The sequence below is a fragment of the Falco punctatus genome (assembly GCF_963210335.1).
Source record: "Falco punctatus genome assembly, chromosome: 3".
Lineage (NCBI taxonomy): Eukaryota > Metazoa > Chordata > Aves > Falconiformes > Falconidae > Falco > Falco punctatus.
In genome coordinates, this window is record NC_137582.1 from 109,245,542 (window position 1) to 109,297,686 (window position 52,145).

General features: G+C 54.3%; 1 protein-coding gene across 1 annotated transcript; it reads left to right on the forward strand.

Moving 5' to 3' along the window:
- Positions 1 to 24,359: 24,359 nt before the first annotated feature.
- On the forward strand, positions 24,360 to 51,920 carry WNT4 (Wnt family member 4). Its single transcript, XM_080379664.1, has 5 exons — positions 24,360 to 36,737; positions 48,032 to 48,267; positions 50,405 to 50,536; positions 50,903 to 51,045; positions 51,273 to 51,920. Exons 1-5 carry the CDS (start codon positions 36,661 to 36,663, stop codon positions 51,738 to 51,740), a joined length of 1,056 nt encoding a protein of 351 aa, XP_080235790.1. The 5' UTR covers positions 24,360 to 36,660; the 3' UTR covers positions 51,741 to 51,920.
- The last annotated feature ends 225 nt before the right edge of the window (positions 51,921 to 52,145 follow it).

Genomic DNA, 52,145 nt, shown 5'->3' on the forward strand with positions numbered 1-52,145 from the left:
CTTGTTCTTGCTCCCCATTGCAGTCAGTAAGGCTCTGGGGGTAGCGCAGCACGGCTGACCCTGATCTGGGAAGGTGCTGCGTGGCCTTTCTGCCATCCATGAGGGCAGCAGTGCTATTTCATTTGCAGGTTCCCTTATTTCATTCCCTGCCCAGCTCATAGCTGACCCTTCATAGTTTTGTAGTTACCCCCCTGCTAGGATCTCTGCTTGCCCATGGATTTGTGCCTCCCCTTTCCAGTCTGAGACACCACAGGCAGAAAGAGCCATCGGGGAACCACGGAACAAAAGTCCTCTTTACCCCATTTCCCACTATCCTGCAGCCCTGATGCTGCACTTCAGCCTTTGCAGCCATCACATGGTGACATGCATCCCTAGGGACACCTCTGGGTATCCGTGGATCAGCCTTAGTAGGTGCCTGGCACCACAGCAAGCTAACCAGCCCATCCTCTCATGGCAAATGATGCCCAGGGCTTTGCACATTAATAGACAGCAATTAACCAGGTGAAAAAATAACAGAAAAATCCATGGAGTGAACGTCACTTTCATCTCTGCTTCCTGCTCCTCAGCAAAGCACACTCCTTGCCAGGCTTTGCAGGGGAGAAAACACTTCTGCGTGGGAGAAGCTGTGTCTGGCAATAGCAGCCTCAGCAGCATGAGACTTATAAATCTGCTGGGAGAGCATCCTTAGCCAGATCATACCATCCTGCGAGGGCTCTGTCTGCCGCTCCTGGGACAAAACCCCATGGAAGGAGCTGGAAACGGCTCATCCAGCGCATCCCAAGCAGCAAAGAGGGGATCCAGCACCACTACCAGCAAGCCCAAACCCCGGCACCGCTCCAGACCCTCGGTCGGGGGAAGATGGACGGAGCGGTGGCATCCAAGCCGGGTTTCTAGGAGAGCTCCATCCTCGCCGCTGCAATCCGGCTCCCGGGGAGCAGGCTGTGTCCTGAGGAATGTGGCTCTTGAACTGAACTCCAAAGGCTTTTGCAAGCTTTTCAATCCCAAACACAGGGGCTGAAAAGGGGCGAGTGCCCCCGCGGAGGGGAGAGCGGTGGGGTGGGATTAGAGCCGGCACTAACGCCCTGCTCTCAGCACCGGTGTCTGAGCAGCGCCGGGAGAGGTCAGGATTAGGGGAAATCCTTTCAGACCAAAGGGGAGTTAAGCAGCTCTCTCCTTGCACGCACAGAGGGGGCACCCCCAAATCTCTCCCCTGCAAAAGGCCGTGCTGGGGGCAGGAGGCAAGGGGCAGCCTTTGTCCCTTTGATTCAAAGCAGAGGGCAATTAGGTGATGGACTTAGAGCCCAGGGAGCACCACTCCCCGCCACTGCGGGGATCTTTCCCTCTTTCTCTGCTTGCTTTCATCCTCCACCCCAGCTCCTAAATCCATCTGCACAAGGCTTTTAATTGAATTAGCGAGCACCTTTCACTGGGAACAACTTAAGGCGATTTCAATCCAGTGGGATTGCTTTTTACAGCCCCAGATGGGTTTGACAGCGACCACAGGGCTGAGTTTAACACGGGGCAATTTATCCTGGGTGCCTCTTACACCTGAAGTACTGTAGGTGCTCCTAAAATCCCAGCCTCTGGAGCCCTGTGACATCCTGGAACCACAGTTTTCATGAAAAAAAACAACCACCAATCCATATTTGTGGACTTAGTGAGAAGACAGAACTCAGGAATACGAATCCCAAAGGAACAATCCGGAGCCTCCAGTCTCTGCAACTCTGAGGACCTGATGGCTGGTGTTTGCAACACTGAACGTCACTACGGGTCACTTGGACACAACGTGGGAGACCACGGCACTCCCCCAAGCTCCAGAAGCATGGCTCAGCCAGGCCAGCACAGCAGATAAGGCAGCCCCCAGGGGTTGGGAAGGTGCTGCTGCTGTCCCTATAACCTCTTCCATCCTTTTCAGATCCTGTGGTGGTTCCTCCACCCCTGTAGAGATGCATGCACCAACTGCTGCCAGGTCTTTTCCTGCTCACCCAGCTCTTCTTCCTCCAACTGATGCATTCACATGAGATGCTCTGGAAGTGCCTCTATTACCCCGTATATTTAAGTGAAATCCCTTTCCAGCAGGATAAGTCTCTCTGGATGGGTCCTTTCAGTCCCCAGGCGCTTTGGGGAGGAATTTCTCTCGCACACACGTGCACAGCACAAGGGAGGGAGGCCAAGGGCATAGCAGTACCTGCCACATCTTGCATATGTCTGCATGCTGCTTGCTACACGGGACAGCTAAGCTCATGTCTCTTACCCGGCAGGAGGGGCTGTCCAGAGCAAACGGAGATGGATTTCAAACCAGCCAGACCCACAGACCACAAGGACTTGCAAGACTTCAGTCTTTCTACTGGCTCATGATTTCAAGGTATGTTAGAGAGGCGTTGTGATAGGCATGTTAGTGATCCCTGCAGAGACAGCTGGTGAGGAGGTGGGCTGTGAACAAGGCTGTCTAAGTGGGTTTCCAAGCAGATCTGGGCTGCTCCAGGCCCATCCACCCCGAGACAAGCCTGAGAAGACATCCTTTACATCACACCCTCTAAAACAGCCCTACAGCCCTACCCTGACTGACCGGCTGCCCACAGGGGATTTAAGCAGCAGCTTTACCCAAGGGAAGAAGGTATCAAACCCTCCTTATGAACATCCTCCTCCCTGTTTCCCATGTTCCTTCCCTGGCAGCATGGAATAACGGAGGCATCGCAATGTGGAAGGGATACGGGGTGTCAGCCCACATGAGCGAGCAGCCGTGCTCTACTCACATCCCTGTCTCTGCTCTGATTTGGTCGAGGACAGGAGACATCCCACCGTCTGGAATAGCCGCAGTCCTGCTCTGTGTCCGTCTCCATTCCCAGATCAGCTCTGGGAGCCCAGGAGCCCTGCAGGGGCAGGGGAAGCCACTCCAAATAGCTCATGAGAGGCAAGTCTGGTCTTTGCCTAGAGCTTTTGCCCCTGGTGCTGCTTGCACCCATCCCACGAGCTGGTTACGTGGAAACACCAAGGATATTTTTAATAAGAGGAGAGCAAGGAGCAGGTAGACAGAACTGTGTAATTAATCATCCCTTTCACAGGCAGAAAACCTCGCTTTCTTTATCCCAGCTCAGAGCTGTTTGTTATGAAAATCTTTCATCTCTGCTTGGGCTCAGCTGTGTGGTCCTGCGCCCCGCGCCCTTGTCCCTGTGTCCCTGGGAAGAGGGCAGTGCCGGAAGGTGGGTGGCTGTAATAGGATTTAGAAGCATCTGCAATTCTTATGGTACAGATGTTATAATGGGGAATGACACATGGGTCATTTGCACTTAAGGATGGAGAAGACCCCCCCACCCAATCCTTCCTTTTCACTTAGTACAGCTACTAAGCAGACCTCAGGGGAAATGGCAGATTTCAAGGGATTTCACTCTCATCCTTCCAAAATATTTCCTCCAAGTCCAACATCTGTCCTGCCACCCAGGAGAGACCAGTGGTGCCTGACCCTCCTCCTCCCAGCATTTTGCTCGGCATAGTGGTGGGCTGGCTGGAGATGGAAGGCAAATAGTAGAAATGCTGAAGTGCAGGAGGCACCCAGGCAGCCTTCCCCACATGACAAACCAACATTTGCAGGGGTGAAAGTATGGCTGATGCACCTGCAAAGCCATTCATGACCCGAACAGCCTGCCAGGTATGCCTGCCATGGTGTGAACAGACAGGCAGTGGAAACAGTGAGATGCATTATTGCTATATTAGTCACGGGGAGGTTATAAGATCCAGAAGATCTCCGTTTTCTATAAAGACGAGGTGTAGTTTTGCTCCTTGTCCCCCTGTGCATGTTCACAGCTGCTGGGGAATCTCACCCATGTGCAGCAGAGCACTGCATAGGTACAACCTTCTTCCTCTGTCGGAGAGATTTGTGTCTCTTGATGCTCCCACAGTACTTTTTCCAATCCTCACTGTGCAAAAAAATATCCAGGTCTCATTTTGTTAGGTGCTGGAAATGCACTTACAGTCAGTGTAGGGCAAAAAGTATTATTACCTCGAAACTTCTCCAGCATCCCTTAGGGGACAAATGACAAAATCAGGAACTGAATTAAGCTATAGGGCTCCTCTTTAATTCCTTAGCTCCAGCCCGTTTTCATTTTCCCCCTCCTGCTATCTTTCACTTAATGCACACATTGGAATTGCACTGAGTAATTACAGATGTTCCAGGCAGAACTGCAGGCTACGCCTCTAGCTGCATGGCTCGTGATTTGCAAGGCAGCATGCGTACAAGCGAAGATACCTGGGAAGAAGCAATTTGAAAATCATTTTACACAATGAATTATAGAAATGAACAAAAATGTAGGTCATATGGGCCCTCCAGAGGTCCCTCATCCAACACGCACCCCCCCACACCCCCACACCCCACCCCACCCCCACCCCCCCTGCTCAACACAGGGCTAAATTTGCATTTAGATCAGATTGCTCAGGGACTTGTCTAGTTGAGTGCTGAAAATCTCCAAGGATGGAGAGGATTTTGGCCACAGCCTCTCAGGGCCTCTGTTCCAGTGCTTGATCACCTCCGGGATGAAGATATTTTTCCTTATGTCCCATCAGAATTTCTCTTGGTGCAACACATTCCCGTTGCCACTGTCCTTTCTCTGTGCACCTGAGACAGCTTTTTCTTCTGTACGGTTGCCTTTAGGCAGTGCAGTGGGCAGTTAGATCCCCACCAGCCTCCTCTTCTCCACCTCCAGCAAACCTGGCTCCTTCTAATTCTCCTCAGACATCACAACCCCAGCCCCCGACCCCCTCTGTGCCCTCAACTGGACCCACTCCAGTTCACTGACACCTTTCTTTCGTAGAGGAGCCCAAAATGGGGTGGTAGGATCCCAATTTCTCCTTCCCAGCTTCCTGTTGCATGGGGATAATCCATCCCAGACGCCAGGATCTGCATTTGCCCCAAACCTCATGGATTTCCTGCCAGCCTCTTGGGCACATTGATGTTCCTCTGAGCAGCAGCTCTGGCCTCCAATGTATTGGCCACCTCCCTCAATTTGGTGTCACCCCCAAACTTGCAGAGGTCGCGTTCCCTCCTCTCATTTAGGTCACAGCAACCCAGGGCATCTTCCTTTTATTCTCCTAAACTAGTTGTTTCCCAAGAAAAAAGGCCTGTGATTTTGAACAGGTGGTAGTGTTGGTCAGTGCCTTTAGAGAGCAGGGATGGGATGCTTTCAGAGAGCAGTGGGACCAGCCCACCCTCCACCAGCACAAACCATGGGATGAATCTTCTCACCAGCTGGGAAGTCCATAAGCCCCTAAAAGGCTGCGGCAAAGAAAATAAATCCTCCCCCAGGGTTACAACATGGGGCATGAATTGCAGGGAGGGATATCGGAGGGTGGGATGCTGGGGAAACGCTTAGCCAGGAGAGCAGGAGCAGGAGAGCAGGAGCTTGCTGTCTGATCTTCCAGACCATGGTGACCTTCTCAGCAGGAGACCTGGATCATGCACTTCTTGACAGGTCTCAGCTTGGTTTCACCTCTGAGGAACTGAAATTGTGCAGTGAGTCAAAAAAAATGCTGGGCTGCATCTCCTTTGGTGTCTATAGGGGAAAAACCAGCTTGAGATGGACAGCACAGCCTTCCCAATCCTCTCCTCCACTACTGGAGGACAAAAGGGGTCCTCAAGGGCAACAGGACCTGGAAGCCAGAGATGCGTAGCCAAGGAGAGAAGCCCTAAAAGGGGCAAAGTATCCTGGGGACCAGCCCATGCCACCGCTCTCTGGGCACTCCCACCACTCGCTGCCCAGATGCTGGTACCCCAGGCTGGAGCAGCAACATGCAGCCCCCAGCTCCCATCCATGGGGCCAGCGTGGGTGCAGGCAGGGTGGGCAGTGGGTGGGCAGCCAGTGGCAGGGACCGCCCAAGAGCCGGGTAGCACACAGCTGAGAGCTGTCAGACAGCTGCCAGCCAGGGTGGGCTGGCCAGCCGCTCTGGCAGGGACATCAAGGGCTGGAGAGTGGGAGGAGGACAATAGTCCATCCGGGGGCTGAGCAGGGAGGAGAGAGGCTGAGCAGAAAACGACAGAGCCTGCTGGAGGAGGAGGAGGAGGGTTTGCAGGGAGGAAGAGCCTGCATGGCACAGCCTTGCCATGCATGGGGAATCCGGGCTTTTCCCTACCACCCTGGGCAACCACAGGACACTTCTGCCTTCCCACAGATGCTCGGGACAGGGCGACACGAGGCATTGAAACCCTTCTGTGCCATGCCAGCGTGTTGTGCAGGGGGGGGACCCCAAAGAGCCTGGGGCTGGCCAAGGCTGAGGCTCCACAAATAACCTCAGAAACCAAGGAGGCAGACAAAACGTGTCGTGTAATCGCAGATAAACACATAACCTACTCAGGTTACGATGGGGGGAAACCACAAACCGCGAGCAGAGAGGAGAGGAGAGAAACAACAAGCCAAAGGGAGAAAGGAAAATCCACTGGAAGAGATGAAAGCAAGTCAGTAAATCACAGGGTCTGCTGCTCTTCTCCTGACCCTCCCCTCATCTTCCCAGACCAGGAAATTTCATCCTCACAAATTTTGCAAGGAGGAGCTCAGAAACTGGGAGTGCGAAGCTCAGGCAGGAGCCCCACCAAGAATCTGCATCTCTGTCAGACATCCCTGCTGATGTGTGTGGAGAAGTACATGGAGATGTACCACTGGGCACCCAGGGCAACAGGGATGGTGGCCAAGCTCTGCACTCCAGCAACAGGCTCTGCAGCTTCCCTCCAGGTCCAAGAAACCAAGGGTCTTGGAAATACTTTGGAAATAGCCATACTGGTGGAGAGAATCAGTTCCCACTGCAAAGCCCAGTTCCCACAGAAAGGAACAAGGCAGGATGCTGTGAGCTGGGCTGAGTGGAGGCAACCACTCTCATCCAGGGAAAACTCAGAGCACGTTGGACTGAAGATGTGCAGATGGTCTGGAGTAAGAAAACTGCAGGCGTTTCCTCCTTTCCTGCCAGCGCCTCCTGACCAGCCCCGCACTGGTCTGCTGGAGCTGATCCGCAGATGAGCGCAGGCACAGGAATGCAGTGGGAGTAGAGGCTCCTTTGAACATCCCAGCCACGGCACGGCCGGTGGGAATGTGAAGCCGGAGCAGCCGAGCTGGGAGATAGCCACTGCTATGAGATCTGCCATGAAATCGGTTCCCGGGAACGTTCTGCCAACCAGCCACGGCTTTCCCGGCAGGGGTAAACATCCACCAAAACAAAAGAAGATATTGCTTGTCTTTTGGAGACATGGAAGGAAATGCAATCCAAAGAATATCTTCACCCTTTGTGCTCCTGCCCCAGCCCTCCGAGGCCTGGGTGAGCTTCAGTAGGTCCTCGTAGGGTGGATGTTGGGGGCTGCTCGCTGGAGAGGAGCCCTTCCCAAAAGAAGAGGAGCCTCCCTCTGGCACAAAAGACCCCACTGGTGCTGTTGCCATCACCTTGCCTTTGGGATCCCTTAGCTCTTTCCATAGTGAAGACATCTCCAGGCTGCCAGGACACTGCATTACCCCGACAGCAACACCTAAGTGAGACTCGTCACAGTTGTCCCTTCTCCAGTACCTGGCAACATTATCAAAACACAGGCGAGCTGGAGGGTTAAGCTTAGACTTTTAGGGACTAAGCTGAGACCAAAAGGTGACAAGTAACAACATGTGAAGTTCCTGGCACTTGAGGGCCAAGCATCTGCCCAGGTGTCCCCCATCCATCCAGTCACCAGAGCAGGGGGCTCAGTGTTGACGACAACGCATCCTCTCACCCTGGAAAGCCAGGCAGGGTCTGGTCCCACCGCAAGGCGCATAGTTCTGTCCCTCCACATGCCAGTATAGACTGTCCCTCCATCCAAATGCTACGTCCCAGGTGCCCCAGATGAAGCCAGGACATTCCCTGTCTCAGGGCAATGGGTGGCCTGTGTGGGAGTAAGTGATGCTCTTCTGGGACCCAGCACCAGGGCTGCAGGAGGGCTCCCCAGACCCAATCCCTCTGCTGTGATAGCAGGTATACAAAAAAGCAGAATACACAAAATATTCCCCAGCCATCAGCCAAACATCCCTCCTGCTAAACGCATGACCTCTCTGCATTACCAGCTTTCTGTAGAGACCACACATAATGCCCGTGGATAAATCTCCCCTCTCCGGTTTCCGTTTCCATGAAGCCAAACTGCTGGCTCACACCTTCCTCCGCTCTTCACGGGGCATCATGCCCTGAGCGAGAAAAACCACCTGCTGCTTCACTTCCCTCCCAAGACACCCACAAGGGACCACAGCCACAGCCCTGCTGGGTCCTCTTGCAGCCCAGGCAATGCTTAAGAAGTTCCACCAGTCCAGGATAAAGGATAATGCAAGCAGCAGCATGGGGAGGATGCTTGGGAGAGCAGAGCCACTTTTTGCCTGCCCTTGAGGGAGACAGAAAAAGTGCAGCTTTCCCCAGCATGCCAGTAAGTGAGGATTCCTTGCCCTTTTCCTGAAGGCTTACTTGACCTCCAGCCCAGGTGTAGCCATCCATGGGTGGACCACACAGCCAGGACCACCCCAGGTGGGTTTGAACCCTGTGGGAAATGGATGCCAATTGGTAAGGAAAGAGGATGCAGAAGGATGTCAGATACTGGGATGGTGAGTTGGGCAAACCTGGTCAGGTAACTGGGAATAAGGGGAGAGTGGGGTGGGTGTACTGGGACCCCAGAGCTCAAAGGAGGAGGCAGTCAGAGGCAGCGTGGGAGTCCCTGACTGGCAAAGGACCAGAGGTGGCTGGTGGATTCCCTGTGTGAACATGATGGGAACTGGTGGCAGAGGGGGTGGGAGGGTGTCCCACCGGGGTCTGTGGCTGGAAGCAGGGCTGCCACATCCCCAGCTCATAGGACAGCAGGCGGCCCCCAACCACACAGGCAGCAGTGCAGGATGACACTGGGATATCTCCTGAACAAAGGTTACAAGGCCAGGGGGAGCCCAGCTTCCTTTATTTGTCACAGCCCTTAGCCAAGCTGCTCAGAAATAGACGCAACACACCTTCAAATAACTGGGCTGAGCGCCTTTGCAGCCTAAATCCTGCCCAGAGGGGCTGCAAAGACCATGAGTCAGCTCCATATTAATAGCAGGGCAGAAGCCAGGCAGGTGTCAGGGGCTAACAAGGGCGCAGCAGACACCACGCTCCCCTGGTCTGAGAAGTTATTATTCCTCCAAGGAAGTAATATTTCCCATGCTTCAGCCATGCCTCACCTCCCTCCTTACCGAGGGACTGCGTGGGTCTTGCTGTCCCCCTCCAGCTCCTATCTGCTGCATCTGATGGATGCGGCTCCCCACTGGGAGGGACCTGGTGCCACTGGCAGCATCCCAGCCAGTGGAGCAGTTTGGGAAGGGTGCAGAGCTGGGTCCCAAGACGAACCCTGGGGCAGGGGAGCTCCCTGAATGCACATCCCCCAGCCTGCCCCATCCACCCCATGGCAGAGGGCCACAGGGCGCATCCCTCAGAGGCTCCCGGCACGCTGTCCTGGAGGGTTGGGAAAGCCTCAGCTCGCACATGCTGCCCTGAGCAGACTCCCAGCTCACTTCCACCTGTTTCCGATAAGCTCGCTAATCCATCTCCATAATGATTCTTTATTAATGGATGCTGCTGTCTTCATTACATGCCTTAATTAGTGTTTTGTGAGCAAATTCAAGGGGATAAGAAGCGTGTCACATTTTCCAATGGGGGGTTTGCACACAGCTACCAAAATAACTTTGTCTGTGAAGCCGGAGTTCCTGTTTCACCCTGCCCATGAGCCGTCGTCGCAAGAGCTGTTTCTGCCTAATCCGGCAAGCAGGCTGGGCGAGCTGAGCTGCTGCCCGCTGCCCAGCCTCGCCTCCCCTCCCTTCCTCCCTGGCTGGGCTTTCTGAGCTCCCATGAGCCAAGATGAATTTCAGTCATGCACAGACTTGAAGAGAGATTTATTGCTGGGAATCAAAAAAAATCCTGGAAAAGTCCAGACTGCTGCTACCCTGCTCACCAGACTGTTCTGCCTGAGGATGGAGGGCATCTGGGGCTGCTGTGGTCCCCATTGACCAATGCTGCTCCAGCTGGTCACTTGGGCTTAAAGTATGAGGATGTTCTCCAAGATACCTGCAGTGTCCTTGGGGAAATGGCAAAAACCCATCAGAGTCTGCTTTCTCCTGGCCCAGGAGTGGGAGTGACCTGGGATGGCTCTGGCACAAGAAAACCTACAGTGACACATCCACAGCAGGAGCAGCGCTGGCCATCACCAGCCTTCCTGGGCAGAGAGAGGCTGGCAGGAGCCGGCCCCATGCAGGCAGAGCTGCCGGGATGGGACCTGGCACAACCAGCCCTCAGCTCCACCCAAAAGGAAGAGAAGCCAAAGCAGTTTGTTAGTGGGACCAGCACCACTCCCAGTGTCCTCCCCCCTCCTGTACCCAGCACCCTCCCAAAACCCATGGGTGCTTTGGGACCAGCTCCTCATACAGGTGAGGCCACAAGCAGGGACTTGGCATCCTGACCACTTCCCTGGGACCAGCCACCCTCCCACCACCCCAGCACAGCAGGTCTGGAGACCCACAGCCCTACATGGCCCTGCCCCAGGTCTGCACAGCCTCTTATCTTGATCCCACGGGTGCACTGACACCAGGGCTTAGTGTCAAAAATTCCCTAAAACTTAATCTTAAAAAAAAAAAGCTTTGCTTGCTATTGTGGCCAAGCTGTTCGCTGGAACAGCCTGAGGGTCCTCCTGGCTTGTTTCTGATCTGAGGGTCCTTATGCCAGAATAAGGGAGAGGATCCCGGCACTGGGGAAAGCTCTGCTGCAGGAAGCAAGCAAGGATGCCGGGTCGGTGTGTGCCAGCTCCAACTGCATTGCACCGAGGCTCAGCACAGCCGGTACAAACAGGGATCATCTCCCCAGGTGCTGCACTTGCCCCCCCTGCATTAACCCCTTGACATCCCCACCAGTATACATTGGTTCCCATTAGGGCTTTTCCCCCTTCCTCCCCCCCCCCCCCCCCCTAGAGTGAAATGAACCAAAACTTGCCCCTTCGTCATGGCTCTGCGGAGAATTTAATTCCAAGGTTCAAAGCTTCCCCATCCCTTCCCAGACAAAAGGGTGATCAGCGAAAGGGGATGAGCTGGTTAATAAAAGCCAGAGAAGAAAGCAGGACAGAAGGGCTGCGCCTATAGAGCACAACCCAGCAGGAGAGAAGCAGCTTTTCTCCGTGCAAGCCTTTCCCCAGTTAATAATTACAAGCCAGGCCCGCCAGTTCCAACCCGCTGCTCTGCAAGAAAAGGCAATTAATTTAAGACTAATAGGATTTTAAATTCAAAACAATCCCAAGCAGGTTTGTATGGCGGGCTGTGAATGTGCCGGAGAGCCAGCCAGCAGCAGGCGGGATGGAGGCTGGATTTGGCAGAGCGGCTGGAGGAATTAAGGGTGAGGAGATGAAATCTCGTCTCCTGCAGCCGCTGGGCTGGTGATGGCAGCTCCTCATTCACCAGGCAGCTCGGTGGGGGGTTCTCCTCAATGAGAGGATGGCAAGGAGGCGTTTCATTGAGCTCACGCCAGTGGCAGCAGCTGGACACAAAGAGGAGTCGTGAGCCCATGCCGAGCCCAGACCACCTCTGATGCTGGGGCCAAGGGACCCCCAAGCCCATCCCCACCAAACACAACCCTGTGTTGGCCCAGAGACCATGACCATCCCCTGGCTCCTCAGAGCAGGTCTTCCATGAGGTATAAGTATGACCCAAACATCCTCCCTCTGAGCTGGCATGGAGAGCTAGGGTCCTGGGAAGGTCAAGGTGGGCCTGGGGCTCTCCAGGGACCTACAGCTCAGCCCACAATTGTCACAGCACTAGCAAAACTGGCTGGCTGCAATGAGGCTTTTACCATCCCACGTTAACTTCAATAAGCAGTTCCCACACCTCGCCCCAGCACAGCCACCAATGCCCTACAAGGTTTCAAAAGTTCTTCTGCTGTCCATGCTGTTTCCCCATCCTCTTCAGGCCAATCCACCCTGCTTCTTGCCTCTGCTGCATCCTTCTCCTTGTCTCTCCTCCATCCAGGGCACTCTCTCCCCTCCCTCTGCTTCTTCCAGGCCTCTCTCCATCCAGAGATCCTTTTCCATGCCCCTCAGAGCTATTTAACTACTTAGCAGGAACCAGCCACAGCGGCACCTTATCCCCGTCAGCCAACCCACCGCCCCTGAAGCCAGCCCACAGCTGTATATTATCAATGTTAATTAACCTGCCTTCATTCCCCTATAATTCCTCTACAATTCCTCTACACACAATGGCAGAGATGCTCTCAGCCCTTGCAGGCACTTCATGGTTGGGTTTCCACCTCCCATCCCAGATGGGCTGGTACAAATTTTCCTCCCAGTCTCTGGAGGACTCTCCAGCAGCACCCAGCCAGGCTGAGCTCAGAAAAGGGGAGTGATGCTAGCCCACGTCCTAGGAGAAGGCTGGGAGGGCAGGAGACTCATCTCTCATGGGAGTTGTATGGTGATGGTTGGGAAGGGATGGGTATGGGGGCCCTGCCCTGATCTCCTCCTTGGCAGCCAGAGCCCTGCCGACTCACCAGCATCTGCTGGGAGATGCTGGAGCGGGAATCCATCTGGAGCCACTCAGCACCAGAAGTGGGTGTAGAAACAAGGCAGCAAGGAAAACAATAAAGTGCTCTGGTATGGGCTGTGCTGACCGGGATCTGCAACCTCACTGACCAGAGCAGTGAACGGGGCTTGAGCCCACAGTTCCTCCCTCTTCACACCGCAGCCCTGCCAGGTCCTGGATTCACCATTACTGCAAGGAAAGGCTCCTCCAAGACTGGCTCAAACAGCCTCTTCTGAAGTGTTTTAGCATGAAGGCATCTTTTCATTTTACTCCAGAGCGGTTGGAGAGATGGGCTTAGCCTCACAAGGGGGCTTAGATGCCGCGATAGATCCAAATACCCTCATGAATCTGGGGTTTGGCATCTGGTGTCACTGGAGCGATTCCCTGCAGTGTCTGCAGGGACCTCAGAGACATGGGGTCATCCCGTGCATCTGCAGTGCCCTCAGCCGTCACGGGAGCATCTGCCTCTTATCTTAATTGACGTGCATGTGCAAGGCAGGAAAAGAGGCTCCACTTAGGAATATACATTTCTCCCACAGGACAGCGGAGAACATTTTATGAAGGACCCCATGCAAGCCGATGGGATTGGTGTGAAGCCCTCTCCAGTTTCCAGGGAGCTCAGCCTGGTAAATAAGGGCTGTTGGTGTCAGTGCAGTGCCCCGCGCCAACCTCCATGCCTCTGGGCTATGCAGAACCACTGGCACCAAATCGCAGTGACCCTGCCCGCTGCCAGGTCCCCAAGGAAGCTCTGCCCAGAGAGGGGGCTGAGGTCACATCTCACACACCGTATCCATCTCCTGGGCAAGGCAACGATGGTCCTCAGCCAGGCATGGGAAACATTCAAGAGGGGGATGAAGAGCAGCTTCCCAACACCAGACTGTTCCTCCACCAACTTTCCACACTCACAACTTGTTCCTAATCTAGGTCACGCAGTGCATTCCTCCTGGCCTTATTTTGAGAGATCATTTTTACCAAACTTCCCACTTTCCCTAGCAAAACAAACTCCAAACACCAGCCTGGGGACAACTCCAGCCTCAGCTATGAGACTTGGCAGAGCTGTGAAGAACTCAACGCTGAATCTTTCATTGTGGGAGACACTGAGCAACCTACGTGTAATGGGTGGAGTTTCTCCAGGCAAACAGGAGGAATTTATGGACCTGGCCACAAGCTGGGGGAAAGCTCCCATGAAATGTCTTTGTCACTAGCCGCAGGAAAGACATAACCTTTGGTCCTGCCCTCACGGGCCAAGGATCTGCCTGAAGCAGGGGGCTGGTCCTATGCAGTGATCCCACATGGATGAGATGAAAAGCCAGGGATGTTCATCCAGTTGCTACCATTAAATGATTTTTTTTATCATTAAAAATTTATTGAGCTCACGCCAGTGTAAGCAGCTGGACACACTTAGCAGGGAGATATAGGGATGGAGAAGAGTGAGGCCCCAAACGCACAGGACTGTGACTATGGAGGGAGGAAGATGAAGGTGGGCTGGTGTTTTTCCCCACTGCAAAAAGTTGCTTGTCCTTGCAACAGTGATAAAGCAAGCTGTCGGGATAGTCAGGGAAAGTGGGATGGCAGGCAAGGAAGTGCAGTGGAGGGGGAAATGGATGGAGATATTACCAAGAGCCTGAGGAAACAGTCATGGCCAAGGCTCCCCCAAATCTAGCTGTATCTCTCATGTGAAAGCATCAGTGGGAGAGAGAAAACCCAGTGGTTTGCCAAACAAACAAAAAGTCCCAGAAAAATGGCCATGTGGCTCTAGCATAGGCAGGAAAACAAACTTCTGGTTTGTTGCAGGTCTTGAGGAGGTGGGAGTGGAGCACTATTCCAGTAATCCAACATCAATAGTCAGACAAGGGATCTCTGCTTGGTTGGATGTCGATGGGACAACAACCAGCTGCTTCTCCACAAAAGGAGTGAAGCTTTGTCCCATCTGGACATCACGGTGAGAGTCCACAGTTCCTGCTCTGTGGGTCCTGCTCTGCTCAAACCACGGTGCGCAGAGGGTGGGGATCCCCCACAAGTCTGGGACTGGACGTGAAGGAAGCCTGAGGAAAACACAGATGCAAGGTTTATTGGAGCAGGAGGAGGACCTCACGGCCCCAGCACAGAGACAGGCCAAAGTGTTATTAGAAAGCATCACCCAGCAGAGAACAGCAGGAGCTCTTTCTAGCCATGGCTTATTCCACCGAAGGGAAAACTAAAAGCTCTCAAGAAAGGCAGAAAGAAAACACGGGGTTGTTCCAAGAGCAAAAGCAGCAAGAGGCTCATGGCTGGTGGAGGAGAAGCCTGTCGGGACGTGACGCAGGGCTCTGCTGCTGACATGGGGTCAGCCCAGCTGAGAAGAAGCCCATTCTCCTGGGTCAATAACGTCGACTGGGTTTGGGATGCTCAGAGGACCAGTGACAAATGCTGGCCACCAGCCATTCAAATAAACAGTAGGCAGCCAGTTGGCCAGTGGCCACTCAAATAACCAGCCCCAAGCTAAAAAAATACAGTAAGCTAGTAAATTTAGTAACCTAAAGAGAAACATTCCTCTACCAACCAGCATGCAAATAAGCCAGAAGGGGATATAGAGCTGACACAGTCCCCTGTTCAGCTTTTGATATTCGATGGCCCTTATCCAACTGGCTGCCAGTTGGTTATTTGCATTGGAACAGGAAACAAATTTTTCTCCTATTTATACTGCTTACCTCAGGAATAAACTAATTACTGTTATAAAATCCCATTCCCACAGTGTCCAGCACACATCTGTAACCCCTGGAAGGGACAAATGTGCACAACTTGCCAGCTGGATTGTCCCATCGAAATGGCCAAATCCCAACTTGCTTTTTCGCTGGCTCTTCCCACTGGATGATGAAGCAAAGCCTTCACTGCAAATGCCCCCACTGCATCAGCTGTTCACCTTGCTCGTAAAGAGATCGCTGCTACAAAACACCCTTCCAAAACTGCCCAGCACTCGGCAAGACAGCCTGGGGACAGGGAAGAGGAGTAGGGAACAACCTGCTGGTGTTTCAGTTCCTGTGGCCCAGGACAGGGCCAGCTGGTTGTTCCAAGTGTCCAGGATGTGGAGCAGCTGGGATGGAGATGGTCGGGCCATGCCAAGGCCCAGATGTGCCACTAGACAGAGTTTGACAGTGAGATGGCCCCGTGTCCCTGTCCGCCTGCCAAGACTGAGGTCCAGCACCACTCCAAGTTCCACCATGGTGGAAGCCATCCCACCCTCATGCATGCATGCAAGTGTTCACACCACATGCTCTTGGCAGACAGGCCCCATGGTGCCCAACACCTTTCCTAGCATGGAAATCCCACCCAGTGTCTTCCCACCAGCTCCAACACAAGAGGAAGCTCCAATATCAGCCACTGCCCTGTGTGTGTGAAGGGGCCTAATGCCAGGAACCCTGGTTGGGATGGAGCAAGCAATGCCCAGCAGTGCAGCAAGAGACCAGACTTCCAAGGACACCGTGGTCTGGCCAACTCCCAGCACACATTTGACAAGATTGGCTGTTTCCTTCAAGACCCAGCTGCTGGAGTCAGGGAATTAGCAAAGAAAGGCTGCGTTCTTCCTCTTCAGCCCCACCTGTAAAGACCTTCTTGTAGCATGCCACTTGCAGATGGCACCTAAGGAGTATGCAGAGTGTGTGCTGTGCTTTCATCTCATTTTTTAAAGCCAGACTTACGACTTGCCACATCCTGACCCATGAACACTTTGCAAGGACGTGTTACAGCCACCTCCCTTGCGGCAGACTCCTCGCTGCCTTCGGCTGCCTCCCCACATAGACCCTGCTCCGCCTGGCAGAGGGAAGATGCCCTGTGGTTCCCCCATGCCAGAGCCCCGTTCACCCAAGCCAGCAGACCCCCTGATCTGTGTGGAGTGCCACGGCATGGCACCCCCTCTGCAGGGCCCTGTGGCTGCCTGGGTTTGGAGGCAGGGAAGGTGCCAGGGGTGATGCCCAGTCCCCTGGCTGAGCTGCCTACAGGGTCACCAGACACGGGTTGAAGAGTCACTCTGCCAGGCTGGGAACTGGTGTGATGAAGTGCAAGTGGCAGGGAGGCAGGACCACAAAGGATCCTTAGCTATATCTCACTTGGGATGTACCTCATCTGGCATCCTCCATGCAAGCTTGTGGAACCAGGCTGCAGGAACAACTAGCAGAGATGAGGACAAAGGCAGACTGGGGGACAAGGAACACAGCACTAGCTAGATACTGCATCCATAGGCTTGTCTGCTGGGATGCAGATGGACCAACAAAGACAGTCCTGCTTTCCTCACCTTTGGCATTGAGGTAATTTGGCACTCTGGTTTCATGTGACTTTTTCCCCAGGTGTGGCCAGGCAGAAGTGCGCGTGCATCCTCAAATACAGCAACACAGATGGGGACAAGCATAATTTTATCCAAAATGTACATGGCTGCAAATGACACAATGGCACTTCTTTTTTTTTTTTTTTTTCTCTTCCTTTCTGTGAGGGTGGAGTAGTGCCTTCACACATTTAGAAACACATTTCTGTTCATATGTTATGTTATGGAGATGCTAGGAGGAGCCACATTGGGTGAGATCACACCAGCATGCCAATAAGCCTTTTCATATCAGAGAAAACACTTTCTGAAAACATCCAACTTCTTTTTCCACTCCCAGGTGTGGGCTGTTTTCCATCCTCCTCCTCCTCTGGAGTGTTTGTCTGTCTGCTGTCTGCACATCCCACCCCTAAGCACAGCTACCCTCCTGCTCCCATCGCCCAGAGCATCAGCAGAGGGAGAATCAGAAACCCTCACCCAGTTTGGGTGAAATACCGGTTATGACCCACACCAGTAAGCCTGGTCTGGATGAACCCCAGCACCCTGTGTCTCTGTCACAGCAATCCCCAGTGAGCCCAGGAAGATGTCCTGGCATTGGTCCTCACTGTGGACACCAGATCCAGGAGAGAGCTCAGGCAATGTGTTTCTCAGCGTTCATTCCTGCATGTTGAAGCTTCACCTCAGGGCGTTCAGGACCCATGGAGGGTCCTGGGGAGCAGCCCTGAGTATTAGGGTCCTGGGTGAGAAAAGAGGCTACTACATGGCTATAGCTGATAACCCAGCCCTTGCCGGAGGTCCCATGAAGGTTGTTGCCCACTAGAGTCCAGCCTCTACCCGGGGAGAGGCTCTGAAGGGCAAGGTGCTGGAGGGGCTTGGAGCTAGTCCCCCACATTTCTGATCTGCATGGCGACTGGCCAGCCCCCAGAAAGAAAGCAACATCTTTAACATCGTTGGGGCTTGTGATGAGGGCCAGACGTGTGCCTAGCACCAGCCCAAGCCACTCCTGTGTGGGACAGCTCAGGCAAAGAGCTTCTGTGCTGGAGCAGCGACATTGACCCAGGAGAATAGCTGTAGGACATTCCAAGGGTCACGTGGCCTTGCTGGCTGCCACAATTGGGCCACAATGCCTGCTCAGTCACCAGGCATCCAGACAGATGAAATAAGCTATAAAGAGACCCAGACAGAGAAACCCAGCCCAAACAGCTTGTTAAGTTGACAGGCAGGCCCTGGCAGAAAGCAAGGCTGACATGAGCTGAAGAGACCGTCCTGGACTTCCTTGGAGCTGTTGGCATTGCAAGATGCTGGGAAAGCAGAGCAGAGCTCGTGGCTGCGGAGCAGGGCCACCCCTTGCAGATGGGAGAGAGAGCAAGCAGGGCAACGGCAGCGGGAGACATGGGGTATTGGAGCAAGGGCAACCTGTGCTGGGTAAGGGAGGCAGGAGAACAGGGACACATGGGGTGGAGCTGGCTGAAGGTGGCCTGTAGGAAAAGGTGGAGATTTGTCATTGCAGGTGCAGGCAGAGGGGGTGGGATAGGTGACCCTGCAGGAGGCAAGTGGTAGGTGAAGATGGAGTCAGGATGGGTGATGGATCAGTGAGCTCCCTGGGTCCATTTCCCAGTGATGTGCTTTCCTATCATCCCTCCTATCTAGGTCCACCACGATGTGCTTTCCTACCATGAGCAGGGCTAGGTGGGAAAGGCCCCTCCCATGACCCAAAGCATGGCTGAAGGGTCTCTGTCATGCAGGGCAGCCACACACCAGGTCAGGGAGTTTCTTGAGCTCTGGCAGCAGCTTAGAGTCTCTGTGCTGCAAAATTGGAGCTACTTCTGAGCTGGTAAGCCCAGCCCAGCAGAATGCCAAATCCTCCTCCCCACCTGCAAATCCAAAACCCAGGCACCTTCCATGGGACCTGAGCAGAGACAGCATTACCCCAAGGCCTGGAGTCCACCCAAGATGAAGAAAGAACCTGAGGTTGGGGGGAAGCCAGTGGTCACCCCGGGGATGTTTCCACTGTACTCCCTGTGCAGCACCACAGCCAGCTTCTTCACGCAGCATCTCTCCACAATGATGCTCTCCCAAGAGGGCCCTGAGCATCTCCCAGCATCACTCATGAGAGGGGAATTGGTGTGAACAGGCCAGAAAGTGTTCAAAGGCACAGCTCAGCCTTGGGGACAACTGACAGCGCTGTGGAACCATCCCTGGACACAGCAGAATGGTTGGGGGAAACCAGCACATTTCTCCTCTGCTTTGGCCGTGGCAACATACCTGGTGAATGGGGCTGAGGAGTCCACGCAAGACCATCAGAGCTTCTTGTGATCACCTTGGACCTGCCATAGCTCACCAAAGACTTTGGACCTCCTGCTGTCCATAGATCACCTCTCTATCCTTACTTTCATGTCCCACAACCATCACCATGGTCTTGGAGATGGTGGTGTGTGTGACCTGGTCCCTTCCTACTCATGATCTCAGCCTTGTGACACACCTTCCCCATCCACATGCTGGTACAAAACAGCTGCCACACAAGAGTGTCACCTTCACTTCAGGCTCAGCCTACTCCAGCAGCAGCACCAGCACCAGCCTCCCCTTTCCAACTCCTGTCATTTGCTTTATTGGCCAAGTGTCCAACGTCTCCACACACGTATCTGGAGGCAAGTCACCACCATGTGGAGCAGGCAGAGCCCAGGACAGAGAGGCACTCAGAGCGGATTAGATTTGAGATTGGGTTAATTGCGCCTTTCCATCATTTATTTGGCTTGGGAAAGGTCCAAAACATATGAATGAAATCCCCCCATGCACGCTACGCTGCTGACAAGCGGATATTGCATCTGGTTTGAATATGGCAAGTGGCTGCAGAGGCAGAGACAGTGTGGAGCTGCTTGAAATACAACACACGCCTCCTCACGCTCCCACCCGCCCCGGACCATGTGCCCTGCAGTTACGTTATGCTTCAAGACCCCACCCTGCATCCCCAAACTTCTGCTACCATCTCCACATGCCATCGTCTCAGGCCACCGTCACCCTGACCTGTGCCACCGCCACTGCCGAGCGGGTCATACCCCTGGCCAAAAGGCAGGAGCAGGAGATGGAGGGGGACAACCCCTTGGACCAGCACAGGGTGACGTCCATGGGGTGGGCTGTGATGGGCAGGATGGCTGTGGATGACACAGATGAAATGGCGACATTCCCTGGCATCAGGAGAGGGTGGGAGGGGAGGTGCAAAGGGAAAAGAAAGCAGGGTGGATGCCAAAGGCTTATTACTCCAACCCCCCCCAGACCCCCCCGTCGGCCCACAAGCAGTGGCGTGTGATCACTGCGGGGGCTGCAGCGAGTGGAACATGAAAGGACTGGGGCTGAGCTGTCCCCAGCGTGCTGAGGCTGGCTCAGGGGGAGGTGGAGTCCACGCCAGGAGAATTTCAGCAGAGGGAAGTAACCTTTGATCTAACGTCGCTGGCAGCAGGGTGCAAGGTGCTGGGGCACCAGCAACACCAGAGCGCAGAGGATGCCCTTATTCCCCCTGTATTCGCACCCTGATCTCCAGCTAGCACAAGGTCAAGGGCTTTGCAGGGGCTCCAGTGAAGCAAGAGCTTCACCAGGGCTTTGCAACATCACACGAAGATGTGGGAGCCTGCAAGAGCTGCTTGCATAGAGCCCTTTGGGTCCCAGTGCCACACAGCTGCTGGTGGCGTGGGGAAGGATGCTCGGTGAAGGGGCACCTGAGCAGGGGGAAGCACGTGCTGGAAAAGATACAAGCTGGGAAACCACTTTTCCCAGGGTGAACATACCCAGGAAATAAAAAGGGGGTCTGGTGTTAAGTTGAGGCACAAGGTTGGGATTTGGCAAAAGAGCTTTTGCTCACAGACGACCCAAAAGTTCAGGAATAAACTGAAAGGAGCCCCAACCCCAGCCCCCTCCCTGCAACACTGCCGTTTCTTGCTTTTCAGGAGGAAGGTGGGAAAACGTTGGCCTGTTGAGGTGTTCCCATTCACTCCTTTTGGTCTATCCCACAGGAAAATGTGCCCTCGAGGTGTGGTGGTCCCTGGGTTGGTGCCTGCAGCAGCACCATGCCAAGAGGACCAGGGTGGAAGCAGGGTCCAGCCATCAGGGTGATGGATGGGCTTCTCTCCTGGGCACTGCTGCTGGCACGTGCCCCCTGGTCCAATCCTGCCCCAAGGCTTGGCTGCCCCCTCTCACCATCAGCACCTAAAGAAGAGGGAGATGGGGAAGCCAGGAACTTTCTACCTTGGTGACGTGAGGTCCCCGGCCACTGGCTGGAGAGCGAAGGGATTCCCCTGCTGCCACCAGCACCCAGTCATAGGTTTGCTCCAGCTCCCACCGTGGCACAGAGGAACGCTGTTGTCCACGCCAGGAGAGCCACATAGGACCCTTCCTCCCCCCTGCAGGACAGCTGAGCCCTGATCTGCACAGGTGTTGAGCACCCTCCGTCCCCGGTGGCCCTCAGGGCTGTCACGGTCACTCAGCGCCTCCCAGGATCTGGCCTTTTTTCCCCTGTTCTTTTATGAAGATGTTATTTTACGGCTTGTTAATTTGTACTTTTTCGAGCTTTTAACAGGGAGCAGGGGCCAAGTCCCCAGACAGCCCACTGGCCGTGAGAAATCCCATTTGGTATCATATAAATTATTGCAGATATTACTAATATTGCGTCTATTGTGTAAATACTGACTAAATGTTTGAAAAACACAAATAAATATGAGCTGAGCTGATGGCTGGAGCAGCTGCCTATGAGCCATTCTGGGCCCCCAGGGGAAAGAATCCACATTTTAAACTAATGTGTAAATATGTAACCTGCCTCCATCCCCCACCACATCGGCGTGAGCAGTCCTTGGAAGCGGCCCAGTCCCTCAGCTGCATGGCTATGATTTAACAACAGCTATAAATACATCTCATCCGCTGGGCAACTGCGCAAACAAGGGCTCACCTGGCAGTAAGGGGTCACTGCAGAGGCTCCCACCTGAGATCACCGCGCATGGGGTGCGTGGTGATGGGAGATGTTCAGGGCTGCCCAGTCCTTAAAGCCTCCTTTGGGTCCTGGACATCTTCAGCCTGATCCAGCAGACCTCAGCTGCCTGCCACAGCCAGGTATGAGCTAATGGACCACCATCAACTGATGGGCCACCAGGGTCAATGAGGACGCTGCTCACTCAAGGGAGCTTCCCATGTTGGGGCAAGTGCCTCCGCTCATTTGCAAGCTCTTCCCCCCACCCACCCGCCCCCGTTGCCCATTGTTGCAAGAAAGTCACAAAAAAAACCAAAATCCTGGTCCCTTGCCATCATCCAAAACCCCAGAGCAACATGCCCCTTGCCAGAGGGCAGAAGGGCAGGCCAAGGACTGTGTCCCCTTCTCCCCGCATCCCACTGCCTCAGATGCTGGGAGCTTCCAGCCCCTCCTTGCAAGTCCCCTCTGCTTCCCCCCCATCACGCAGGTCTGGCTCCAAGTGGGATGAGGAACCCTGTTAACCCCTTCCCCACCCAAACCAGGGGTGCTGCGAATCGTCCTCTTGGCACAGCAGAGGGAGGGGTGAGCAAGTGAGAGGAGACAACTCACATCCCTGGGCTTTGCTTTTGACGGACATGGGCTGATGCTGGGTTTTACCCAGCTTTTTTTTTTTTTTTTTTTTTGTGACCTTCCCCATCTTCTCAAGTGAATTTCACCCACAGCCACTACGCAGCTGGGTACAAACACCTCTGGGTCAGCCCAGAGCCTCCAAGCTCCTGCTGAGGATGGGAGCTGCTGGGTTGGCTCCAAACATCAGCGTGGGGTGGATTTGCTCCTCAGCTGATGGAGGGCAGCGCAGCAAAGGTGGTGCCAGGCTGTGTAATGGGTCCTATCACCCGGGGCTGCAGAGGGAGGTGCCCCCAGCACCCTGCCAGCAGGGAGGAGGAGAAGCTGGGCCAGGAAGATGTGAGTCAGGGCAATAAGGTCATTGGAGTGGGAGCCGCTTGAGACACTTCTGGGCGGATGCCTGTCCCCTGAGGCGAAACATGGGATTTAATGCCACTTCTCTTGAGAAAAGCGAAGATCATGGTGTGGGTTCCCATTTCCAAAGCTGCAGGTATTTTTCAGGCATGGAGTGCCAGCTCTGGTCTTGGCTGCAGATGACAAAGACAAAACCCACATGATCTCCATGGGACCAAACGCTGCAGGGACACTTTCCCCAACCTCTCCTGTCTCCTCTCTGGGACAACCGAGAGGTGTTTCCCCACTGATTTTCTTAGCAGCTCCCAAGTCCTGGGGATCAGCCCAGTGCAGCATCTGTGTGTGAACTTGGACCCTCCCAGGGACCACCGTGGCCAAAGACTCCTCCAAACCCCTCTGACTGCTCCAAGCCCCTGCAGTTGCTGTAGATGCCCAGGTGCCCAGATTTGGCCTAACAAAAGCCAATTCCCTTCCCAAAAGTACCCTTTTGGCTCTCACATGTCACATCTCTGAGCCCTTATATAGGTCCAGGCATGGGTCCTTGGCTAAATGCATCCAACGGAGCCAAGCAGGCTGAGGGACCAGGGGAAGGACAGCGGAGGATCGGGTTGTGCATCAGGGCTCAGCTCTTCCCCTGTAACTACAGATTAAAATAATAAACTGAGAAAGATCCAGCATTTGGCAGAGCCTACGAAGAACCGATGTTTGACTGGCCCTCAGCTCACAGGCACACCCAAATAAATAGCATTGTTTATAAGGACTGAAAATTAAAAATTAAGGGCTGTGATTTTCAAAGCTCCCTGAGGAGCCCTGACATTGAACTCCCATAAAAATTAATGGCATGAAATCCCATCCCTACATTTCTCTGGAGTGATAAAAAGAGCTATTCATTGTGCAATCAATTGCAGAAATTCATAATAATTTATACTAAAGAAATCCTAAGTAATTTCACTGCTATGGAGGGTTTCAGTTAGCAATAAATCTCATAAATAAAATGCCTACCATTTGAGTAGGAGAAATGACCGTAAGATTCAACAAATTAGCTAACACAATGCAAAGTAATTTTACTTCTTCTGATCTGCTGAGAATTGCAAGCCACCAGTTTAAATTCATTTACTCTAGTTTGAATTTTAAGCCATTTTTGCCTTCAGATGAAAATCAAAACTTCTGTGGCTGATTGAAAAACATTGAAGGAAAATATGGGGGGGTTGCATGTTTTTTGACAAAATCATGAGCTGTCAGTCAAACCACATGGACCGCTGCCTCTTGTAACAGCCTCTACTTTTGTCCAGAGAAAAAGGTAACCAGGAGAGATTTTGATGCAGAGACTTTGGCCTTCCCTAGACCTCTCTGCTGAATTTCTGCATATTTGTAGGCACCTGCAGGTACTGGGGTCCCCTGCCATTGCCCCTCACTTACAGAGAATTGTTCAATTTGATGGCATCAGGTGCCTTCATCAGACCTTTTGTGACAAAAATTATTGACATAAATGAGGCACAGGACTAGATATGTCGCGTGAAATGCTTCTGCTGGAGACGTGCCGTGGAGTAGGTTGATCCCATCCAAACACACACACACAAAAACACACATGTTCTTCAAGCCCCACATCCACTCAGACCACCCTTGTCCATACTGCAGGCGTGCAATGGGATGTCACCCAAGCTACATGTGCCCCACTGACATTCACAAGCAGCCAGGAAGGACACTCCACCTCATCCCATCCTCAGACATCACCCATGCTGAATGAGCGTGTGAAACACACCTGGGGCATCAAACACTACGGCTGGACCCTACACTCCTCTCTGAACATGGTCCTCTCTCTACCACGTGTCTGTAGCTGGGCATCCTCACACCTCTGGCTTCATTTGGCAGATAGACCCCGCCACCACGCAAACAGCTACCTCCGTTCCAGATGAACAGATCAGCAGCATCATTCATGCCCAGGTATAACCCTTTTGGGGGGATTTGATCCATAAAATTGTAGCTTTCAAAGTTGGCTGAAGAATTAAGCGTTGATTCCACTACAGTTTAGGAATCATGTCACATCCTCCTTTAGGTTCCTCTGAAACCCTTCCCCACCTTTGGGTCTCAACCTAGGTGTACATCCAAGATCTAACCAGCTGTACCATCAGAAGTCACTGCAGCTAAGAGTCCCCAAGAAAAGGTCTGTAAGGCAAGAGAAGCAGGAGGCTGCAGGTCACGACACCAGCCACACGCGCAGCCTGTTTATCCCCAGTTAGTGATCTCTTTTTAAAGAGATGCCACAGTAAAGGTAAAGAGAAAGTGGAAAACTCTTGAAACTCTTCCTCTCATTCGAGTCATTTTTGGGTCTTCCCCACAGGTCACATCCCACCATGCCATACGCCCACTCCACACACTGAGCAGACCTAACGCAGGTTTTCCAGGGTTTTCAGACCTAGGAAATGCCGGTCAACCTCTGGAGTCATATCAACGGTGAGCAGGAAGAGTGGAGAGCCAAGTCCACCCCATCCCATGCCACCGCCTTTAGTTTCACCAACCACCAAAGGGACAGAGACTTTTACACACATGTTGCCTTCCTGTGGCTGGGTCTGAGCTGGCTGTGAGCACCATGGGCAAGTGAGGTCCAGAAGATCCGAGGCTTACACTGGCCACTGGGCCACCGGGCATGCCCCACAGGTCCACGCTCGTGGCTGGTGGCCACGTCCCGTTACACGTGGCTGTGTCCCCCTCTAGTGGCGTGTCCCAGCCAGCACGCTCCTGGCCACCACAGCCAGCCGCGGTCACCCTTGGGGTGGTCCCCACCGATTCATGCATCCGTGATCCCTTGGTGGCAGCATGGTCAGATCGATGCACAACGAGGACCTCCAAGAAAAAGTGCTGCCAGCCTCCATCAGCCGTGGCAGGGCAAGGTTCCGTAACGAAGGGCTGGTCCATCAAGGCGAGCAGGATGTTCCCAGTCCCCCAGAGCTCTACAGCGGCTGGACTAGGAAGGGCTGGAGGATGGCTTGGCCAAGCGGGACAATGTTACAGCCAGTCACAGGTACCAGAGTTTGTAAGGGCTCCCCTGCCTTGTTTGAAGGGGTTTTTTTGAGAGGGATGGGAGGATTAAGTGGAATTCACTTCTGGCAGCTGTTGCCTGCAGATGAAGAGATGAGTTACGGCTCTCCAGGCTGCCAAGCCAGCAAGATGCCTCCTCACCACCACGACAATGTACCACTCTGCATCACTGTCAACTGGGACTTCAGCAGTTCTGGATTCATGTTCCCCCACCCATAATAACACCACAGAGCAGGATCAAAACTTATTTCCCTGCTGCATTTATGGTGTTTAGTCGTGTTTAGTCCTGAAAAACACAGCAGATCAGGCTCCCTGTTAGCTGTGTGCGTGCCATGGGACGTAGCTGTTCTTGCTTTCCCAAACATTTGGTGTTTGTTTTGCTGGCTGATTCTCTTAAGGAACCCTAATTGTTTCACAGCTTCGTGTTTCCAGATATCCTGGTAGAGTAAGCAATGCAAATGGCCCTGCTTTGCTCAAGGGAGCAGAACCGTGTTGAATCAGCATTTCCTTCGGTGGGAGCACAAACCCGCTTTTGGTTTTGACATGGTGCTAAAGCAGGTGACCATAGGAGCTCTGAGAGATGCTGGGACATCCTGGGAATCTGCTGAGTATGCTGGGATTGGGCCAGATCCCTATAAATGCATCTCACCAAAGTGTGTTTCAATTTATTTCTAAATTGGGGTCCCCAGACTAGGAGCCCCTCTACACTTAGCATCAGAGTATCTGCTGAAAAGGATGCTGTGAGTTCTGCAGGCTCTGCTCACGTTCACCGTGAGGCTTTTATCATCTCCTTCACCTCTGGAGAGGATCTGCTTGGAAATCAACACTCTAAATATCTCCCAATTTTCTTGAAAACAAAGAATTTCCCCGAGCGACAGAAATCAGTAATCTGAAAAATGAAGCGATGACCCCAAAATGCACTTTGGGAAGGAAAAAAATAAAAATGAACACTTTTGAGTATTTTTCTACTGATTTCAGCAGGCCTGCGTCCATGCACACTGGCCACTCTGTACTGCTCATCCCAGCTTGGTAGAAAGCCAGAGAGATGGTTAAACATCTTCCCTTTGGCTTTCCCTCGATGCCAGATGTGCCCCAAGGTATTTCCTGACTCATGCAACATTTCTGGGCTGTATGAAGCTTGTCACTTGGTACAGTGTTTCTGGGGTGGAAGATGACCCATATATCAATGTCAGCATTTACAATTGGGAGTCCTTGGAGACCCCTGAGTCACCCACAACTGCACTTAGGAATTCTGGCATCTGTGACAGCAGCTCTGTGGGTCTGGGTAGCCCGACCCACTGCTGTCATTTCCCCTTCAGAGACACCCAGGGAAAATGCCTCAAATCAGCAAGCAGTTCACAAATTTGATTTTTGAGTCCTCCTCACATGGGCGGCCAGGGATGAGTTCATCTCATCCACTCACCCCAAAAAAAAGAGCCAGGCTTGGGAACATGCACGGGCTTCTCTACAGCTTTGCCCAGCGCTGTCACAAGCTCTGTAAGAGCGACCCACTGGGGAGAGGTGCACTGAACACCCACTGGAGAAGCCAGAATTTCTTCATGGATTAAGAAGGGACCCTGGCTGATTATCTTAGAGTTGACATCCATTTTTTCAGGTGGTTACACTTAAGGAAGATCTGTTGAATGCTCAGTGGTGGACTGCCATGCATGAGCTCCCCACAGTGCGCTGGGTATCTGTCCTTTGCATCCTATAAATCACAGCAAAGGACCCACCCGAGGGTCTCAAAGGGGTCCAGCAGGCCAAGGATGCCCTCTGGGTGTTTCAAAGACCACTGTACGGTGTTACACATCTCAGCATGGCACCCCCACATGAAACCTCAGCATCCCTAAGGCCTGCCTTCCCACCACGGGTTCTGCTGTTTCTCCCTCACCAGGGAAGGAATAGGTGCCCATGGCAGGAAAAAATCCACCAGGGTCCAATGTTAGAGGAGACCGAAGAAAGCCTTAGGAGGGGGAATGTGGCTGACCTCTCCACTTCTGTCTCCAGGTTGCTTAGTGCCTGGAGGGTCTTGACCTAGACAGATCACTTCCCTTGATGCTGAGCATCTGCCTCAGAAAATACCTGTGTTAGGGAGCTTCTGGACCCATACCACCCCCCTTCTCTGGGGCATTGCCTACCCAGGCACCCAGGGGTGGTGGGAAGCCCTGCATCCTCCATCTCCACTGCTGTGTTTCTGTGCTGTGCCTTCCCGCTCCCAGCATCTCTTCCACGAAGTCCAAGTGCTGCCCCTTTGATGAGAGAGGACATTGGGTCTAGCAGCCCTAGAAACAGTGCTGAGCTCCTCCTCACAGCCCAACAGCCACCATTCCACTGACCTTCGCCCAGAAACCCCCCAGCAGTTACCCAAGAGGTGCAGCTCCCCTCATCAGGGAGACGCAATGTTGCTCCACTACCCATCACCACCTGGTTATTGAGGACAAGAAACACAGGTACACAGACGACACATGCTGTCGCTTGTAATCTCCTCTCCACTTGCTATTTATCTTCTCTAAGACGTCCTGGCTCCTTCCACCCGTCCTTGGCTTGTCCTCCAAACATGTGGCGTTTCCCCACTCTTTCCTGCAGCCGTTTCATTCCGTCTCACTAACCTGAGTGAGACTGCGAACATGTGCCTTTCTGATCCCGTCTCCTCCCCAAATTTCCTGTGTCTGAGCCCCTCTGCCTTTCCCCCGTTTCCCGGACTCTGCGGTATTTACAACCTATCTCTTTGTTCCGCTCTGGAGAAATCCCAGTGCTGCAGACTCAGCTGGCCAGACTCCCCATGCCGCAGCCACCACTTTGTACCCAGGAGCTTTCCCGTGAGCCAGGGACAGGCGATGGATGCAGCACCGCCAGTGCAGGATGATTGCCCACCCCTGACCCATGCGATATTTTTCTAACTCGAAGCTGAAGTCACAGATCTATATCTATATCTATATATATATATGCATATTTATAGGTCAAACACACGCGAGCACCCGCAGCCATGGCTTGCCTCAATAGTCCCATTCTTAGTGATTTTTGATTTTTGTTAGGAGGTTTTCCCGAGCACAGCCACCTCATTACTGCAGAACCCCTCTAAATTAAGTATGTGAAACGCTCCACGTCCAACCGATTGACCGTCTCCCATGTATCTCTCTTCGATCTGCACTTTTGAACCTCTGATCCACAAATCCCTACTTATGCGGGGTCCGCAGAAAGTAACTCATCAACCTGGAGCCTCTTATCAGTACAGTTAAGTTGCTTTAGAAGGGTCTGCATCGCCACAGGAAAAAAATTTTGGACTCAGCAAACCAAAGCAGGTTGCAAACCACTGACCAGAGGCTTTGGGATTCTGGGGAACATCTGAAGACGATTCAGAGGCTCTGCACTTCTGGAGCTGAAATATTAATAAGAAACTATTGACTTTAGTAGGGATGAACACTGCTATATTGACGTGAGAAGGAAGTACCGACAGGGAGAAAAAAAAAAAAAAAGTCAATATTTGCCAGGTGGGATAATAAATCCTGATTTATGATCAATGCAAAATGCAGTGGTTGCGTTGCTATATACAGTCCATGGGGTAAACCAAGCCACTGCATTTCCTTTTTTTCAATTAGCTGCAAGTAATTTGCTGAGATATTCAGGGTAATGTGTAACTGAGATGTTCTGAGGGCTGTTCCCAGCCTACGGCTAAAAAACCTGACACCTCTAAGTGATGTGGAACATTTTTAGCCTTTGCTGGAGGCAAAACCAAAAGTTAGACAGTGTGACCCTAATTCTTCCCCAAATTGCTGGGATGGTTTCTGCTGGGTCCCTGCCCCGCAGCATGCAGCCTGGGTGGGGGTCGGACACCCTGGAGGAGGTCGGGTGCCAGGGGGGTCCCGCGGCACAGCTCCTCCCAGCCTCCACACCCCAGTCAGGCAAAAGGCATGGACAATTCACCCCCTTGTCCCTGACTACCAAGTGACTTTTAGCAGATGGGAGACCAGCGGTTACCTTCCTCCATGTGCGTTAGGTGGCTTTTTTGTCTGGTCTTCTGTACTCCTCCCATCAAGCCATAAAACCCTGCCTTTCTTCCCTGCCTCAGACGTTTCAAGCTTCACTGATTAGGTTTGCATTGTATGTAGCTAGCTATTAAAGCCAAGCATTTACGGTCCTTCCAGTTTTGCAGGATAATTTCAAAAGCAACAGCCCCAAAGAAGTCCCTCACTGTAGTTGAATAACCTGATTTGTACAAATATTTTAGCAAAAATCTGGACTATTCTGATTTCTGCGTGGGTTTCCTCCCTTCCTAAGAAGAACTGGCAAAATCCTCCAAGGCACAGGATAAACACAGTGGTCACACTTTATTATAACAAAGTACAAATTTTTCACTGCTGCGTCACCAGGTCTCTTGCTTGCCTTTGCGTCCAAAAGGTTTTGTTTTCATCATTTTTCTACCATATTTACCTAGGAATGCGCTGGACAGCTGAGGTGATTTTACTGTCTCTTACATTTCCTCCTCATTTCTGAAAAGAACATTACTTTAAATACAAAGTTTCCCACTACAACAGAAAATTAAATTGAAGAGCCCCAGACAGCCCAACGCTGCTGTGTGAGCTTCATTCCTGGTGCATTTCAGGAGAAACAAGGATTTGGAGAAGGAATCAGAGTCACCTATTGATGGCATTTTGATAAAGTCTGTCAAAGCTGGTCCGAGTGCAGGAACCCATCCCTCGGTCATCTCCCAAAGCCCAGTCCCACATCACCCTCCCAAGCAGGAGACAATGCCCTATCCAAGTGCCTTCATCGGCCACCAGCAGGATGAAGTCGTAAAGCCACAGCCGACACTTTGCTCCACGTGCACCCAAGAGGCCCCGCTAAGCAAAAGAGGAGCTCTCCAGAAGATGCTGCTCACACCCCAGGTTCCTGCTCCCTCCGCTTTGTGGATGCAGATGGTTGGCATCAGGCCAGTAGAAGAGATGGTTCAGCATAAACTTTGGGACCTCCTGAAGATGGGCATGGAGTGGAAATGCTGTCCTTATTGGAAACATTCCCCACTCGGGGAAGGGGAAGACAGGTTGATGTCCTCCAAACGTAGCCACGCTCTGCCATAAGACAGAAAAAACTCCAGACTGAAAAAATACTCCATGTGGCCTTCAAAGGGCTTTGCCAAGGCAGCTCCACAGCCTCTTGGCTGAAGACAAGGGAGTCGGGGGTGGATTTATGCATGGAGAAGGCAGGCACCTTGGGCAAGATGCAGCAGAGGACTTTGGTCCTGGACTTCTCCATTCATCTCTTCCCTTGTCCCAGGAGGAACCTGCAGGCTCTTTCCAGGCTCTAGTGTGTCGTTTTTCTTGCCGCCTGAGATTTAGAGGATTTTGTCCAGCAGCGTTTTTGTCACCATCAGTAGACTTAATACCCCAATCATCATCTCGCTTTTCCTCAATTTCCTTCTGTTCCTTCTGACCCTGGGTTTCTATCCCCAAAAGGCTCTGCCTGTACAACTGAGCAAAACAGGTCAGGCAAAGGTGTCATAGAAGGTTAAATTGTAGTGACCTGCTACAGACCACGTAGCTAAGCCTAAAACAAAGCTGCCTCGTCTGTCCCAACCCCATGCCTTGGGACAAGACGTCCCTTGAACTTTGCTTAGCCACTGCCTGGCAGGCTGCAAGTTGGCTGGGCCAAAACCACACCAGTAAGAGCATTAACAGGTTGGGTAGTGCCGAGAGAGCTGGACCAAGGCGCATCCCCACAAGCTCCTTCGGAAATGGTCACACGCAGGAAGAGAGATGAGGACGTCCCTCAAGCTGAGCTGAGCACCTTGGCTTTGGTAACACCACCGGGTGCAGGAGGAGTTATGATCGGCAGCATGAAGACAACGCCACCGCAAGCCACGAGCGGTCAGAAGGGTTCATCCATGCCCAGTCCTTTCCTGACCATCACCAGCCTGGTGGCCACCTTTGCCATCTTGGTGGCCACCATCCCTCCTCCCAGCCCGCTCAGCTGAGCGTGGCTCCCCACCAGCTCCTGCAACGGGGGATGAAGCCTCCATGCTCCTGAATGCCTGGGGGTATAATAAGCATGGAAGAGGAGTCGATGGGGGTGTTATGTATCCAACCAGCCTGCAGTCTCGTTTGCAGGGTGAGTAGGGCAAAGGTTGCAGTCGCTGGCTGTCACTCCAACGCTGGCTCGCTGCACGTGCCCTGCCGGTTATGACCACTTGTCCAGCACCTGGATCAAGATTTGTTGCAGCAGTGCTACAATCTGTTTGGGTTGGACGGCACCCGGGTGAGCCATGAAGTCAGTTGTGATATATTTTAAACCCTGGAGCCTGGAATCGTGATACAATCTCCTCTGCAGACAGTACAAGCCAAGGGACAATTCATTCACAGCCCTGCGCGAGAGGATATATTTGGCTGGTGGAAAACTTGGTTCTTTCTGCAATGGTACAGTTTGAAAGCGTTCACCGTATTCAGGGATGCTCTTCAGTTCCCACATGGACGGCACCCACAAATTCACCACAGGCACTCCTTTTTCCCAGATAAACTTTCCCGGTGTGTTCAGAAACAACATCCAAAAGCAAAAACCTTAAATCCCACTGTGACTTAAAGTCACTCTGCTTTTTTTTTTTTTTTTTTCCAGTGCCCAGCTTGACAATAAACTGAGAGGCGTGAATTTTTCCAGCCTTGGCACCAGGTTTCAGGTGATGGCACGGCAGATTTGTTAGGGCAGAACGGCTGTGCCTGGCGCTTTCTAAAGCTTCACACGAATAAATGCACATCCCCATTGCCACGCACGCATCCTGAAATGCTCAGCGATCCACGCGGCGCTAATCCTGTTGCAGCTGAAAAAGGACCATCTGGATTCTCTAGTGCCCTTCGTGCCGTGTTTAGCCGACCAGGTGAGCACGGGTTAGAGCAACCGCTCGCTTTCCGTTTATAATGGACTGGACACAGTTCTTTTGTCGGAGCAATTTTCATCTTTGCAAAGCTGCTTCTGTTTGTGGACTGTGCTCCTATACAGCACCTTCTCTGAGCAGTCATCAGCGCCGCTCTGAAATGTTTGGATAGTTTGAAATAAATTTCATCAGAAAAACCACAGGTTTCTATAAAGGAGTACAATTGTCCTGTGTTTTCTGGTACGGAGGCTCCCAGAACAGCTTCTCCTTTCTCCAGGACAGGATTAATACATGTACTGTTGCTAAGTGTCTGATATTTATGTTCCATTAAGTTCAAAACAGAATTTATTTCTATTCAGCCTCAACCCCCACAGCCTCAGATTCACCCGTGAGTTTTGCCTCCCTCTTTCTCACAGCTCTTCTCCCCGTCACACGGCTGAGATCGCCATCCCCACTGGAGACTACCCCACTTTTGATCCCATTTGCTAAGCCCCAGGGGCATCAGGAAGTCGAAAAGAACCTGTAAAATATCTCCCGCAGCCTCAATGACTAATAAATAGCACTGGTCAGATCCAGGAACCGAGTCAGAGTGCTACCTGCCTGCGCTTATTCTTCAGTGTAGTTGTATTTACATCGCTTAAATCCTCTGCGAGCTCTGTGCTTTCCCCTTGGCCTCAGAGGTGGGAACCCCCTTCCTGCCACCACCGCTGGGACCTTTTCCTCGCCTGTGACACAGCGATGGAGATTTCTCTGCAGCCTTTGAATAGAGGAGCACCTGGGCAAGTCTATGAAACACTCCTCAGGTGCATTTTATCCCGCTTCCCATCCGCTGGGATATTTACACATCAAAGGGAGCCTTCTTATCTAATGGGGTTTTGATGTTTATTAAAGCAACGTATGGGCGGTAATAAAAAGTGCTGCGCTGCGATGCTGGGGTCACCAGCAGGCGCTGAGCCCCAAGCCAGGGGTGACGAGGACTCTTCGCCCCTGGCTGCTGTCCCGAGAGGGTGGCATGCACAAGGCCAGGAGATCTGGTACCTCCTTGAAACACCCTCCTGGATCTGGCCTTTCCTCTCTTCCACATCAGCTGGGCTTTGAAGTCTTCAAAGCAACCTGGCATCTTACGAATGAGGGGCCAAAAGAACCTCGCTCAGGAAGCGCCTAGGGCGATGGCAATGACCGAGTGGTGCTCCACAGGCACCTTTGACAAGGCCAAGGGACCCCCCTCTCCTGGCGAGTGTCCATTTCCATATTGTGTCCGCTCACACTCATCATCTCCTCCACCGCCCAGGCTGTAAAATAAACACCCCTCCTGCCCTGCCGCGCCGTTATCGTCTCTGCAGACAGCTCCCACTGCACCTCCCTCCAGGGTGACTCACTCCAGATGTGCCTGCATCTGCCTTCCCTCCAGTGCAGGGCTCCCACCCATCACGCTGCGAACGCCCTCCCAAACCAGACCCCATGCTGTGACTGCTGTGAGTGGCCAGGTACCCTTGTCCTCCACGTGTACCTCCCTTCCTGCTGGGTAAGTCGGGATGTTCCCCTCTGCTCTACCTGCTACGCTGGAGACAGTGGCTTGAACCTGCTGCAGAAGCAGGTGGACATACTCTACAGCTCCTCAGCCAAGCCAGGAGAGGTGTCATGGTTGCAGGCAGGAGGTGGGAAGTGAAAGGGAAGGTGGAGCAGACCTGGAGGGAAACATCTCAAGGGGTGCTGGGGCCAAGTGGCTGGAAACCTCCACCGCTGCTTGCAGGGTGAGGAGCAGAGTGCTGGGGGATCTGCATTCCCAAAGATCTCCTTGACCCAGCCAACCTGCCCTTAACACAGGGCCAGCGACATGAGCCTGGAGCCAGGCGCTGGGAGGGGGTATCACTGGGCAGAGGAGCATCACGCATCACCCAGGGATCCATGTGAAAGACCCTGGGAAATCAAACTGCAGCATCTCATGGAGGTCTTCCAGCTCACGGCAGGTACTCGCCAAACCACCCTGCCATCACAGCTCCCCCGACCAGAGCCGCAGGGTGCCCTGAGCCTGCCGGCAGCGCTGCCAGCCCTGGCACCAGGAGCATCACAGCCAGGGATGCTCCTCAGGCTGCAGGTACCCGCGCCAGCCAGCGTGCCCCGGGGACCCCTGCAGAAATCTAGGTCCGTGCCCATCCCTCCGGCTGAACTTTCCGGTGTTCCTCCTGGCGGGGGAATAACGCAGCAGAGCGAAAGTTTGATATTCCCAGGGACCCACGTGGCTCTGCTTCTAACCTCGCATTCCCCTTAGTCTTCCAATTAGCTCTTGCCTTCCTGACGACTTCACTCAACACCCAGAGCGATTAGAAGCCAGAGGAAGGCCACGGCTTTGTCTCCAACGATGAGCCAGATTAATCAGCTCCAGTTGCACTGAATTACCCGGTTGGGGCTCACAGCAACAACCTCCGATTCAGCCAGCATCCCACTTTCAACCGGGATAATCAGCAGGGACGTGAAAGCCAGATGAATGACTAGGTGAGGGTGGGCTGCTGCCTGTCAGGAGCTGGAATATAAGTCAAAGCACTTTGAAATTAAATCCTCGCTTTGACAGGGAACTAATGCAGCGATTTTAAAGTAGGTGTAATACACTTAGACAGGCATGTGTGCAGCCCAGTGCAAGTTGCCGTGCTTTGAATAAGTGCGTCCCGGCTCCACTGAGAGCAGGAAAATGGAATTGAAAAGACAAAGGGAATTTTGAATAGCTCCAAACCAGCTTGGCAAGATTTTAGAGATGGTAGCAAGAGGTTTTAGTAATGGACCTAACTAACAACATTGTCAGGAGGAGATTTGGTGCGCGGTTGTTGGCTGCCTGGGATCTTAGATTTCACACCAAGCAGCCATCTCGTGTTGCTCCCGGCTTTAAATTAAGTCATTTGCATCCGCACGGACCGCTGGGGATAGACGGAGGCATGGTAGGTGAGGGAGGAGGTCGGGATCCCCACCACATCTCCTGACCTCCAGGGCTTCGGGGATTCCCAAGGGCTGACCTTCCTGGAGAACTCCAGAGGTGGATTTGATCCTGGATCCTTGACCAGGCATCACCACCGACAGGCACAGCCCGGAGCCCACGGCCAGGGTCCTGCGGCTGGCTGCTCCCGAGGGGCTTCACATCCTCATCCCTGCAGCCAGCTACTACCAAGGGGCTTCGCATCCTCATCCCTGCGGCTGCTCCCGAAGGGCTTTGCATCCTACCCCTGCTGCCAACTCCACTGCTGTTCCCTCCTGATGGAAGCCCCCAGACCCTCTCCTCACCAGTGAATTTCCAAGTGCCAAAACTAGGCATTTATAGTGAAGCCTTAGAAAACGGGATTTGGGATACCCCGCCGGATGGTGGTGAAGGGGAAGGCAGTCCCGGCGATGCCAAGGCTGCCCCCACCCCCCCCACCCCCCGCAGTGTGGGCACCCCCAGCGCCAGACCCCATCCAAGGGCTCCGCTTTCCCACAGCCACGCGGAAATTCTCCTAAAAGCCCCAACCGCGAGGGGAGACCCACACACACACACACTTCGAGACACCCCCATCCCTCCCCGCACCTCCAGGAGGAGCGACCCCCCAGCCCCCCGCACCCCCGGGGGGGAGTTGGGGGGGTCGGGGTGGGGGGGGGGGGCGCAGCGGGGCAGCGGGCGCCGGTAGGACCCCCCCCCCGGTGCCCTCCCCGCCGCCGTCCCGCCCCCGGGGGTGTCCCCCGCGGGTCCCGCCCAGGCGGCGGCGGGGCTGGGGCGGCCCCCGGGGCTGCCCCCGCCCCCGGCCCGCCCCCGGCCCGCCGCTCCATCCCGGGATGGGCCGGCCGAGCTGACAGTCGGGCTCGGCGGCCGCCGCGGGCGCATCCAGCGGGCAGCGCCCGCCGCCCCGCTCCTGCCCGGTGCCCACCCGCGGCGGCGGCTGCCCCGGCCGGGCGGGGGGCTGCCGCCGCCGGCCGCCCTCCCCCCGCCCCGCGCCGGCGCTCCAGGATGAGCCCGGAGTACTGCCTGCGCTCCTTGCTGCTCATCATCCTCGCCACCTTCTCGGCCAACGCCAGCAACTGGCTGTGAGTAGCCGCGGGGCGAGGGGAAGCGGGGGGGGGACTCGCCACTTGTTGATCCCCCCCCTCGGGGAGGCGGAGCAGGTGCTGCCGGGGTCGGGGTGCGACACCCCCCCCCTCTCCCCGCGCTGTAGCGATGCTGTCGGGTACCCGGCGGGACACCGGGCTCCGTCCCCGTCGCGCCGCGCCCCCTGCGCCCCCCCAGCTCTGGGGGCGGGGGTCGCAGCCCGGGCAGGTGAGCTGCGGGGGTGCCGACCCTCCCCAGCCGCTCGCGTCCCCTGTGTCACGGAGGCTGGTGGGCCTGGGGCTGCTTCCCGAGCCCCCGTCCCGTTTTTATCCTTCAGCCAGGAAGCTGGACCACGCCGGGGGTCGGGGCGTGGGGTCAGCGCAGGGTTCGGGGGCTGGCGAGGTGCCGTGCGGGGTCCAGCGGTCCAGGGGAGGGTTGAGCAGGGCTTGGGGTGGCCAAGGGTGCCAGCCCCGGGGGGCTGCCCACACCTCGGCCCTCCGCTCCCGGCCACAGCCCGGGGGGGGGGGCTGTTGGATGCTGCAGGGAAGACCGGTGACATTGGGAGCCCACTGAACAAACACTGAAATAATGTGTAAGGTAAACAGGGGCGGAAATCATTCTGGAAAATTCCTGCATGTTTGCCAAGGCGGTGGGACTGTCTTCTGGGGAGACCCCCCCCCCCCCCCAAGGGCAGAGGGGCTGGAGCACGACAGCACTTTCCCACCTAACTTTGAACGAAGGCACCGGGTCCTCCTAATTAAACTGCTCTGGTGGGAGATGGTGCTTCCCCTGCTCCCGACGTTGCTGGCTGCCGTGAACAAATTAGTCCCCGCTGTGGGGCTGGGAACGTGGGCCGCCTCCGCATCACCTCCCCATCGGTGGCGCAGCTACAGCCTGACACAGCGGGGGGTCCCTGGGGCTGTTAGGATGAAAGATCCCAAGTGGCTTGTGCCTCTCCTGCCACCTGCACTCAGGTGGGCATGGTCCCACGAGCGCATCCCTGGTGTCCTCGTCCCGTGTCTGGCTCCCGTCTCTCCTGCCTTGATTTGGCTGGCTGGAGGCTGTGGGGTGTGGGTGGGTTTGAGAGGATGCTCCCTACGCTCCGGGAAAGTGCCAGGTCAGCAGCATTCTCCAAGTGGCCTGCCCATGGGAAAAGGTGCTCGCCCATCTGTAGCTGCCTGGGATGCGTTAGCACTTAGTCCTCTTCCCCTCCTTCTGTGCCAGATGGAGCCACTTGCACGCCACGCATCTCCAACAAGTGGTGGGTGGATCATAGCAGCTCTCAAGGTGGTCTTTTAAGCTGTCATGCTTCTGGCGAAGGTATATCGGGAACTGTGGGAGCGTTTTTCCTGCAGGGAGAACATCCTGCTGAGGAAGCCTTGCAGGACCTGGCAGGTCCCTGGAGAGGAGCAGCCTTGGCTGCCCTGGGACGGGCATGGGGAACTATCTGGCAAAGGGGGTTTTGTGAGCGAGGTCGACATGGATGTGCAGAGGTGGGACCCCCCAGGTCCCCGGCGCCGCACACAGCTGGGATTGCATTTGGGAAGCTGGGGAACAGACGGGGAGGGCTGTGTGCAGCCGTCCGTGCTGGCCAAGCGAGGGGTGGGCGCGGGGGGCTCGGCGGCCAGAGAGCAGCGGGCTCATTCCTGCCAACAGGGGAGGAAAAGCAGATCCATTTCAGTGCCTTTGAAAGGAAGGGGGTCAACTTTTTTGATGTTGTAAATGTATTGTGATAAAAGGATCGTCCGCCGCTCCGTGCTTTTTATCCTTTGCCTTTAGGATTAAGACAATTCCCATTGTTTATCTTCTCACATCAGAAACAAAGGCTGCCGGAGGCAATAAACAGAGTTAGAAGGATCCCAGGAGTTATCAGATATTCGAGGAATGAGTGTGCCTCGTATGTCTTCGCGAAGCCTCACGCGTGTGGGCTCCGGCGTGCTCTGCCTTATCATAGCGCCCGGGCGCTGCCAGCCTGTGCCCAGCGCAGCGGGGCCAGATCCAGCCTCGCTGCCGCGTGTTTCCATGCATCGGCATGTGCACGGCGAAGTTTGCTTTTCCAGAAACCTGCTGGATTAGTGATTAAGCTCAGTGGTGACTTTTTTTTTTTTTTTTTTTCTCCCTTCCCTTAAAGCTGCTTTCAACCTGTCCGGACTCGCATTCCCCCAGCGCTTTGGAAAGACGCTGCTTGCAACACTTGAGCTGAAGGTTTCCTGTTAAGCCTGGCTTGGTGGGGAAGGGCTTGGTTTGGCCATGCAGATGGTGTCCTCTGAGCCACCCCATCCCATATAAAAGGGAGATGGTGCAGGTATCTCTCAGGGGGATCGCTCTGCCTTAGCAGGCATAGAGCTGGAAGGGACTTTGCTGAATCTTTTCATTAAACAGACCAAGCTACTTTCCCTCTGGTTAGGAAGTAAACCTCAGGTGTGTTTTCTCAGTGTCTTGAGTTTAGGGAGTTGCTGCTTGGCTTACTGCCTATCCAGAAAACCTCTGTTCTTCAATCTGAAGAGATGCTCTGTTCCCGCTTCTTGTGAAAACCTTCAGGCTGGCTTTTCTTCCTGCCTTTGGAGGCTCAAAGAGTTTTAAGGCTTTTCCGCCTGCCTCTTCAGGCACAGAATTGTAAAATTAAATAAAGGGCTGTCGTTAGTGCCTTTTACATCTAGTTGGTTGTGCCCAGCAATGTCCCTCCGGCTTCTGCTTTGTCTCTGGAGGAGCCCCGGGATGTGCATTACGCAGGGGAAGGAGCTGAGTTACTGCCCAAAGCAACTCGCGTTTCACAGACTTGATTTGGCTCTTGAACCTGCACGTGCAGTGATGTGGTGGAGTTTGGAAGTGTGTCATCTCAGTGTGGTCCAAAACCGCCCCGATGCTGGGAGGTGTTTTGGGGGGGGGGGGGGGTTAGCCCTATGAGCACCTCTCTGAAGCTGGCGTGGGAGCACCAGGCTCCAGTTTCAGTGGGAGGTAAGGGGCAAGCAGCCGTTTAGTTATTTATTCGTTTCTTTATCTGTTTTGAAGAGAGGGAAGTCCACCTGAAGAAGTGAACTAGAAAATGTGCAAAGTGGGGTTTGGATGTAAGCATCCCCTAACGCCGCGTGGCACTGGGGCTGCCGTGATCCATAGCTGTTTGGGTGGTTTGAGTGATGAGAGTCAAACCCCTTGCCCAGAAAGCATTGGATACAACCAGGCAGGGGTCCTTTCTGGGTGAGACCCCTGGTTATCAAGCTATCTGAGAATCATTACAGCCTCCCTCCGTTTTTCTTGCAGCTACAAGTGGCTTTGGAGGAGGGTCGCCATATGGATGCTGGATAGTCTGAGATGCGGTTATGCTGCTGCCGAGCAGGGTGTGCCACCAGCAGCTCCGTCTACCCCCTATTTACAGGGGTTTAAAACTTCCCTCTGGGCTTGAGACTTGGCTTAAAGGGCTAGGAGCACAGATGGGCTTTTAAACCCTTTTAAAAAAAACTGAATTTGAGCACACTGGGAAAGCTTGAAGACCTTGCAAGTGTCCAAACAAACCTGGCTAAGCAGCTGCTCTCTAATAGTAACCACTTTTGAGGGCTGGAGAGGAAGGGATAAAAGGAGTTTGGATTTCTCCAGCCCCCTTTCATCTGAGCATCACAAGGTGCTTTGCAAATGCAGGGCCCGCTTCTCCGTGCTCGTCCCTGCCAGCCTTGCCGCAGGGATGTTGCAAGAGTGGCTTGAACGGTCATTTTGTGCTGCCTTGGGTCATTGTGCAATGTAGAGGACTTGGGAAGAAGCGTGCCTGGGTCATGCGCTTGCATCCCTCTGGTTTTAAACTGGATTTGGTTTATTTTTGTTTTAAGGTGAATCTCCCCGGCTTGGGAAGAGCGGGGAGAGCTCACTTCACCTTAAGCCTGGCTTGGTTTAATTTTGCACAAGATTTTTCGCCCCGTCATCGTGACTCTCCCGTTTTCCACCTGGTGAGGAACTGGTCCAGCATTTTCCTGCTGGATGCCATGCCGCTGCCACGCTGATGCAGCAGGTGCAACTAGCTTCAGGGCAGAGCTGCTGCCGCCGAGCCCCACTCTCCTCCCTGCCCTCTCCCTGTTTTGCTGCAAAGTTCTCTCCTGGTTTTGATACACCAGGAAGGTTCCCCAGTCCTGTTCCCCACCAGCTGGGATGGTGGCTTGCAGTGGTTGGGTTTGATGGATAATTTCCTCACTTTAAGGGTCACTGTGGGTTAGACAAGCAGTTCTCCGCTTCTGGGGTGCCCAGGTCTCTTTGCATCGCTCTGGGCATCCTGCCGGCTCCATCAGGTTGGTGCCTGCAACCAGGGACACCCATTCCCCCAGGCTGCGGGGAGGGAGAACGAAACCAGCAGCCTCCAGCAGAAATATAATTGAATTTCTATTTCCTTTTAAGTCTTAGCTTGACAAAACCAGCTCATTTTAGCTCGGCGATGAAAATGAGCTGGCTTTAAGGGTTGCATCCTGCAGAGGCAAGAAACCTCTGCTGGTCTTGGTGCTGGACTTCTGACCAGTTTGGCTTGTCTCTGGGCACTGGCCCTATCTGGTGGGAAATCTTCAGGGCTGCATTTGCCAGGGTGAAGGAGAGACCTGTGCTCTCTGGCTCGCCAGCAGTGATGGGCATCTCTATCTTTTCCTAAGGAAACCTTAAATAAAATGACACCCCAGGCTTTAGCAGCAGAGCCTTGTTCTAGGGAGGATGGACATGAGCGAGATAAAACCACTCTGCACCCCAGATTGTGCAGAACTGGACCAGCTCCAAGCATGAGCAACAGCAAGAAGCAGATTCCTTTTTTGCCATGGTTTGCTGTGACTTCATGAGTCAGAATTGGACTTTTGCATTGAAGCAAAAAAAAAAACCAAAACACGTTACTCTGCTGAGAGCTCCTGTCCTCTCCATCAATTCACCCTTGCGGGTGGAGAGAAATGCATTACAGCCATTTCTTTGGGCTTTCTTAAAATGATGAAATTACTGAGCAATCCTGGAGGTTAACAGTTTCCAGGAGGTTCTTCCATGTTTCCTTACAAGTGCATCGATGCCGACTCTTACAATACTTAGTGATTTTTTTTTTGCCTTAAAGCTTGAAAGATTTGCAAATCCACAAAAATCTCAGTCATCCAAGGCTGCCTGAACAGCGGGCTCTGCTCTGGGTACAAAGTGCAGGTAACCTTTGTTTGGCTGCAGCCCCAGGGTGTCTGCTCCCCCATGCCTGTGGGGGACCCCTGACAGCACCCCCCAGGCTCCCCAGGAGCTGCTGCCATGGGCTGTTGCAGTTTGCAGCTGGGAAGGTGGCATGCAGGATCTGCCTGGCTCAGCAGAACTGGAGCCAGTATTGTGCTTTCACTAAATTACTGGGGGGGGGGGGGGAATTAATTGAGTATCTTGGCCGATGGAGAGCAGCCTGGGGTCTGTTGCAAGTTGGGCGAGATCAAACTAATCCTGCAGAAGGCTGCTCTCACCACGGATTTGCAAATTCGAATCGAAACTAAAAACTCCTCAGGTTTGCTCCAACCAGATCTAACCTGAAGCACTGCACGAGGGGAATTCCCACGGAGCTCAGCCCCGTGGCCTGCGCTTGCCTCCTCTTGCAACAAGGCATTGCTGTTGTATGCGAGCCCGGGAGCAGCTTCTATCAACTTCTGAAGGAAGATGCAGTAAAGGGTATTTCCTACACATCCAAAGCAGATTTCCAAAGTGGATGCTGCTCCCAGCCTCTCCCCAGCTTCTACCCTGGTCTTCCCCATCACCAAGTGGAGATGTTGCCCCGGGATGCTCAGAAAGGGCATCTTGGGACCAGCAGCCGGGCCACCTCGCTTCCCCCCCGAGCCCTGTGATGGGGGAGGCAGGCCACCAGCGATGCGTGGTGCATGGGTGGGCGGGTGTTTTCTAGGCGCATGTGGTGTTAGGTGCAGGGTCCAAGGTGCAGGGGGGACAGGATTTGAGCTCGGGCAGTGGAGCTGCGTGCTCAGGTCTGCGGGCAGGTCGTGCTGATCATGGCAGTGCCTCCTCCTGCGAGACTGTTTCAGCATTTGTTGGTCGGAGGTGGAGCTGAGGGTGTGAAAAGAGCCGTTTCAGCCAAGAGATGACACTTGCAGTAACTGCGATGGGCAGGACTGAGCCCGAGAGCTGCTTTTCTTCCAGGGAAGGAAACAGGCTCTCAGATTATGGCTTCGGAAATGATGCTTTACGCTTTCAAGGGATGGAAAGGCAAGATATCTCATCCCAGGAGGGGGATGCCTGATCTCTGGGAGGGAAAAGACCTGCTGCAGAGCCATCAGCTGGAGAAGAGCAACCTTGCAGGGTGCAGGTTCTCCAGCAGATCCCGACAGGAACGTGCCGGAGTTGGCAGACCTGCTGAACCGTGCCGAGGACGTGGGTGGTACCAGCAAGCCTGGCCCTGCTGGCACAGGCAGAGTGGCACTAAGCCCACTGCAGGACACCACAAGAAAGCACAGGAGGGGATCTGTGGCCACCTAGAGTATCCTTTGACCTGCCAGCCCTGCGACATCTCTCCGTGCCTTCTCTCTCTGCTTGGAAGGGGAAAGAAACAAGGAAAAGATGATCCCCTTCTCCATAGCTGTGGGACGGCTCCTTGCGGTGCCTGGTCAGTACCTCTGCATGCATCCATCCATCTATCTTCATGCTCTTCTGTTTTTTCCATCCTAAACAAGCCTTTTCTCCTTCCTCAGAAGAAACCTGTCTGCACAGGGCAGCCTCAATCCTAAATACAACCCAGAGTCGCTGGCTGACTATGCAGCCAGCCACAAGATGCGCCACTGATCCAGGCTGGCTTGGCTCCTCCACAAGCAGGGAGGATGTTTGCAGAGGCTGCCTCTCGGAGAGGAGCAGAGCTGAAGCATCTTTGCAATTTAAAACTTCGAACAAGCTTCTTGTGGCCTTGGCCAGGCAGGTATCCCAGGCAGGCTGAGCATCTGCTGAACGAGATGAAGCTTCTGAGCTTGTCTGGCTTCTCAGCATCTCTAAGTGATGGATCAGTGATGCTGCTGGCTGTTAGCTTCTTCAGGAAAATATTCCCAAAATGAAATAATACAAAGAGTTCTCACACTTGAAACTCATTTGTTTCAATAGAAGAAACACCAGAGATTTCTGCTTTCTCCAAGACATCTGCTACGTCTTCCCTGGCCCGCCTCTACGGAGAATTTGTCAATGACTCAAATTTCCACACCTTCCCATGGCAGGGAATCTCCTCCCCTCTCCTTCTGGCTCTATCTGCCAACCGCTGTGGTTCTTCCGATGGTTTTCTTGTCATTCCACCAATTATTCTTCCTTCTGAAACAATTATCATCATTTTAATTTAAGCAGGGCTTCCTCCTCCCCATCCCACCCCACCCCTCCATGTTGTCTGTGTGTGTCCCCCGGGACCCCCCTGTTCCAAGCTCCCTGGATTTGAGGTTTCATTATTTGCCATCTTGCAGGGTGGATCAATTGCAGCTGCTTAAATTACGGGGCTTCAGTCTTGATCTATATGCTGTGGATGGGGGAGAAAAAAAAAAAAAAGGAAGGGCTGTCCGTCAGTTTGGTGTTAAAGCAGTGACTTTTATTAAAATGGAGCTTGTTCTGTGAGTGACTCTGCTGGATGTGAAGGGGGGAGAAAAGAAATGTAAATGCCATGGTGAAGCAAGAAAACAAAACCTGAACAAATGGCTTGGGCAGCAGCTCACCCCTTGAAAGATTCTTTGCCCAGTCTTAGAAAAGGAAGAAAATGTGCCGTGATTTGGGTTGGGGTTTTTTCCCACTGTTTTGAGGCTGTATGTGAGACTTAAGCCATGATCTGGAGCTCTGCACAACCACCAAGATGTCATATCAGGATGGAGATCTGCACCGAGTCCTTGAGTGGGCAGGAGTGGTTGGGTTCCCCCCATTGCGCCTGCCTTGCTGTATGTGCAGGTAGGTGAAGGCTCTGTCTGTGGTTTCTCCCACCTCGGTCCAGGAAAATGAAGCTTGGAAGCAAGATCCTCCTTACGGACCAGGCGAAGTGTTAGAGCCGCGTTTCCATGGTGACTGTGGGATGCTGCGGATGGGTTTGGTGCCTTGCTTGGGCTCCACAGCCCTCTGTGAGTTGTGGGGTAGAAGCATATTTGAATGCTGGTGAGATCTTTGAGTGCTGGTGAGGGCAGAGCAGGTTTCACAGCTCTTATCTCACCCTTCAGCTGCTCCGGAGAGGGGAAAGGGGGTGAGACATTCCTGCCCAGTGCCGCTGGATGTGTTGGGGAGAGATGCCATGTGAAAGCCTCAGAGATGAGGTCCTCTAGCAAAGGTCCTTCCTTACATCCTAGACTCAACCCCTGGATCCCTCCTGGACCAGGGACCAGGATGGGAGCCTCCTCCTACTGTGAAACCACTGGGGGTCTCGGTTGTTTTTTTTAAACAGCGATAGTACTCATGGGATGTAGGAGACTGGTAGCCTGATGGAGCCATGGCATTTTGGGCACAGTTGTCTCCATCCCTAGGGAGGGGCAGACGTGGCATGGGTCGAGGAGGGATGATGGCACACAGAGGACCTGTCACGGAGGAGAGAGGCCAGAGCACTGTTCTGGATAGCTTCATCTTATTTGCCTGCCCTGCAAAACAAATTACCAGACCCATTTTTGGAGAGCTGTACCTATCTTTGAAGCATCCTTGGCCTTCATTTTATCGTTCCAAACAGCATTAAATGCTTGTTGGGGAGGCATCTTATCAGGCGCATCTACTTGGAAAGGCTTGAAAGGCTCCTGTCACGCTTTTCTTCATGTGTGCTTTGAATTTATAGCTCCCCATTGCCTGGAGAATCCCACTGAGCTGGGAAATATATTAGAAAAGGAGATGATGCCCCCATCCTGAGTGGAGCTGATATTAATGGGGCTGTTACACCCATGGCACGGTTCCCTCCTGCCAAGGTGCCTGCAGTCGGGTCAGGCACTGACTCATCGCACGACCAGCCCCGCTGCTGCGCAGGAGCTGCTGCCCTGCTATGATAAATGCTGCTGAAGTTGCAGGATGGGGGTAAAAGCCAAACGGGCACAAGAGGTGAGTTCCAGAGGCATAATCTGGTTTTCTTGGCTTCCAGGCTTAAATCTGATCGACTGACCCACGGTGTCTTGCGGCGAATCTCACCGCTTTGCTGTGTGTCTGCTTCCCCGTGCCCAAGCTGAAACGATGGCTGGACCTGGAAGGGGACAGACCTGTCACAGCCACTCCAGGCTCGCTCAGCATCAAACATCCTCGAAGCTCCCAAGGGCGGATTGCTGCCTTTATCCTGGCTCAGCCGACTGCAGCGAGATGTGGGAAGGGCAGTTGTTGCATCCCATGTCTGGGACCGCAGCATGGGGCCGGGGATGCTTCTTGCACGGTGTGGGGGGCCAGCAGGAAGGTGGCAACCCTGGGTTTTGCCACGGTGAGGGTTCCAAGCCAGCCATCTGCAGCAGGGAGCCGTGCAGCCATGCCCTCAGAGGAGCAGAAAGCCTTGGGCAGAGATGTTTAGCTGGTACAAAGGCTAGAAGAGGACTTGGCTCTGAAAGCAGGGCAGCCTGCCACTTCCCGCTGTCCGAGAGGCATTGCATCAAGTGATCTCCGCGCACAAGGAAAGCTGAATGCTTTTGACGGCTCGCCATGCAGACTCCCCACGGACGCTGCAAGCCAAGCCGGCTTTCTCACCGTCTCCCACGGCCCCCAGTTGTAAGCGTGAAACCAAGCTGGTGAATAATTCTGCTGATGCACAGAAGAGAAAATCCTGTTCTCTCCTCCTGGGGCAGACTGGCAGGGCTAATGAGAGGAAGAGGCTGTGACAACTTGATTTTGTGGCTGGAGTCAGCAGATTTGGCTCCTGGGACACATGGGAACAGGCAGGGAGCAGGAGCCACTTTTGCACAGTCACTTCTCGGAGGCGAGCAGGGCTTCAAAGGAAAAATCCTTAGCAGGATGTCGCAACTTGGGAGGAGGAGGCAAAAAAACAAGCAAACAAAAAACCCACAAGCTCTGTAGGGCTGGGAAATGCAGAGTCAAGGAATGAGGTTTCCAAAAAGCCTTCGCTCAGGACCCGCATCTCTTGGTGCAGCTGAGGGAGCAGCGTGAGCTGACGCTGGTGATTCCCAAGGGCGTTAAAGCTCGGCACGTGCAAACATGCATTTTGCCTGTCCCATGTAGGGGACCTCCCTTCTGCACAGCAGGATGGGGCTCCAGCGGTGGCAGTGTCACTTAAAGCAGGTGCCAGCAGCCACGGGAAGGAGGGTGGCTCAGCTACGCGCGTACTGGCACGGGCAGCTGTAGATCTTGGATTATCCAACGGCCTGATGAGCCCTTGGAAAATCTGACCGGGGCTGTCTTAAGCCCCCTCTGGGATCCAGAGGCTGGAGCGGGAGGATGGACCTGGGAGATGGGTGAGCTTGGGCACGTGCAGGGGGTGGTGGGGTGGGTTACTGGGGTGGGCAGCATGGACCGTCGTGCCCCAGCACTCGGTGAGGAGATGCCAGGAGCTTGCAAGGCGCTTGCCCCAAAGGAGTAAGCTCCCTCCTCCCTCTAAAGCTCAAGAGCAGCTCTGTAACTCCTTCTGCTGAGGATGGGCCACGGAAAGCAGAGCACCTGGTCACCCCCACACAGGACCAGTCCTTTCCAGGTCACCTCATGGCCACATCCACGAGCTGTGCTGGTGGAGGAGATGCCCAGCATGTGCGATCTTACCCATGGCAGGCTCCTGATTCTGTCCTGCCCTGCTCGAATCCCAAGTGATGGGAAACCTGGCAGCTCCCGGAGGCCATCCCTGCCTGCTGGGGGCCGGGGGAGCTAAGAGCAGGCTGCAGGAGGGAAGTGGTTTGGAGGGTGATGTTTGTCGGTGATGAGCACAGCCACGCTGCGGGAGCAGTGTGGCAGCTGGAGCTGGCAGCTGAGCCCCCTGTCCTGCTTGTTTTGGCTGACTTCAGAGGCCTCTGGCTTTTCCTAGTAGCACTTGGATGTGCCGGTACTCAGGAGACCTGACCGGGCACATTCAGACAACGCCGAAAATATCTTCCTTGCAGGCAACAGAGGCAAAGGGGAGCCAGCAGCTGGGCTCCCTGAGAGACGGGGGACCAGGCTGCAGAGGGAAGGTTGTTTTGCTTGGGTTTGCTCTCTGCCAGCCAAAAATGCATCCTGAGGAGCCACCGCAGTGGCACATTGAAGGTGACCCCAGATGGGCACCAGGTCTCAGCTGTGGAGGAGACGAGAGGGTAGGTCTCCTTGCCTTCTGCAGCGCAGGGTGTCCCAGCTGAACACGGGTTTGTGCTCCCCCGAGCCCTCCTTGCCTCCTAACCGGTCGTGCTGGCTGTCGTGGCAGGTACCTGGCCAAGCTGTCTTCAGTGGGGAGCATCTCCGAGGAGGAGACCTGTGAGAAGCTGAAGGGCTTGATCCAGCGCCAGGTGCAGATGTGCAAGAGGAACCTGGAGGTGATGGACTCAGTGCGGCGCGGAGCCCAGCTGGCCATCGAGGAGTGCCAGTACCAGTTCCGCAACCGCCGCTGGAACTGCTCCACGCTGGACACCCTGCCCGTCTTCGGCAAGGTGGTAACACAAGGTGAGCCACGAGGATGTGTGCCTAGGGTGCTGCATGGGGGACTGGCTGCCACAGCAGCCCGGTGGGCTGCACGGGGGTCTGGCTCGCCTGCCCCTGAGCCGGCAGCTGCAGGGAGAAGGGAATGGCCTGGTGTTGGATCCTGGGGCTGACCAGCCTTCCCTGGGCGTTCAGCAGGGCTCTTTTCACAGTACAAGGGGCAGCGTATCCAGACCCTTGCAATTCCTCAGCTGCTGGGTGCTCCCTCTCCCAAACCTTTTTTGCACCCAGAGGGTGCCCGTTGCATGGAGGCACCAGCCCAGGGCATCTGGAGAGCCCGGACCTTTTACAAGGACAATTCCAAGTTCGGGTGGGGGCCCTAAAGTCACGCTGCGGTCTAATCTCTTCCCCACCAAGCCCAGGAGCCGCTCTCCACAAAGCCGTGGCTGCGTTCACATTTGTTTGGTCTCTTCTCCGGGCAGCCGAAGCGATAAGCGCTGCCAGAGGAGCCCTTGGGAGGACAGCCCTCTGCCGCCCGATGGGAGTAAAACACATTTTTTTATGGATGGACCCTCCGAGGACATCGTCATCATCGCCCACCACCACCCAGCTGCCCACCTTCGGGGGGGAGTTCTGGCCAGGGCAGCCCCCAGCCCATCTGATCCCAGCTGCACGCAGGCGTCCTGGAGGCACGGGGCTGTGATGAAACCAAGCAAGGACCCAGAGCAGCGGGGTGAGGAGACGAAGGGGAAAGCCCCTCCGCAAGCCCTGGAGACCACCAAAGCAGCCCTTGGCTCCCCTTAGGTGCCGCCTGTGATGTACCCTCTCGCCTCCCATCCCAGGACCCATAGACCGAAGCCACCCCCCGGCTCCTTGTTTGACTTTCCTCCCCTCCACACAGGGGTGAAGATCTCTCCTTGTGAAGGTTCAGGGACTGGAAATACCAGAAATACCAGAAACTAAAAGTCGTCTCTTTTTAGGCAGCCACAGCACAAACCGACCAACACGATCCTACTATTAACCTCGATTAACTTGGAGGCGGTTCAGTCCCCGTGCTGGCTGGGTCCTCCCCAGCCGCTGCCGCCCAGATTACAGCTGGGCCACCAAAGGCTGGGCTGCGACCACCAAAGGAGCTGCCCTCTGTCCGACCGGCGAGCCAGGGTGACATCTGCTTACAAGCCATCCCCTCCTCTACCCCAAGCACGGGGCTACCCCAAACGCCAACCCTCCTTGCTTGGCGATGGAGGGGCCGTGTCCTCCACCAGCCTTGGAAGATGGTGGGGACTAGGGTGCTGTGGGAGCTGATCCCTGGCTACGCCGCCCTGTGTGTTTATCCCCAGGGATGCTCCCTGACTTCCCAACCGAGTGTTTCCTAACCGTGTGGCACCACAGAGGTAGATGGAAGAGCTGGGAAGGGTCTGCACCCTGGGACCGGCGAGGTTTTGCAAGGCGCTTTGGGAGCAGCATAGGGCTTCGCAGGGTGGTTTGGGAGGTGCTGGAAACCACAGGACCCTGTGTGAGAGGATGGCAAGGAGCTGCAGCTGCAGGGGATGTTCCTGGACATGGAAAGCAGGCAACTAGTTTGGGTGCAGGAGGGATTTCACGGCAGAGGTGCATTGCAAGCACCAGGCAGGACAGTCTCTCCACATAAGCTCTGGAGAGCTCTCCCCACGTTGGCAATACAGCCATCGCCACGTTGCCAGGTTATCATCTGCCCATCACATCCACGTTTTTAACCTCGTGGGGCAGTTCCCGGCTCCTTCACTATTGCAAGACAGGGCTCTCGCTGCTGCAAATGATTTCCCAGCACCGAGGTGTCTCTGCTGAGACTGGTCCAGGCTTGGCACTAAGCAAAAAGCATCCCTGGGAGCAGGGAGGATGGAGCGTCCCACGTGGGGTACCCCATTCTGGGAGGAAGAGACAGAGCAAAGGGTTTGACTCCATAGCTCTGCATAGCGTGTTTTGCCAAGAGCCAGTTTTCAGACCAGCTTTTCAAGGGTGCAACACCAGCGTTAGGAGGGAAGAGGAGCAGAGACACACACAACAGCCCACCAAGGGGCTTTGGCCACCTGGCTGCACCCACACACACACCCCCAGAAAGCCCCCTTTGCATGCCTTGGACTTGCTGCCACGTTTCCCACCATCGTTTGTACTGTTGCAGGGACACGGGAGGCAGCATTCGTCTATGCCATCTCTTCGGCAGGGGTGGCCTTCGCAGTGACCCGAGCCTGCAGCAGCGGCGAGCTGGACAAGTGTGGATGCGACCGCACGGTGCAGGGGGGCAGCCCGCAGGGTGAGCATGCAAAGAGCGGGGGGGGGGGGAGACTGAGCGGGGATGCAAAATAGCCAAGCATGGAAATGCCCATTCTCTGGAGCCACCCAGAAAGGAGGAAAAAACAAAATAAAAAAAATAACCAAACTCAAAAAACCCCTCCTGTTAGTCCCCAGGAGTGCCCTCAATTTTGGAGCATCACCCATGGGGGAGGGAAAGTCAGTGTGTGTCCCCGGTGCCCCAGACAGCCCAAAGACAGAAGAGGGGGCAGGTCAGAGCCCAAAGACAGAAGGGGGGGCAGGTCAGCTGCATTTTAGGAGGGGCACGGCTGCAGGGGATAAGCAATGCGGGGTGGCTTATCCATCTCATCCGTGCTTGCTGTCTTAGGCTTCCAGTGGTCGGGCTGCTCCGATAACATCGCCTACGGCGTGGCCTTCTCCCAGTCCTTCGTCGACGTCCGCGAGAGGAGCAAAGGGGCCTCTTCCAACAGGGCATTAATGAACCTCCACAACAACGAGGCAGGGAGGAAGGTAATGGTGAGGGGGCAACCTGGGCAGCCGGCGCGGCTGTGCAGCATCCCAGCTGGGCTCCGCAGCCGGCGCTTGAGCCATTTGGGCTTCGTTGCATCCCGTGGGCTGATGTACAGCAGCAGCAGCGCTTCCTGCACCACCCTCCCAGCCCCCATACATCACACCCTCCTTGCCGTGTCCGTCCCGCGCTGACCGTACCGTCTGGTTTCTTGTCTCTGTCCCTCCAGGCGATCCTGAACAACATGCGGGTGGAGTGCAAGTGTCACGGCGTGTCGGGCTCGTGCGAGTTCAAGACGTGCTGGAAAGCCATGCCCCCCTTCCGCAAAGTGGGCAATGTCCTGAAGGAGAAATTCGACGGTGCCACAGAGGTCGAGCAGAGCGAGATCGGATCCACCAAAGTGTTGGTGCCCAAAAACTCCCAGTTCAAGCCGCACACGGACGAGGACCTCGTCTACCTGGACTCCAGTCCTGACTTCTGTGACCACGACCTCAAGAACGGGGTGCTGGGCACCAGCGGCCGGCAGTGCAACAAGACCTCCAAGGCTATCGATGGCTGCGAGCTGATGTGCTGCGGCCGAGGCTTTCATACGGACGAAGTGGAGGTTGTGGAAAGGTGCAGCTGCAAATTCCACTGGTGCTGCTCCGTCAAGTGCAAACCCTGCCATCGGGTGGTGGAAATCCATACGTGCCGGTGATGCACAGAGGGGAGCAGCCAGCCATCCCCCTCTCTAACTGACCCTGCTTCTCCCTTGCCCCACGGCCAGGACTGAGGAAGTAACCCAGATGCTGCAGGGAGAGCGCAGCTCTTTACAGAGACACAGCCCCAGAGAAAAACAGATTTTAAAGAAAAAAAATATTTAAAGTTTAAAAAAATCGATCATTGTTGGCTTTTTTTTTTTTATTTGCTTTTGTTTGCTTGCTTTATTTACTGCTGAAGCCAGAGCCCTGAGCCCCTCGGTGTCCTGGGCCAGCAGGGACATGTCTGCTCCCGGTGCTGGCCGGGGACCCGCGCGATGCCTGCTTTCATCAGATGGGCTCCTGCCGGCTGCGGAGCATTGCAGACAGGAGGTGTTTAAGCCAAGGTTAGCATTACGCACTCG

Excerpts from the sequence above, each read along its gene's own strand:
- WNT4 (XM_080379664.1), top strand. The coding sequence starts at position 36,661 with ATGAGCCCGGAGTACTGCCTGCGCTCCTTGCTGCTCATCATCCTCGCC. Across the intron at positions 36,738-48,031 it reads GCCAACGCCAGCAACTGGCT|GTACCTGGCCAAGCTGTCTT; the intron begins GTGAGTAGCCGC and ends CTGTCGTGGCAG. Across the intron at positions 50,537-50,902 it reads GCAGGGGGGCAGCCCGCAGG|GCTTCCAGTGGTCGGGCTGC; the intron begins GTGAGCATGCAA and ends TTGCTGTCTTAG.